This window comes from Panthera onca, chromosome A2 (assembly GCF_046562875.1).
Source record: "Panthera onca isolate mPanOnc1 chromosome A2, mPanOnc1 haplotype 2, whole genome shotgun sequence".
Lineage (NCBI taxonomy): Eukaryota > Metazoa > Chordata > Mammalia > Carnivora > Felidae > Panthera > Panthera onca.
The window spans coordinates 137018271-137090359 of record NC_138340.1 but is presented as its reverse complement, the minus strand read 5'-3'; the positions used below and the strand labels follow the sequence as shown (position 1 = coordinate 137090359).

The window sequence follows — 72089 nt, the reverse complement described above, 5'->3', positions numbered from 1 at the left end:
TTTACTAGTTTATGAATTACTTGTCCCTCTAATTATTTTGAGCATTTCTGTTTAACTGCCTTTTTTGTCTTTATCCTTAATCCATGAAAAGTATCACAATGTAAATGGTTTCATGTTGGTATTAATTATATTATTATATCTTTTTGTGGCTAAGTTGTAAAGATCTATATTATAGACATAAGTCACTAATGGCAAGTCTCAAGTGACCAGACAGGCTGATCTCTAATTTAAACGGCAATTCAAAATGTCTTCACTTGACTGACACTAGAAATATGATTGGTGTAATTTGATTTTTCATGGCTGGAAATAAGGCATAAGCACTTAAAACTGGCATATAGTAAGAATCAGAGTTAGTTATTTCATTACCAATACCAAGATATTGTTTATTGAATGCACATATTAACACTAGTAGAAATCAACCTGTAAAGACAGTATTATATATTAGAAATATCTCTTAGAGAATATATTTCTGTCAATAAAATATAGTAGAGACATGAATCCTCCATATAGCAGAGAAATGATTCTAGATTTAGAACACCATTTTCACTTTTCATGTTCTTTCTGCCTGGCAAAAGCAAATTCTCTGATTATCCAGATGGTTCTCCACATTTCACATGAGATGAATATTAAATGAAAAGGCAAAAATCATGTCTGTCAGACTGTAGTCCTGGATATTTAGACTCATGAGATTATTCTGAAGCATCCCAACGGAGTAAGCAAAAATTAAACAGTGTTTGGATTGCTAGAGTGAGGTTTATCATTATACTTATGCTTTACCCTCCATGTCAATACTGTGCTTTTCATATGATAACAGATTTTCATAACTGACATTATTATAATGTCAGATGGTTACAGGAGACAAGTGGGAGAAGAAAAGACAAACACAACAGTTACACTGAAACTACCCAGGGCTATAGAAAACTATGTTGCTCGAAGGTGATTATCTGTTATAACTGTGACAACTTTCAGAGATTAAAACACAATGATGAAAAACAATGGGCAAACTTTATTCAACATTATCAGGCAGGAAAAATTTCATATTCTAAATAAAGCTGTTATAATAAAAAATAGCATAATGCTTCTCAATTCTTAATTTAAATATTACCTAATTATATTAAAATAAAATTCTCTTTCGTGGAAAAATAAATGTTAATTTGTATTTACTCAGTGGAATTTCTATTAAGTTTCATTTTCCAAGCTAATATGAAATGTTGCAGTTATCCCTGAAACTTAAGCCCAGCTAAGACTGAGTAGAAATGATAGCTTGCTGTGTTCATTAGAGTACTTAATGCTCTTGTTGTATTTCCTGAGGCACATACTTGCATGCATATGTATAGGAACAGCATGTGGGGAGAGATATTGACAGTATGGTTAGTTTAAGGTTAGGATTTCTCATCATGCTTTCCGTGTTTCTGCATGCAGTGGAGTTTGGAAATGATTTATGAGTCATGTGCATGATCGCTTAGTGTTGAAATTACCACTGCAAGAATTCACAGTCTGGCTTGTTTGCTGTTACTGACAGGATATGTGGGTTCAGGTCTGTCATACAAAGCAAATTAAATACCAGTCACTTATGTTTCTGTGAGATGCTTTCAGTATTTAAAAAGGATCTTATCATTGTTGTTTAATTTTATCGTCAGAGTTCTCTGTAGGTAGTAAAAACATCCTAAAGCAATCTGTGGTACTTGGAGGTTGTTGATTTTTCTGAACATCATTTTTACTAGGAAATAATTTTGAGGTTTCAGGTTAACTGAGGAATCATAGGAAGAGACCCAATATTTCTGGAAGAAGAAATAGTTCCTGACTTTCTATCCGCATAAGAAAGATATCTTCCATTCACTTCCAATGATTTTCTCAATGACTTCATTTTGCTATATGTTACTTAACTACATGAATGCTATAACTTTTATACTGTATTAAAATAATACTTTACTAATGACTATGCAAGAAGTAAGCTAACAAATAAACATAAAATACTGGTTCTTGTATTTGCAATTCATCTCAAGAGAAGTCATGTTCTTCAGACCAGAAAGGTATCTGGGTGAGAAGGTCTAGATGTGATGCTCAGAGAAAATCATTCTCCTTTCTTCTTGACTGAAAATGTCAAAGCAGTGTAGAAGGTATGTAATACAGTCTAGATGCTAGAATGGTAATTTACATTAGAAGAAAAGCCAAGAGGGGCACCTGGGTGCCTCACTCCATTAAGCATCCAACTATGGCTCAGTTCATGATCTCACTGCTCATGAGTTCGAGCCCTCTGTCAGTCTCTGTTGACAGCTCAGAGCCTAGAGCCTGCTCCAGATTCTGTCTCCCTCTCTCTCTGCCCCTCCCAGCTCATGCTCACTCTCTTTCTCTCTCTCTCAAATATAAATAAAGATTTAAAAAAAGAAGAAAAGCCAAGCTATAGGGAAAATATGCATATGAAATGTATTTGCATGGTTGTGCTAACATGCTGAAAAACTGGCTGAAGATATCTTGGGCAACACATGGGAGAGACAGACATTACAAACCCAGGAAACAATTAGATGTGATATAATATCTGCATTTTTAACATTCTTTATATTAGAGTTCTATTTTCTTCTGCATTTAGTGATTCAATTATGAAGCAAATATTCAGTTCTCTTATATGCAAGATTCTATTGTAGAAAATGTAAATGCATCAATAAACAAAATAGACATAATTCTTTGCTTTAGTGGATTGTTTCCAACTATGACTATATTCTAAATTTTTCTAAACTCTTCTAATTGGGCTAGTTGGACTAAAAGGGTAGGTTTGTTGTTGTTGTTGTTGTATTTAACTTATTTATTTATTGTTCTCTCCACATTTGGAAGGGAGAGTACAGTGATAATCATTGAAATAGACAAAGTAAGAGAATGGATATATGGGAGCAATTTTTCAGCTACCATTTTCTTTTAAATAGCGGATATTTTCCCTGGATAAAAAACCTTAGAAATTCTGAATATTGCTTAATAATGCAGATTTCTTTCGTTCCCCTGGAAATGGTGTTTGGTTTCTAATTATGTATCATCCCTTTAGAGATCATCTGAATTTCCTCCAAGCATTAGCTAACTATGGCCTTTATACATATCAACATACAAAAAAAATGTGTAAATAAAATATCTATTGTTTCTCATATATATACACACATACACACACACACACACACACACACAAATATATATATATATATATATATATATATATATATATATATATATATATATTTAACCTTTATTTATTTTTGAGACAGAGAGAGACAGAGCATGAATGGGGGAGGGGCAGAGAGAGAGGGAGACACAGAATCGGAAGCAGGCTCCAGGCTCTGAGCCATCAGCCCAGAGCCCGACGCGGGGCTCGAACCCCCGGACCGCGAGATCGTGACCCGAGCCGAAGTCGGACGCCCAACCGACTGAGCCACCCAGGCACCCCTATATTTATATCTATCTATATCTATATAGTTTGAATATTTAATTTGGCATGACTTCATGATAATAGTTTTTTGTGAAAATTATATCACTTGTTGGCTAACACAAGTGTTATATAGCACAGGGTCCATAACATAGCTCCAGGTATAGAGTCCTCCCCAAATATTTATATGGTTTTATTATTCATATACACTTTCAAAGATTATTCTAGATAATATGAATAGTCTATGTCTGTATTTGATTTCTGCTGTGTAACAAATTGCCACAAAATTAACTGTTTAAACAGCTTACATATATTAGAGTTCACAGTTGTGTAAGTCAAAACAAGTCTGGGCACAATATCACTAGATTCTCTCTTTTCAGGGTCTCAAAAAGCTAACATCAAGGCATCAACCAGGCTACACACTCAATAAGAGTTCAAGGTCTTCCACGTTTATTGATTTGGGCCAAATTCATTTTCTTATGGTTATTAGACTAAGGTCCCCATTTTCTTGTTGGCAGTAGGGAGGGGATCCTCTTAACTCTGAAAGGCCACCCACATTCCTTGCCACAAGACTTTCATTTTTAAAGACAACAATGGAAAATCTTTATGCTGAATTCCTCTTGTAACTTAGAATATCTTTCATTGTGAATATCTTCACCATTTTTAAGGATTAACCTGGTCAGATAAGATCCACAAAGGGTAATCTGTTTTTTAAAAGTCAACTGTGCCATATAATGTAATATAGTTACTGAGTGACTAGGCTATCACAATTATCAAGGATTATACAGGGTGTATATATATGGGAGCAGGAATCTTGGGTTTAGCTTAGAATTCTTCCCACTCTCACTATCTTTAATTATGTTATAAAGTAGCAGCATTATCAACAAAACCAAATTATGGAAAGAGACCAAATGTCCATTGACTGGTGAATGGACTAAGAAGATGTGGTATATATATAAAATGGAATATTACTCAGCCATCAAAAAGAATAAAAACTTTCCATTGGCAATGACATGAATGGAGCTAGAGTGTATTAGGCTAAGTAGAATAAGTCAATCATAGAAAGAAAATTACCATATGATTTCACTCGTATGTGTAATTTAAGAAACAAAACAGATGAACATAAGGGAAGGCAGAAAAAAAAAGAGAAGGAAGCAAACCATTAAGATACTATTAACTGTAGAAAACAAACTGAGGGTTGCTGGAGGGGAGGTGGGCAGGAGGATGGGATAAATGGCTGATGGGCATTAAGGAGGGCACTTGTGATGAGCACTGGGTGTTATATATAAGTGATGAATCACTGAATTCTACTCCTGAAACCAATATTACACTACATGTTAACTATAACTTAAATTTAAAAAATTGAAACAAACAAAAACAGAAAAACAACAACAGAAAAGTAGTGTATCACAAATATTGTATGGGGAATTTTCATAATAAAAAAAAGTTTTATTTATCTTAAATTCAAAAAAAATAAAGTGAAACTCATCTGTGCTACCACAGTGTGGTTATGGATCAAGATAGTAATGAATTTGTTTCTTGTGTTTTATTCATAATTTTTATTATTACCTAATATATAGAAAGGGATGCATTCTTGCTTTTGAAAAGCTATCATTTTTATGTAATTTTATTTCATCAGGTGTAATTTGGAATTCAAAGTCCAAGTTATAATCAAGTATCATTATGTGTATCTTTTACATTAAAGTTACAAAGAAATACTTAACAATCGGAAATGAAGAGTTGTTAAAAAAATAAACTTACTCGATGCCACTAATTAGATTAGTGGACACAGAAATAGTTGAATCTAAGAATCATAAATCAGTTTCATGTTTTATTTAACTCTAAATGTTAAGTAAAAGGTCTAAATTACCTTCTCTTGTTATAAATAATGTAAAGCTTAAAATACCATAACTAGAATGCTTGACATTAGTGCTAAACTTACTCAAAATCAATATAATAATGTTCATATTATTATGAACAAGTTAAAAAATACAAGTAAGTTCATAAATATAATTGAGAGTTTCATGCTTGCTAATATTTGGATATCATCTTTTTTTAAATTTATTTTTAGTAGAGAGAGAGAGAGGGAGAGAGAGAGAGAGAGAGAACGAGAGAGCATGAGTGGGGGAGGGGCAGACAGAGAGGGAGACACAGAATCTGAAACAGGCTCCAGGCTCTGAGCTGTCAGCACAGAGCCCGACGTAGAGCTCGAACTCACAGACCACGAGATCATGACCTGAGCCAAAGTCAGAAGCTCAACTGACTGAGCCACCCAGGCGCCCCAAATATTTGGATATCATCTTGAAAGTTATTTAGTAGTACACACTGAGATACTTTGATCAATAATTGATCAATAATTAAAATACTTGATCAATAAAAGGAGTTGTATATAAAATAAAGCATAAATCTTGCATACATATGTTTGAATTATAACCCATGTTTTTGAGGTTTATATTCAATTTGGGGCTTTGGACTTAATCTAGAATCCTAAATAAATTCATTCATTTTTTTTCATTAAATGTATTTTTAGAGCTTGGTACCTGCCTAATGTACTAGGTTATGTGGAGGAGAATGGGAAGAGGAGAAGAGAAGAAGAAGAAGAAAGGATAGGGTACTGGTTAGGTGAAGAGAAGAAGAGATTACGGGGGATAGAGAGAAAAGGTCATATAGGAAATAATTAATAGAGGAATTAAGATGACCAATGAAAACAGAATGAATGAAGAAATGGGAAGAGAAAGAGAAAAATGGATTGGCTGAAAAACCTGTAGATTTAAATAACTAAACATCTAGTTTTTGACTCCACGCATCCTTTGGCTTGAGCATATTGTCTTGAGATGACAAGATATCTGGGCCTTCAACACCACATCTGTATACCAGACTGATGAAAGAAGACCAATAAAGCATATGAGTAGATACTGACATTTGAATAACCATAAAATAAGTCACTCTTACATCCATTTGGAAAAAATCTTGACACATTATCACTCCTGACTGTAAGGTACACTGACAACTGTTAGCTGGAACACTGTTATATCTTCCTCCACATCTTCTTTTTTTTTTAATTTTTTAAAATGTTTTTATTTATTTTTGAAGGAGAGAGACAGAGCATGAATGAGGGAGTGGCAGAGAGAAAGGGAGACACAGAATCGGAAGCAGGCGCCAGGCTCTGAGCCATCAGCCCAGAGCCCGACGCGGGGCTCGAACTGATGGACCAGGAGATCGTGACCTGAGCTGAAGTCGGATGCTTAACCGACTGAGCCACCCAGGTGCCCCTTCCTCCACATCTTCTAAATCAAGGATCTATCAGTAAAGCATACATAGTAGGAAAAAAAGATAGTAAGTAATAACACACTTGATCTCTGCCCAGAAAGGTATAGATGCAGGTATTTTGAAAGTGCTAGTGTAAAGAAGGAAATTTCCTATGTGAAGGCCTCCATTTTAAAACAAGATCCAATGCTAAGCCTCAAAGGAGCACTGGTAAAGTAGAAGTTGAAGACACTGGAAAAAAGTTGTAAATGAGGACAGTGAAGAAGACTTGCTTAATAGTCACAAGAAAAAGCTAGGTATGTATGGAGATCATGAATCTTTAGTGACACTAATAAAAATTGTTAAGTGTTTTTCTAATGCTTAGCAACCTGGGTATTAACAAAGTAAGGAAGACATTTGGATTAACCTAGGGTTGAGATTAGGGAGTTAAAGTTTTTGAGGAAATAATGGTTTAAATGATGTATCACGTAAAGTAAGCAGAGTAGTAGAAAGAAGAAGCACCCAATGGGACTACCAAAGTTGTGTTAAGGTTTATATTGTGAATAAGTGAGTTGTAAGAACTCTAAAAAATAGGTATGGTTATATTTTGAAATAAATTTATAATTTCAGTGGAGTAATAATTTCAGTGTTAATATGAATTAGACATAATAGCAATAAACAACTCAATATCTGAGGTCTTGGACACCAAAGAGGTCAACAATCTAAGAGCCTGGGTTACTGGATAAGTCACAGGTACGGACTCCGAATGTATGTAGGATAATTAAATTAAAATATTTGAATGAAAAGAGGAAGACTATAAGCCAGTGCCCAAACCATCAATAAATGAAAGAGAAGAGATAGAAGTGGCCCAAATACTAAAAGCTATTATCGTAACAGACTGGGACATTGATATCAATGAAAAATGCAATAATTACAAACTTCCATTTGAGATAGAAAGCAAGATTCTAGGCAAGACCAACCTGGTGAAAAGATTGGGAAATGTAAAAATGTCTGTTTACCTCAGAAAGTCTTATAAAGAAGACACAAAAATAATGGAAAAGGAGTGGAATAATATGCTAAAAAATGCAGATAGCAATGAAACAATAGTCCTAGTAAGAAGCAGAGGTACCAGGATTGCAAGATCTTGACATCGGTACAGGCTGGAAGAACATTTCTGACATAATTTTCTGCATGCAAAAGAATCTGGACAAAGATACTAGAAATACAAATGCAGAATCAAGTGTACACTTGTTAGTATGGAAGTGACCAAATCGGTTGATAACTTCCAAAGCTGAGCTATGGATACATGGTTCATTACACTCTTCTGCTAACTATCATCAAGGAGAGAATAAGGCTTGTATAGAACATTGTAATCCAGGTTCTTTCCATGTCTACATGAAGTCTACATATCCAATGTTTGTTATAAAAATTTGAAAATAATACATATCAAAATGTTATAGAATCTGGCTGCCAGTAATAATGAAGTCACTTGCTTGCACTAGCCTACTCACATAAAACCAGTACATAATATGAAAAATATTAAATTTTAATCATTCAAAGGCATTAGAGAGTAACTAAAAGCAGATAGAAAGGAGAGGGGAATCTACTCTTAAAGTACAAGTGTAACACTTTATGTCTTTGGCACCTCTCAATTTGCATAAGACTCTGACAGTAAAAAGCCTCAGCCTTCCAAAAGGAAATCCAAAATTAATCAGAGGCATAAAAGTAAATCTAAAATTATAAATTTTAAAAAAATGTTAAAGAATATCATCATGACCAAGAGATAAGTGAGGATTTATTTAGTAGAATGCATTAAAAAATTCACAAAAGAGGGGTGCCTAGGTGGCTCAGTCTGTTAAGCGTCTGTTTCTTGGTTTTGGCTCAGGTCATGATTTCTTGGTTTGTTGAGTTCAAACCCCATGTCAGGCTCTATGCTGGCAGCCTGGAGCCTGTTTGAAATACTCTCCCTCCCTCTCTCTCTGCCCCTCCCCTGCTCATGCTCTCTCTCTCTCTCTTTCTCACAATAAATAAATTTAAAACATATTCACAAAAGAAAAAAAAAGGGAAATTAGATTTCATTAAAATTTGAAAGCTCTGTCCATCAAAAGACACCTTTAACAAAGTTAATAGGATAGTCACACACTGGGAGAAAGTACGCTCCAAACAATATCTTTAAAGAGCGAATTATATGGTATAAAACTCAATAATATAAAGATGCAAACTAATTAAAAATGGGAGAAATCACTTGAAAATATACATTAGAAGGGAAGATATGCCAATGGTCAATACACTCATAAACAGTGCTACAAATCATTAGTCATCAGGGAGTATAAAGTATATTGACAATGAGATACCATTACATAACCTCTGGAATGGCTAAAATAAAAATGTAAAAATGCTAACAACAACACTGTAAAGATGTGGAATAAATACAACTTTCATGTAATCCTGATTCAGTCTTTTTGATAAAAAATACATGTCAGTTTCTTACACAGTTAAGCAGGGAACTACTCTTTGATCCAGTGATTTCCTTATTTATTCTTTATCCAAGAAAAAGTTTTTTGAAAGTATGTTCAAAAGAGGAGGTCTGTAAGAATTTTCATGGAAGCTTTATTCAGGATATCCCCAAACAGACAAAAAATCGATTGTCTACTATCAGGATAATAGATACATAAGTTGTGATATATTCATATAATAGAATATGATGGCAATGAAATAGAAAAAGCCACTGATACACACAACATGGATAAATCTCACGGACATTTTGTTGAAAAAAAAGCACAATAGAATACATATATTTGATTCAATTTGTATTCAATTTATGGAATAGCAACAGCAATGTAACATTAAAAAGAAAACCAGAATAGTGGATTTGAAGGACATGTTGGGTTGAATAAGAAGTGACAAATGAGAAACTTTGGAGAGATGTAAATATTCTAGGTCATGATAGGGGTAGTTTTCTAGAATCGTACATTTGTCAAATATATATACAATTCATGTATTTCAGGTATGTAGATTAATAATTATATTAATAATAATAAGAGTGGAGGTGTGAAGGTACAGGTTGTAAATAATGAAAGAATGTTGATAAATGCTGAAACTGTAATAATAGATATAGAGAAGATTATTATACTACCTTCGTAACTGTGAATTTAAATTTTTCATAAAAAAGTAAAACAATATCTATTGATATAGTTAGCAGATTTGTACTACATTTCATATTCTTAGAAGAGGAGAGCAAAGGGGCACCTGGGTCGCTCAGTGGGTTGAGCATCCAACTTCAGCTCAGGTAGTGATCTCACAGTTCCTGAGTTCAAGCCCCACATCAGGCTCTCTGCTGTCAGTGCAAAGCTCATTTCAGATCCTCTGTCCACCTCTCTCTCTGCCCCTCCCCCACCCATTCTCCTCTCTCTCTCTCTCTTTCTCTCTATTAAAAATAAATAAACATAAAAAAAAGGAGAGCAAAAACGTAGAACTATTAACTGAAATTAACTGCATTAAAGAGTTTGAAATATTATGTATCATTTGGTGTGAATCCTTATTCTAATTTTGGGTATGGAAGGATCAAGTATAAATATCCAGGAATTCATTTTAGGTGAAGACCCGGATTTGAGAAAATTAGTGTCACAGGTTTGAAAATGTCTTCATAAAAGTGCATACTAGCAATAAGAATTGCAGAGATAAGACAACACAAAAATAAGGATTGATTGCATAGGAATAGAAGGCTAGAGAACTGCCCACACACTGTTGAAGAAGGTTTGTATTCTGAGATCTGCAATAACTGGAACCAGAGAAAATTCACATATAAAGAAATAAGAAAGAAGAGCATGGTAACCAAAATTAAGGGAGAACAAGTCTTTAAAAGACAGAGAAACAACAGGCTAAAAACAGGTACAAAGATTAAACACTCATGAGAAAACCAGAATTTCCTACTGTTAGATGATAAGCATTTTAAATCCAAGTTCAGTAAAATGTAGGTGGCAAAAGCCAGATTCCAAATGTTTTAAGCAAGGAGATCTAGCCCTGTAAGAGTGTTGGTGGCAACAGAAAGGAGTAAAAGATAATTATGTTATATGATATATAATAGATTGTGAAATTTGTTATGTGAAAATGAGTAGTAATAAGTAAAATGTTTACTGATTTTGTTTTCATTCTTGACAAAAACAGTGAAAAATTACTAATATGTTTTTAATACTTATATGATCAACTGACTTTTGACAGAAGCTGTGCTTAAAGTACGGGGTATATTATGGAAACAAAATGAACCCCAATGCTTTCCTCACCATCACATTTTACATAAAACTGATTTGAAGTATATCATAGACTTAAGTGTAAAACATAACACTGTCATAATTCTAGAATAAAATATAGGAGAGAATTGTATCAACTGGGAATAGGCAAGATTTTCTTAAGCTAAAAAATAATAAAAACAAACAAAAAAGTTTAATAATATGGACTACATAAAATTAGAACTTTCAGTAAAAGACACTGTTCAGAAAATGAACACATAAGCCATATGCTTGGAGACATTATTCACAGCACACATATCTGCAAAGAAAGTGCATACAGATTATGTAAAAACACAACTGAAAATGAGAAAGATAAAAACTACTAGAATATGCAAAATACTTGCACACTGACAAAAGTAAACATATGAATGTTCAATAAGTCCATGCAAGTGTGTTCAGTAAGGAGTTCCAGATTCAGCTTTGAAATATAAAGAATTGGAGACTGTCACTTTCATGATTACAACAAATTTGGAAAGACAGATGAGTACAGAAAGAAAGTCCCACCTAAGATCTTACCTGGAGCCAACCACTAGAGCCATACAGTAAATGGTAACTTTGATGAATTACTGGAGGCAGTGTTGACTGTTGAAGACTGAGAAACTCTTAGGGTCCTATTCTTAGGAAAGCACAACTTCAAGAACAACACCAGGTTCTCCTGTTAAAAAGCAAAGGGAAAAACTCTTATTTCTGTCAGAGGGAGAGGGAAATTAACCATTTTTAAATATGCCTAGGGTGCACTTTATAGTGATTGCTTCCTTAGGGGTGGAAAAGACAGGCTTAGGCAGAGTCTCATCCAACCTCATAGAATGAAAATCACTAAACTCTACCACCTCTAGTCTTCCTGCCTCATCTAAAGGGGTGAGGAGGAAGCTGAGAAACACTTATTAAATGTCATAGATCAGGGACACAGTTCATTAAAAGATTTGAGACTTAATCAGAGGATCATGGAACATTGTGCCTCCACCTACACATTACCACCACATTAACAGAGCTCCAGAATACGAGCAGTGGCTCACTGTGGAAAGATATCCAAAGCCCAAATTATATATAAGGAGGATTTTTCCTAGCCAGGTTAACAAAAAGCTTCATATTAAAATACCTTATTTACTTTGATAAGCTCCCATTTCTTCATACATCATATCTGACTTTCAAAAAAGAATTGTGCCATGCTAAAAGACAATACTAAACACAATTTAAAGATGGGACAGAGAAAGATATATCACGCTAAGACTATGGAAAGAAAGCTGGAGTAGGTATAGTAATTTCAGACAAAGCAGCCTTTAGAACAAGGAAGACTATCAGTGTTAAAGAGTGATATATATATCAATAAAGGGGTCATTTCTCAAATACGTGAAGATCCATAAAGTGTTTCCACTCAATGACAATACATCAAAATGTGAGGCAAAACTTACAGACTTGCAAAGAGACATAATTAAATCCATTATTATAGTCCATCAGCGGATGAATGAGTAAAGAAAATATGGTATATGCAAACAAGGAGATATTCAGCTGGAAAAAAGAAGGAAATCCTGCCACCTGCAATAACATGGATGAACATGGAGGACATTATGCTAAATGAAATAAGTCAGTTCTAGAAAGACAAATACTGCATGATTCCATTTACATAGGTATCTAAAGTAAACCAGCTCATTGAAGCACAGAATAGAATGGTGGTTGTCAGGCACTATGGGGAGAGGAGGAGAAGAAAAAGAAGGAGAAAGGGAAGGAGCAGAAGGAGGAGAGGAGGAAGAATAGGAAGGGGGAAGGGAAAGAAGAGAAACAACAACAACAAAGCTGGAGGAACAGATTTTACCCTACTGTAAGACTTACTACGAAAATGTAAACTATCAAGACAGAATAGTATTGGCAAAAATAGAGACATGTAGCTTAATTTGCTCAAAAGAATACTAAGGCCAGAAATAGACCCACACAACTAATCTTTGGAAAAGGAGCAAGAACCATTTAATGAACAAAGGATATATTTTTTTAAATATGCAGAAGTAGAATAATTAGTTATCTAAATGCAAATATATATATATATATATATATATTTCATAAAAAGTAGCTCAAAGGAATCATTAAATATAAATTTAGTGTATAAAATGTCCAGTGAAAAAAAGGAAGGGGAATCTATGTAAATTTGGGTTAAGTGATAAGTGTTTGGATAAAATAACAAAAATACGATCCATGAAAGAAATAACTGATAAATAAGACTTCAGTAAAAGTTTAATAATCTACCTAATGTATGAAAGACACATTTAACAGAATGAAAACCAAGGCACAGAGTGGGAGAAAATATATGTAAAACACTCATCTGACAATGGAAGCATATCCAAACTATCAAGAGAATTCTTAAAACTCAATAATAGCCCAATTAAAAAATGGGGAAAATATGTGAACAAACAACTCATGAAGGAAGATATAAAGATAGCAAATAACCACATGAAATGATGACCAACATCATGTCATCAGGTAACTGGAAATCAAAATAATGAGATAATACTACATTCCTATTAGCATGGCTAAAATTAAAAAAAAAAATGAAAACCCGGAAAATTCAAAATACTGGCAAAAAGGCTGAGTACCAGGACTCTCATTCACTGCTGATGAAAATGCAAATATACACAGCAGCCATATTAGAACCTAATTTGGCAGCTTCTTATGAAGCCACAGTTTTAGCATACAATCCAAACAATTACACTTCTAGGTATATTCCAATTTACTTGAAAATTTGTGTTTATGCAAAATACCTGAACATGAATATTTATAAAAGATTTATTTACAATTGCCAAAACTGAAAATAACAAATATGTTTTTCCAATAGGTGAATTAAAAAACTGTGTTCTACCTATACAAAGGAATATTACTCAATGATAAAAAGATATGAGCTATCAAGCCATATTCTTTTTATTTTTAATTACAAAAGGAAATTTATTTCAAAAGCATAAGGGAACATTTACATTTGAACAAGGTGAAAACAGGTGTCTTGCAAAAGAAAAAAATCATGATATGAGGTTTTTCATTCAAATATTTGAAGCAAAAATAACAAGTTGTGCACTGTGGCTTTAGGAAAGGTAAGGGGAATGATGAGGAGGTAAAGGCAAAACGGGCAAAGGGGAGTGGGAGACACAGGCTTCCAGTTATGGAATGAATCAGTCATGGAAATAAAAGGTGTTGCATTGTATACAATACAAAGGTGTGTTTGTATACCTGAAAATAATGTAACATTACGTGTCAACTATACTAAAAAAAAACAAATCCATCAAAGATACCGTAAGTACATAAGAGCCAAATGAAAGAACTCCCAGTAGCCAAAGCTGAAATAATTAGGGCAAAAAAAAAATTAGTATAAGATTGTAACCTAAAGTCTAAAATAAATGTCCATGAGTTTATACTGACATGAATAATTAACTGAATAAATTAATAAATGGGATGAAAATGCAAATCTCCCAGGCTGAGATTTTAAATAATTTAGGCACACATTACCTCCTGAAGGACTGACAGCTTAACTCCCCATTCCTTCTGGGTTGGCTGAATTTATCAATTTGTATCCAAAGAGGAGAGCAAAGGAGAGGGAGAGGGAAGAATATCTTTACAGTGGAGAAATCTGAGAAGTACTATCTAAACCAGGTGCTCGACGTCAAAATCCAAGTCATAAATTATGTTGATAGATCTTGCCTTTCATATGATGTAATGAAAATGGCACTGCCTCTGTGATCTTTATTCCAATAACTCATATTCCCAGTCTCACTATAATATCAGATAAATTCCAGTAATGGGCATCCTACAGCATGCCAGACCACTGCTCCTCAAAATGGATAAGGTCATCGAAAACAAAGTAAGTCTGAGAAACTGTCACAGTCAAGAGGAGTCTAATGAGACATGACAACTAAATAAAATGTGATATCCTAATAGGGATCCTGGAAAAGAAAAAGGATGTTAGGAAAAAACTAAGAAGATATGAATGACGTACGGACTTTAGTGATGTGTCAATATCCATTTGTGTACTATACCAACTATCACATTAATGCTGGATAATGGGAGAAACAGTGTGCAGTATATGAGACAACCCTACGTGAATCTTCACAATTTTTTTATAAATGTAAAACTGTTCTAAAATTGTTTACTAAAAAATGTATTCAACATCATTAGAATACTAAGAAATGAAAATTAAAGCCTTTAGAATTGCTAAAATTTAAGAGCCTCACAATACCAAGTGCTAGGCGAGTATATGGAACACATTGTTGGTCAAACTTGGAAGCCAAGTTTGGCCATCTTATAAAACTAAAAATTCATCTACATGATTTATTCCTAAGTGTTTATCGAAGAGAGAAAGTACTATCATAAAAATCCTTGCAAATTGTTTTGGGCTTCTTTAAAGTTCATAATGGCCCTAACTTGGGAATGATGGGCATTTCTATGAATAAGAGGAATAAACAAATCTAATTGTATTATATTCATTAAAAAAAACACTACTGAAAAATAAAAAGAAACAAACTACTGATACAGGTCATAGCACAAATGAATGCTACAACCTTTTGCAGAGAGAAATAACAAAATGGTCCCAGAATGATATATTCTGTATGCTTCTATTTATTTGAAATTCTAGAAATGGCAGAAGTCTTTTACAATGATAAAAATAAGTTTATCTGTTGCCTGGGGTGTTGGTTGTGGGTAGGTAAAGGCTATTGACTTAATAGGGCCCCAAGGGGACTAAGGAACTAAAAATATCCTTAATATTGATGGGGTGACAGTTATATGGGTGTGTACATTCATCAAAGTCATTGACTTATTCACTCAAAATTTGTGAATTTTAAGAAAATCATTTCACAATCAAGTTCAGTTTAAAAAATGGAAGGCGTGGTGTAAAAACAATACAATTTCCTGACTCTCTTACATTTTGGGATCTTTTAGGATTACTTTCATTCTACAATTTTTATAGAATATTTGTTTCTTTCGATTACAAAGATATGTTGATATTCCTTCAAATTTATTCAAGTGACCATTTGTTTCTTTTGCATACCAAATTTTCATAGCAGATCTATCTACCTACACCTAAAACATCATGTAGAAGAATAAAAACATACTAACACCTCTGTTTGATGTATTATGAACATGGCAGTACACAGGATGAGAGACTGTATAAATGATCATTAAATGACATAGTTTTCAGTCAAAACAATGTATTATATTTCATTTTACGAACAGCCACAAAATGGATTAAAATTAAATTTCCTTCTAATCTTCCCTTTGTAATCCTGACTTGAGTTCATGTTTGTCATGTCTGGCCATTGTAGGGAATGTACTTGGAGACTTAGGTAATTTCTATCCCTTAATCAAATAAATGTATACCTATTGAAAATCTCTAATTGATCACCTAAGTCTGTTTCTCCTTATACCCTGAGAGTTTCTTTCTTTTAATTGTTTTAACTGTTTATTTGTTTTTGAGAGAGAGACAGAGCACACCGTAGGACGGACAGAGAGAGAGGGAGACACAGAATCTGAAGCAGGCTCCAGGCTCTGAGCTGTCAGCACAAAGCCCGACTCAGGGTTCTAACTCACAGACAGTGAGATCATGACCTGAGCCCAAGTCAGACACAACCGATTGAGCCACCCAGGCTCCCCTGTAAGGGTTTTCTGAGCCTAGAAATTTGGTCTTCTGAGGTTAAATCAATAAGCATCAATTTCCAGGATTATTTGTTGTTATCGTTGCTGTTGTTGCTGTTGTTTTTAGTAGGCAATTTAAAATTGCACAATATTGGTGTACCTGGGTGGCTCAGTCAGTTAAGCACCCGACTTTAGCTCATGTCATGATCTCACAGTTCATGGGTTTGAGCCCCACATCAGGCTCTGTGCTGACAGCTCTGAGCTTGGAGCCTGCTTCAGATTCTGTGTCTCCCTCTCTCTCTGCCCCTTCCCTGCTAGTACTCTGTCTCTCTCTGTCTCTCAAAAATGAATAAAAATGTTAGAGAAACTTTTTTTAATTGTACAATATTGACATTTTAATACCACATCTCCTTATATCTCATAGTATGTATTATATAACACAAATATGTGCAACAAAAATGTAAGAGAAGGAAGAATTAAAGATGACATCTAAGGTTTTGATTTTGTATTTTTCTTAAATACCTGGGAAATGATACAATTCAGTAAGATAGGTTTTAAAGATGCAGGGAAGGTTGAGGAAGAAGGCTAAAGATCTTCCCCTGTCACAAATTGCTCTCCTTATTGCACAGTTGTGGGAATTGTGGTCCTGTGTGATTGGGAATATTCCTGTGGTCACATAATTATTCACTGTGAATTTTGAGATTTTTAAATCATTCATCTGTTACTCTTTCTGCTCTATTCTCAATGGCTGCATGCAATATCACTACTGTATCAAATCCCCAAAGAGTCTAAGTCAGTACTTTCGGGATCAAATTCAAATATGTGCTTTTCATACAGAATAGAAAAAAAATTTGGCAATTTTGGCATGCTCACCAGGTTTAGAATGGCTGCACTGTACTATTTAAAATTATCTAACATGTGTGTCTCTAAGTAGCTCTTAAAATAAATGCATTTAATATTCAATCTTATTTTTATTCTGTATGAAAACTTGGATCTTTCACCATATTTGCCTCTTTTTTTCCCATTTAAATAACATCTTCACGTGATTTAAAGGTTACTATAAAATCAGAAACAGTATTCTGCTATGTTATCAGACCATATCCAATTTTTTCAATCCCACCATTTTCATTTACAAATAGAAAAATATTCCTGTCTTAAAGGAGAATGATATACAAGACCTGGTCTCTAATATCCCCTCTATATTGTCCTGAAAATGAAGAGTAAAGAATATTAGCAAAAATCTTGCAGAAATAATGGAAAAATTGGAAATACAACATTTGACTTTAAAAATGAAAAATTCTGGTGATAAAAATAAATCCATTTGATTTTTTTTAAGTGAGAGATCTTTTGGTTGCAAGAAAAGAACTTCAACTAAATTGACATATAAAAAGAGGAAGATGAAGTAAAATAGGTCTCAACAATAAAACAAATTAAATGTCAATAAATGAATGTGGCCAAGTCCTATGTTGTGCAAAGTGGAGTAGGAATTGATATGTTACACTTCCTTTCTCACTGAGGCTATGTAATCAACGAATCTCTCACTCCTGTTTCTTGCCACATAAGCCAGCTGTCCACTTCTCTCTTGCCTATCTATACCAGTTTCCTCACTTCCCTCCTCTTGTCAATGGTTCACTGGAAACTTCCAGTGCCTATTCAGCATTACAAATGTTCATTGCCACTGGTGCACTGCCACCTGTAGGTCTGAGTCTTAATGGAAATTTTTGAGCAAAACAGTGAAAGGAGGCTGAGTTTGTGTGTGAGAGACAGAATGAAATGGAAAAGATGGAGTTATTTGAAAGAAATATGGTGATATCAATCTTGTGTTTTCATTTTTTCAATGATCTATCTTCTAGTCTCTAGTATGGCCTATCGGAACACGCAGGATGTGGCACCTGCCTCTTCAACTCGCTTCATTTCATGCTGCTCTACCCTTTCTTCTCTGTGTGCCTTCCCCCCCTCCTCCTCTCTCACCCTTCTTTTTTTCCATTTCTCAACAATATCATACTCCTTTTTCAGCTCAAGGTCTTTAAACACGTAGTTTTTTTCTTCCTGGAATGCTTTTTATACCTCTCTTACTTAGTTGCTAGTTAATTCCTACTTATTCAGATAGACTGGATAATGAGAAAAAATTGTTAATGGTTGTTTCCATTTTTAAGACAAAAATCACCTTCTTCAATAGTCAACTGAAAGTAGTATGTTTTCTCCTGTAGTATAAAATGAAGAGAAAAGGGGTCACATCTTTCTTCTTCACTTAAGTATTTCTAAAATAAAAGTGCTCATTAAGTATCTACTGAGTTGATGGAGTAGGGCACAAAGGAACAGATAAATGGATGAATGAGCACATTTTCAGAGCCACGTGCCAAGAATGTGATTCTCTGTTCTATTCAGTCTTTTGCTCTATCTTCTAACAGAGGTATTCATATAGTATACCTATGAAGTCCAACTCTGAACCAATTAATGTATAACAATTAATATATAACATAAATTGGCACAACATCTCTTTCATTCTAGTTGTATGTGCAGTTCTGGGAAAATAATAAAAGAATAACGATATTTTATTGAATGCCACTGTGCCAAATTCTAAGTGCTTTATATTGTTCAAGAAAAATCTCACCATACTTCCAGATACACATGTCCTTAAGAGTTGGGATTATTCACAATTTCTGAAGGGAAAATCACCATTATTCTCTTTAGATGTTTTCTTTTTTTTGGGGGGGGGGGGGAGTTCTAGGTGAAGGTTACAGTCTCTGTGCAGGTGTATCTTTCCCATTCCTAGGTCAATTCTTCCTGTCAGACACAGGGTCATGCAATCACTATGCCAGCTCAGTCTTGAAGACTGCAAAATATCATGTGGGGTTACCTGAAGGGAAAACAGAAATTGTTTTCTTTAAAAATGAGTACAGGGGCACCTGGGTGGCTCAGTCGGTTGAGCGGCCGACTTCGGCTCAGGTCACGATCTCGCACTCTGTGAGTTCGAGCCCCGCGTCGGGCTCTATGCTGACAGCTCAGAGCCTGGAGCCTGTTTCAGATTCTGTGTCTCCCTCTCTCTCTGACCCTCCCCCGTTCATGCTCTGTCTCTCCCTGTCTCAAAAATAAATAAACGTTAAAAAAAAAAATTAAAAAAAATAAAAAATAAAAAAAATAAAATAAAAATGAGTACAACCTAGCTGGCTTTTGTCAACCCAGAACTTTACAAGTCATACTGATTGCCACAATAGTGGCATAAACTTTAAGATGTGGGGAATGAGACATTGTCATGTGGGGTCTGAAACAGCGCTTAGAGATACTGTGCCAGTAGGAATTAAGTTGGCTGAAATCAGGCACATGAAATAAGAAAATTCAGATCTGAGAATGCAGGTTGAATATTGCATTAAAGCCAAGCAGTGAGTAGAAGTAAAGCCAAAAAATAGAGTGAAATGTAAATTAGATAACCAGCAACAAAATCTGATGAGTTTAGTTGTAAGTGGAAACTAATTCTGACACTGCAGCCTATCCATCTTCTCTGCCATCACTCTTCAGTATTGATCACTATCAGTCAAAGAGCAAGGGAGAAACATCCATTAGGGGCCAACATGTCTATAAATGACACAAAATGCATCTCCCAATTGAGAGAAATCAAGAATTTGTTTCCAGGTTTATCACTGAACTGGAAATAGTTTCTACATTTTTTGAATTATTTGGAATTTTTTATTTTTATTTTTAAGTTCATTTATTTTTGAGAGAGAGAGAGAGAATGAGCAAGGGAGGATCAGAGAGAGAGGGAGACCAGGATCTAAGCAGGATCTACATTCAGAGTGCAGAGCCTGATGTGAGGCTCGAACTCACAAACCGTGAGATCATGACCTGAGCCGAGGTCAGATGCTTAACTGACTGATGCACCCAGAAGCCTGAAACACTTTGAATTTTTTAAAATCACTTAAATTTTTATTATTAAAAAGTAATGATGATTTTATTATATATTATGTATCTCAGGTATTTCTTAGAGATTGCACCATAGCAGCTCAAGAGAACTCTAATTAGACAAAAATCTCAATATGAAGGAAAACTAAATTGGGGTTAGAAATTATATGCAAGTACACGGCAGTGATTTATACCAGAATCAAACAGCACTGATAATTAATCATCTTAGCAGATTACTTTGGATAAATAGAACTGGTCGGATTAGTAATGATGAAGTGGTTGTACATACACACCATCTCCAGTTCCTCTCTAGACATTTTGTTCTTTCCTCTTGTTCACATTTATAGCTAACTGAAATAAGTTGGTCATCTGCTCTTGCATGTAGCAGTGTTACTTAAGAGTGAAGTAGAATTGGGGCCCCTGGGTGGCTCAGTCGGTTGAGCGTTCGGCTCAGGCCACGATCTCATGGTCCGTGAGTTCGAGCCCCGCGTCAGGCTCTGTGCCTGGAGCCTGCTTTGGATTCTGTGTTTCCCTCTCTCTCTCTGCTCCTCCCCTGTTCATGCTCTGTCTCTCTCTCTCAAAAGTAAATAAACATTCAAAAAAAAAAAAAAAGAGTGAAGTAGAATTAAATCAAATAATTTAAATAATTCAAGATTCAAAAAGAGTCAAAATGGAAGATTATGATTACCTGACTTCTGATTTTTTTCTTATTTAAATATTAAGACAATAGAAAACAAGCATCTCCAAGGAAAATATTCATTTGCATTTATCTTTAATGAGAGTGTTTGTTAGTGTCTTTCAAACTTGATGAAATAGAAATGTGGTTCTTTCAAAAAATACTACATACCCCCTACCTTGAGAAGGATATTTTCCTGTAAAATATGTAACAATTCTCAATTTCTATGACCCACGTGTCACTATGCATGTGTACCTCTAGAACATAGTATTTGCCTCACATTTACAACTTGGCAGTTACTCTTCTATAGATTATTTCTTTCTGATATTCCCTAGTATGGCTAACTTTATGTGTTAACTTGACTGAGCCATGAGATGCCCAAACATTTGGTCAAACATTATTCTGGATATATCTGTAAGGACGTTTTTGGATGAGATTAACATTTAAATCAGAAGACTGAATACAGCCCATTACTCTTCCTAATGCGGATGGGCCTGATTCAATCAATGGAAGGCCTAAGTAGAAAAAAAGGCTGACTTTCCCATGAGTAGTAGGCAACTCCTACCTGACTTTCTAGAGCTAGGATATCAGTTTTTTCTTGTCTTCTGACTTGAACAGAAATACCTCCTCTTCCTGGGTCTCAAGCCTGCCAGCCTCCACACTGGAACTACACCATTAGTTCTCCTGAAGCTACAGTTTGTATAAGGATCTATGAATTGGTCAGCCTCCATAATCATTTCAGCCAATTCCTTATAATAAAATTCTCTCTTTTTCTCTTTATATACCTATAGATAAATATAGATGCATGTCTTATTCTGCTTTTCTGAAGAACTCTGATGAACACACTCTTACTTTTCTCAATTTTTTCTCATCACAGCTACAAACTTTCTTCCCTTGATAGGATGCGATTTACATGACAAGAACACTGTCAGTGAAAATAAAATGGTACAGGACATACTTCTTTTATGATTCCTTTGTTTACAACATTGCCATTCTGTGTTTGAAAGGTAATATTACACTCTTAATAAAGGAATAGGAGTTACCAAAAGAAATTCTTTTTTTTTTCTCTTTTAGAGAAGGAAGAACAGTTGAAAACTACTTTATTTTTGAGGGTCCTTTTAATCCAATGTAAAAATAACAAGAGATGTTAAGCTTTCAACAGAGGCAAATCTCAAAGAAATAAAGTACCTGCTCTTACTTGTATCTGCTCAGGACCATTTGCCAAAGAGAAGTAGTTTCTTGCTTTAAAACCACAAAGTGCAAATCTCTTTAGCTCTTTAAGGAAACTATTTCCCTCCCCCTGGATTTGGTCTTAACCTTCGGTTCATCTCTCAGCCTAACAAATGATCCATATGATGCATTACTCCTTAGAGTCTTGAGTCATTAAGCTGAGACTGACACAATAGGAAAACTTAACTGAAAAAACAATGATAGTCCCTTCTGAAATCTCCCCACTAGTGTGAGAATCAGAATGAAGCGTTCCTCTGGTAACCCAGTACATAAATACTAAATGAGATCACTTCCCTAAGAGGAGAGGGTATTCATTTTGAGAGAAAATTGAACCTAGATAGTTTAGTGTTGAATATAGAAAAATAACCCTTGAAATGAACAGAACTGGATAGCCTGCTGTCTAGGACAGATCTAGGTTTACAATATTATGTTGAGCAGGGTCAATTCAAAATATGCTTCCCGCCCACACTGCATACAGCTTTAACTGCACCAGTGGTTCTTGATATTGCCTGCTCATTAGAATGAACAAAATGCAAAACTGGAAAAAGGATTGAGAATAGAGAGACTCCCCACGACATATGGGGTAGGCTTACTACATGAAAAGAATATCTGAGGGGCGACCTGAGCATCAGAAATCTCTTTCAGCTCCCCATGTACATTCTCGTGTATCAACAGGATTGAGAACTACTGGTCTAAATTTAGCTTCCAGAAACTTACAGAAAAAAGTTTTAAATAAAAAATACACAAAACCAATGAGGAACATTTATGTAACATTGGAAAACATCATAAGTACAATTGATTAATATGCCAGAGGGAGAAGAAAGAGAGAGAACATTTTTATATACCAAATGCTACCCTTCCTATTATTTCAATAAATGAGCATATGCTCCAGAGTGAGTGTGAGATGGAAGAAATGAATGTACTGTTCCTTCAGCAGGTTTCAGTTCCCACAACCTTCTCCTAAGTGGGGGCTTGTCAGAACATGGAGAGCAAATATTTAGATTAATATTTAAATAAGTTGTTCTTAGGACATGGGTTCTAAAATGAAGCCAACTGCCTTTCTGGTACTCAGCCACAGAGTAACAATCTGTCCCAATAATGAAGAAAAAAATGTGATATTCGATGTATTGAAAGACATTATGTTCTTCAACAGTATAACTTTCTGAAGGACACAGACTGCCTGCAGTTGGATGTTTTTAGTACCTAAATTAGCCCAATGCGTGCATATATTTTTCTCTAGGTTAGGCCAGGTCATATTCCCAGGCAGGGTTTTTTTTGTTTTGTTTTTTGTTTGTTTGTTTGTTTTTTAATATCTTCTCACTTAGGCAGAAGAGAGGCAACATATCCTCAATACACTGTATATGCAAAACTCACAGGGTAAGTGAGGTTACACTCATAATTCATTACCCATAATATAACTTCTCATTTAATTTATAAGACAGATACCAGCTGATTTAAAGTAAAAAAAAAAATTAAGAGTTATTACTGTATTTGTCAGTAAGGTGTTACAATGTTTTAGCATAAACTCAAATCTTTGGGAAAGATTTTAAGTCATGTTACAAAACATAAATAGGTTTGATCACACTAATAATCTCCGGTGGGTGAAGTTTACAATTGTTTCCTGAGGGATGATTGTCTTTTGTATTGACCTTGAAATTTTTCCTTATTTCTAACATTATGCAAGGGTAATATTCCTAAATTGACCAAAGAAACTTTTTTTTTTAATGTCCCACCACAACTGAACTTAAATGTTAAGAAGAAAAGTTCTCTCAGACTTATTGCAAATAAAATACCAATCTGTCATGTTTTAGTATTGCCATTGATTGTTTTGACCAAGTGCCATCTACTGTACTTGATGTCAGTGTTAATCATAGGCTTTAAGTGATACTTGTACAAGTATAGCCTGGGTCACTGCAGTAGCAATTTTATTTCTAATATACAAAGTAAGATATGTAGGGTATTCAAAATCAAGTTTTCTTAATTTGTACCTTCACAATCACTAGTATGACATGGGGAAGACAACTAAGATGCAGAAACTCTCAAAGATTTCTGGTTACTCCACCACCTAAGCAACTTGTAACAGCTGAAATAGAGGTAAACGTGAGAAAGATCTGAAATAACTAATGGAGGAGGAGGAGTCAAATATCAGATATGGATTTAATGTCATCTGTAATAGCTACAAGTAGGATTCTACTGAACACTTTGTTTTATATCTTTGCAGAGTGTATGGATGGTCATGACTTTGCTTGGGAGTTTATAATGTACTGGACTTAATGGAAGCTGCATGGAAAGTGTAAAGTGTGTAATCCCCTTGTGTAATTTCTTTCTCAGTCTCAGCACTATTCTTTGCTAGATAATTCTTTGCTGTGAAGACCTGTCCTGTATGTTGTAGATTTAGCAGCAGTCCTGGACTCTACTCACTAGATACCCGTATCTCTCTTCCAGCTGTGACACACCCATTCCAACCCCCCAACACACACACACATACAAACAGTCAATGATATTTATGTCTCCAAATTTTGCCTTGCCTTAAACCAGTCCCTTCCCAGTATTTCCAGTTTTGTTAGCCAATTAGTCTCTATTTTGGCTCATCTACTTTGATTTGTGTTTTTGTCACTTGACATGAAAGAGTCCTACTTTTTTTTTTTCATTTTTTAAAATTTATGTCTGAGAGACAGAGAGAGAGCACGAGTGGGGAAGGAGCAGGGAGAAAGGGAGACACAGAATCTGAAAGCAAGTTCCAGGCTCTGAGCTGTCTGTACAGAGCTGATGCAGAGTTCAAAGCCATGAACCGTGGGATAATGACCTGAGCCGAAGTCAGACACTTAACCGACTGAGCCACTGAGGCGCCCCATAGTCCTACTTTCACAGTGATTGTACATATGATATCAGAATTTTACAAGCTAAGAGTGGTATTGAGGAGAAGACTTCCAGAAATAAATTCTATGAAGAACACAGAAATAAAGTACTGTATACAACAGGGCAAATCTAAATATCAAGGGGAAAAATCTGAACTATAGGGGGAAGAGCTCCAGGTTGTCAGGTCAAAGAACCAGTAAGATGAGATGAATAAAGATAATGGTCACTATTTTATAAAGAGTGACAGAGTAAGGAAGTGGATCTTTTTCCAGGTGAGCCTCAGTTAAGACCACAACCATACTCACATCTTGCTTATAGCCTTGCCAAAGACCAAGCTCCTGACCTGCAAAAATTATAAGATAACAAATATGTGTTGTTTTGATCTACTAAAATCGTGGTAATGTTATTATACAGCAATAGATAACTTCTATGTTTATAATAGCATATATGTAGTATTTTAAGGCTTAGGGAAACTGAAATATTAGAAAGAAATTATCCTGTAAGACTTGCTCACCTACCAGACAGGTGCCAGAGGACACACCTTTCATCACAGCTGTGATGGGAGCCCCAGGACTCTTGAAGGACTATATTGTACTTCTTCAATTTAGGTCAGAAATTATAGAGGGAAATACTACTAGTGAACTGGAGTGGCTCAGTTGGTTAAGCATCCAACTTTGGCACAGGTCATGATCCCATGGTTCATGGGTTTGAGCGCTGCATAGGGCTCTCTGCTGTCAGTGCAGAACCCACTTTGGATCCTCTGTCCCCTCTCTCTCTGCCCCTCTCTGGTTGCGCTCTCTCTCTCTCTCTCTCTCTCTCTCTCTCTCTCAAAAATAAATAAAGAAACATTAAAAAAATTAAAGAAACAAACATAAGGGGGGTTATGGGACCAGGGAGTGGCAGGAACTAAGTAAAGGAACATAAGTCACCAAAGCAAAACAAGTTTACTACAAGAGCCAGAATATTCTGACGTATGGTACTGGGTGTTTGGTCATAGTGTTCCTAGCTATAAAGTAGATAAGCAGATTACTAACTTCTTATTGTATCTGCACAAATAGAAAAGCTCTAGGTCCAGTGAACAAAAGTCTGACTTGAGCCCCTACAACGGGAAGTCCTAGTCCCTCAACCAATTTCCAGGCTTGAGTCAGTTTACATATCTAGATCCCACTGAATAAAATGTAAGCTCGGTCCCCTTGAGTAAGGTCTCTGCTGTAATATCAAAAATTATAGTTTCAATCTTTCTCATAACCTTCTGGAGAAAATTTACCAGGATCACTGTGCATTAGGTTTTACTATATTACTAAACTCCCAATTGACACAAATTTTTGGACAACCAAAATGCCACTTTGGTGCAACATTCAGAGCAAAAAGGTCAGGAAATCAAGTCCATTTTTAGTTCAAGTCTACTTCATAGAGGGCTCAGCTAGTCCCCAAACATACCTTGTACTTACTTTTCCCATTCTAGAATACACAATTAGAGTAGACATACTTAGTATCTAGCAGAATCAGCAAATATCTACATTAGTTATGCATTGCTGTGTAGCAGTATTACCATAAATTTAGTGGCTTAAAACCATTTCATAGCTTCTAACTCATAGCTCCTTAGAATCTGGAGTCTATGCATGGCTTAACTGCATTATCTAAACTACTGTGATCAAGGTGTCATCCAGAACTGGGTTTTTCTCAGTTCTACTGGACAAAGATCCCAGGCTCACACCATTGCTAACAACATTCAGTTCCAGCAGGTGTTCAGACTGAAGGTCACAGTTTCTTGCTGGAAATCAACTGTAGGTTGCCCTCAGTTCCTTAATATGTGACCCTCCCTATATACCAGCACACAACATGGTGACTTGCTTCTACAAAGGCAACAAGAGATTAGGAGGTGAGAAGAATAAAATATTAAGAGTTTAAGTCCTGGCATCAAGACCTTGAATCTTTTCATGCTGATTCTCAAAAGGGTTACGAATCTTTTCTATTAACTCCAAAGATGATCCTGACATATTGATGAATGACTGATAGGATTCACATTGAAGAAGAGAAAGAGAACATTCTAAGCAGCCTGGAGTGGGTGGCTGTTTGGAAAAATGTAAAGAGTATGAGAATTAATATTACTGGCTTTTTCAGGAACAAATCATTGTGGGACACAGGCCTCTTATACTAACTATACAAAGACAAAATTGGTTATACATGCTTGACTCTGGAAAGCAAAAGATGCCTGTATACACAGGGTATGGATTTTATCCCACAGTTATTGTGGAGTCAGTGCCTTTGATCAGAGAAAAATATGAAATAATTAAACAATATGACTATTATAAATATTCAATAAATCATAGGTAGATACAGTAATAGTCACTATTATCATATATATGCTCAAATTTCTTCCTGAACAATTCTGAATAAGCTATTGGCTCAAATCACTATGGTAAATTGTTTTTCACTGTTTTCAATATACTAATACATCCCCCAAAGTGCAACTTCAATGCAAATACAAGTGTACAGGGCTCTATTGTGACTAGGTTTGTAATTCCTCCTTTTAATGGACATTTTATATTGTTGAAATTGAGATAATTGATTCCTTTAACCTCAATATCTATCAGGATGCAATGTAATGGAAAATAGCTCTTACCAATTCATTGTGCAAAGCATACTGAGAAGATGTTCAACAGTCACCAATTAAAGAGAATGAGAGTACATTTTTAGGGATGACTTCAAACAATTATACCTGACATGTCTGTCAACTAATGTCAATATGGTTGCATTAAAAATTAAGAATAGATTTCTGTGCATGAAACATATTATTTTAGATACTTAGCATATAAAGAAAATAAACTAAGCATCCTTCTTCAATGTTGAACACTTGTCAGCGTGGGGATGCCTTGAAGTTTGGTCACATTCACCTATATTTAAGATTTATCACTGATGCAATCTTCTTATATTTCAGTATGAAAGCATCTAGTAAGGGAAACATTATTTGTCAGCACTGAGGTACCAATGTGGAAACATTAACTAAGAGATAACATATGGATCTTATCATGACTAACATAAGCAAGAAAGCTGAACCAATCTTTGGAAATACTTCTATGATGCTGAAAGTGATTATGGCACATGATGTCTTCCTCGGGATGACAGTTTTTCCTGTGGGGAAAAAAAACTATTTCTCAGTTAATAATAATAGAAGACAAAATTTAACCAATTAACCCAAATAATGAAAATCGGGAAAATTAAAATAGACAAATTACTTTATTTTGAAGGTGATCCTTCCCCAGTCTACCAATTTGAATGATAATCTCTCTTAGAAACACCTTCCTAGACACACCTAGAAATAATATTTTACCAGTTATTTGGGCATCCCTTAGCCCAGTCAAGTTGGCACATAAAGTAGCCATCATGGATATTGTGATTTTTTAGGCTTTGACATTCAAGTGGCAGTCATTTGTTCCAAATAAGTTAATTTTCCTATTTCCATTAGATCCAGGCATTATGCTGCTGTGGCACTTAACTCTGGTTCCCTACATTGTAGCCCCAGAAAATGTAATCATTATTATCTTCACATTCAGTACAGCATCACTAACATTTATTGATCTTGTATAATGTGCAACAGAGTAGTTGTCTTCCCTACTTTGTTTTTAAGTCATATGCTCTAGCTGCCAGTTCAGAGCTGGAGGTATGTGTTTCTCATCTTTGCATCACCAGTGTAATTATATAACTCAATAATTGTTTGCTAAATATCTACAGAATTTGAATAAATTGTCATAAAAATTATTTTCAGGGTTCTCCATCATAAAATTGGGATACTAAATGCCACCCCCTACTACCTCATAAAGAGAATAAAAAAAGGAAGAGGTTTCATTTTACAAAGTATAATAGGCTTCTACTATAATATTATATAAACATGTCACTTAGTTTTTTAAAATGACAGCATTTTATCAAACATTCAGCTTTATAGTTGAATAGTGTGTGTGTGTGTGTGTGTGTGTGTGTGTGTGTGTGTGTGTATGTGTGTGTGTATGTGTGTGTTGGCAAATGAGAAGAAAGATGGATGTTTGAAGTTAAGATTGACAAGTAGCCAGGTAGTTCTTGATCAGCAGGCAATTGCTAGATCTGCTCCCTCTCCACACTGATAGATTTGGCCAGGTAACAGTAAACCCAAACGAAAACAGACAGATTAGTATACATGTAGCAGCAGGATGCATGACCTTCAGTTTTGCAACAGCTCCTCCTTGCCCTCACGGCCCATGAAGGTAATGCAGAATGAGCCCATGTGAATGCTGTGCACAATGAAGTCTATGCCACACCTAAGGAAACCTGAGCTTAAGAAACCCCCAACTGTATAAGGATAGTAGCAAATCTACCCAAACTTTATCTCAGAAGGATCCATTACTGTGATGATACTACTCAGGAAACAAATGATCCCTCTCAAGGGATATGCCTCAAGACAAGAGAAAATATGTCTCAACTTGAAAAGACAGTCTGAGATAAAATTTATCATAAGTCATGTAGAAACACTAGGAGAAGTGTCTCACAACAATGGTAAGTATAGGCTCAAAGTAGCAGGCCTAATACTCTCTAGTTATCAGTTATTAATGAGTATATTTTATCTAATCTAAGAGAATATAAAACTGGATATGACTGCAATTGTCGGTTACATCCAACATGTTTGTACAAAATCTGAACATTCTCTTTTAATCTGACCCTATTAAAAGAAGAACCACTGACCAAGAACTAGCGCTATGCTCTAGCATGGATTATATATATTTTTTATTTAATAAACTTCATATTAAAGAAATTTTAGGTTCACAGCAAAATTAAGCAGAATGTATAAAGCTGCCATATACTGCCTGCATCCCCACATGCACAATCTCCCCCACTATCAATGTCCCTCACCATCGCAATATATTTGTTACAATCAGTGAAACTACATTGACACATCATTATCACCTAAAGTCCATAGGTTTACATTAAGGTTCACTCTTGGTGTTGTACATTCTGTGGGTTTTGACAAATGTATAAAACTATGGATCTGCCATGTAGTGTGATACAGAGTAGTTACACTATCCTAAAAATCCACTGTTTCTCTTTCTCTTCCCTCCTACCTGTGGCAACCGCTGATCTCTTTCCTGTCTCCATAGTTGTGACTTTTCCAGAATGTCATATAGTTGGAACCAAACATATGCAGCTTTTTCAGATTGGCTTTTTTCACTTAGCAATATGGATGTAAGTGTCTTCCATGTCTTCTCATGGCTTAATAGCTCATTTCTTCTTATATCTGATTAATACTCATTCTCAAGATTTATCACAGTTTGTCCATTCACCTACTGAAGAGCATTTTGATTGTTTCCAAATTGGTAAATTATGAATAAAGCTGCTATAAACATCTATGTGCAGGGTGTGTGTGTGTGTGTGTGTGTGTGTGTGTGTGTATTAAGTTTTTAATTTGGGTGAATATCAAGGAGGGGAATTGCTGGATCATTTGGTAAGAGTCTGTGTGATTTCAGGAGAAACTATGAAACTATTTTCTAAAGTGGGTGGACCATTTTGCATTCCTGCCAGCAATGAAGAAGAGTACCTGTTGCTGTACATTCTCTTTGCCAGTATTTGGTGCTGCCAGTATTTTGGAATATTGCACTCCAGTCGGAAGCTATGTCTGGAAAGTAGTATGCAAATGGAAAAAGAGGGGAGGGGAGTAGGGAGAGAGAGAGAGAAAGAGTGTGTGTGTTCCTGCTAACAGTTAAGCATTGCTTTAAAAACCCTTTTATGTTTGAATAAATTTTACAATTCATTTACAAATATCTTTCTAGTTATAAGAACTAGGAATACTAATGTTCACTTAACAACAAATGGCTGTTTCATTGAAGCTTGTCTGGTTGTATGTTTACTGTCCACTTCCTGTCATAGGAGAAGGCTAAACTGCAGAAAATGTTTGTGCTGCTTGTACTATAGAATCTCATTCATTCTCTCTCTCTCTCTGTCTCTCTCTCTTTCTTTTATTTCTGCTGCAAACCAAAACAAATGCCAAAAAGAATAAGTTCCTGTAATGGACACTTCTGTATCCTGTATCTTTGTTTCATGGAACACCGTGTGCTGTAGGAGACCTCTGTCTGCCATGGGGAGCACAAAACTGATGGAACTTTGAATTCATACTCACGATTCAAGCAGAAAATTCTCATGCTCTATGTAAAACTTTCAAATAAGGTTTTGTTTGAATAATAAGATTTAGCTGATAAAAACAAATTCCTTAAAAAATTCTATAGTGAATAGGGGCAATGAATGTGTTTGTTACTAAAACTGAATCTTGGTGGGAAAAACAAAAATTCTATGCCTTAAATTTATAAAGGATACTAGTGTTTTTTTCTTTATGTTAAGGTGAGCAAAACTCATTTTTCTAGAATTTAAAAAAAAATCAAGAAAGAGATTCCAATTTGAAATGACCTGAATTTGCATGACTCTTACGCAATAAACGAACAACAGCAAAAGTAAAAACACGAAAGGAAAAGAAAGAAGGAAAAATGTTAAATGTAGTCTGCAGTGACTCTGCTGCTTAGCAACAGTGAACCAAATCCTTGATATTGTTTACTATTGCAGTGTATTTTTCTGATAAAGTCCTTCGGAAGGACCTTCACCATTTTATCTATCACACTTTCACCAGCTTAATGTGACAAAGCGAGAAAATACAATTGTGGGATATACACATGATTACCAAACCTAAAGGTATTCCCTCTTCTCAAGGTGAAGAGTACAAAAAGCAGAAAAAAAACACATTTCTAGCGTAATCACTGATATATCATTTACTTTTAGTACAGGGACTAATATTATTTCTAGGTTTATTTTTATCAACACAAATAGTAATTATTTTTTGCCTATATGCAGAGAAACAGCCCAAACTCTGAGATATACTAGAAATGAAGCCACAGAGAAAAAAGGGACAGGGAAAACTTACTGGACAGGAAAACAAGGTAGAAGATTCTGCCTGGAGTAAAAATGATTCACTTCTGTTGTAAAATAATGGATCAGAAATTTCAATGGATAGCAAAGGTTAATGTAGTAATTTATGAGACAAGTAAATGCTAAAAACCGAATAAATAAAACCACATACTATTGTATCAAAAAGTGAAATTTCTAGAAGGAGAAATGTGAACAAGTCAGTAGCTAGGGAAAGGTTATCTTCATTTCCTATCAGAGTTAACAAATGAAATGGAGGTCAGAAGACACACAACAAACTTACTCTCCAGGTATATACTGAATGGCAAGTGAGGAGGTTCATTCCCAAAGGAAATTAGTGGGCAAAATGTATTTGAAAAAGTAATTATCTAAAGTAGGGAAACCTTTGAAGCTCTTTGAACTCTGAAATGGGCAGTTCCTCTGATAAAGATCTGATAAAGCAAGGAAAAATGAAGTATTCTGCATCTGTCCTTTTAAAGGAAAAAGTAGTAACTTCCATCAAACTAAGCCTGAAATATTTTTTTTTTAATTTTTTAAATGTTTATTTATTTTTGAGAGACAGAGAGAGATAGCATGAGGAGGAGAGGGCAGAGAGAGAGAGGGAGACCCAGAATATGAAGCAGGCTCCAGGCTCTGAGCTGTCAGCACAGAGCCCTGGAGCTCAAACTTATGAGCCATGAGATCATGACCTGAGCCGAAGTCAGATGCTCAACGCTCAACGGACTGAGCTGCCCAGGCGCCCCTAAACCTGAAATAAGTTAATTGTCCTTGCCAGCACAGTCTTAACTGAAACCCAGAAAACAGGACAGTATCTGATTCACAACATAAAAAGCCCTATACCTCTAAACAAAGTTTCTTTCCTTTTTATGGCAAAATTCAAAATAGCAAACAAATTTAATGACAATTGAAGCTATAGATCTCTAAATGACTGATTTCAAAAAGCCCCAATGTAACCTAGGAAAAGGAATGGAAAAGAATGCTATTATTACTCATCTAGAATTCAACATTTATTTTTAGTTCTTAAAAGCAAAACAAAATTAAAAGCAAACAAATATACTATCAAATAAAATGTGCAGATCTTGGGCAAGTTGGAGATTGTAGGGTAATGGCAAGATTTATTTTTCATGTTTTTTTCTATAGATTCTATGGATTTATTTCCTATGCTGAATTTAGTGTAACTTTGATGATACTGCTGTAAGCAATGTCAGACTGAAATTTTTAATTAATTATTGCTTTTTAAATGAATTTTATTAAACCTAATGCTTAGCTGATGCATTAACTCTGACCCAGATAAACAAAATTGACTAATATATTTGCTCAATAAAATATTTAAAATGGGTATTCTTCTAATCTGTGCTATATTTTTGAGTATTTGCATATTATTTTCATAATGAAATAATTAATTTATATCCTTTAAATTCATACCTATTACATCATTTTGGATATAAGTTGAAAATCTTAATGTTGTGTGTTATTGTTCAAACCCCACCCACTAACTGTCCCTCTTGCCAGAAGTGTGGGAAGAGGTGGCAAGGAGTGCTATCTCCAAAATCAGCTTTGTCTTTTTTGTGGCTCCAGTTAACATCCCCTTCTTACCTGGCCATTACCTTTTCTTTTTTTTTTAATTTTTAAAAAAATCTTTATTTATTTTTGAGAGAGAGACAGAGTGCAAGTTGGGAAGGGGCAGAGAGAGAGGGAGACACAGAATGTGAAGCAGGGTCCAGGCTCCAAGCTGTCAGCATAGATATGCCCGATGTGAGGCTCAAACTCAGGAACCATGAGATTATGACCTGAGCTGAAGTCGGCCACTTAACCAACTGAGCCACCCAGGTGCCCCATGGCCACCACCTTTTCTATAAACCCTCTAGTCCAAGGGAGAGAATGGCATTTCACAGTAGCTAATCTGTGGGTTGCCTCGTATTTCTTACTTTTTCCTATCTCTTTCAAAAATTAGCCCCCAGATTTAAATTCTTTACACTTTACAATATAACAGAGGCATTGTTTCCCAGACTATAACCCACAGTCTTATTTCCTGAGGACCATATACTGCAGAGCACATTAACTCATGTTTATAACAGTGACTCTCTTTGAGAAGGTACATTAATAAGGTGGTGTTTTTGTATTAACATTATAGTAAAGCTACTAGTTTAACCTCAGATATGAGTAATAAAAAATGTTCTACCTCAATGATTCTCTAACCCGTCTTTTGAGTCGGTAGTGTTGCAGGCATCTCTCTGCCCTTGAACCTTCGTCTTTAATAAATGATCTCTAAGTATCTGTCCCTAGATATCTAATTTCCTAGGTTTTATTTCCTTATAAGAATGTTGTCATAATTCTAGATGTTGATAACAGGTCTGTGGCTTGCTATTTAAATTCTGAAGACTCACAAGTTTCCTTCCCATCAAGTTTGATAAATTGTATATTATCATACACTTCTACTTTATTGTAATTGCATTTTAGTTATCATTTCTTTCTGATTTAAACCCTAGAAATTATGTGTCTGCATTTTCCTCTTCCTAGGTCACTGTTGCCCTGGTTGTACATCACTGCTTCTCCACTTTCTGTAGCCAAATCTGCACCCAAACCCACACACCTGCCTAGCTGCCTACTCCTGGCCTCAATTCAGGATTTGTGGCTGCATCCCAGTTTTCGTTACGGCAAAAAGTTGTGATTGTTTTATATTTTTATGCAAATATGCAAAAGAAATTCAACACAAAAAAATAATTTTGCTAGGAACAGTATATTAATTTTGCTGATAGAAAAATAACTCAGATTCTGCCTGAAGGGTTTTTCCAAGCTATCTTCAGAAAGTCCTAGGAGTTAAGGACCTACTGAAGTGAGTTTAACATTTATGAAAAATTTATTTTAATATTATTTCTTTCATTCAGGATAAGTGATAAAAAGCATTTTGACATTCTAAACACTAAATACTTTGAGGTGGCGTTGAGAATTTGTTCTTAATTTTAGTTTTCTTATATGACTCAAAATTTGTATTAGATTATTTATACATTGCAGAATGGCATATTAGTTTATTAATTAAACATACAGTAAGTATTTACAGATACTACTCTGACTGAATATAACAAGATAGTTATTTTCATTTTATATACAACAAATGACATAAGAAAATGTGACTAGAGAGTGTTATAGGAAAATTGTCTCTTTCTCGGGTAACTGTAGCTTATCTCCTGCACTGCTCCTTGTGGCACACAATAGCTTTAATCTCTTTTATCTGGTATTAAGGCAACCACCATTTAATATTCTCATATCACTTCCTATATTTCATTCATACCTTTGTAATCAACAAATTCATTTTCCTCTATTCTCTGAAATATGGTTTAATATTTACTATTTTTTAGATTATATTCCTTTCTGTTGAAAAATATTCACTTTCTATTCAAATTCTATATACCATGTGAGGTCTAACCTCTACTTGTGCTCCATAAAAATTTACCACATTACTCTTGCCTGTGAATGAACTCAGAGTATTTAATCTTTCTCTCATTTCCCCCCTTATTTGTATTCCCATAACACTTTCTCTATCCCTCTATTATAATATATATATAATATCATGCTATAATTTTCTGTAGTAAAACCTGAGCCTCTTATGTACAGCTTCTGTAATAACCTATAAACTACAATAACCGTGAGGTTCTCCAGGACAAGACATATGTTAAGGCATATTATAGTTCTTAGCACATGACAGAAAATAAGTGTATGTTTTGTTTAATAGAATTGCATTGCTCACCAGATACCATGTTGTATTGTAAATCCCTTCACATTCGTGTCTTACCCCTTCCATTTCAAGCAGAATATAAACTCAAGGAAGAAGGAATTACATCAAATGGAGGCTTATTTAAACTAAGCAGTTTTCAATAGTGCACAGAAGTAACTGTCTATACAGGAGAGATTTCTTTTTCTTTTTTTTTTTTAAATTTAATTTTTTTTTTATTTTTTAATATATGAAATTTACTGTCAAATTGGTTTCCATACAACACCCAGTGCTCATCCCAAAAGGTGCCCTCCTCAATACCCATCACCCACCCTGCCCTCCCTCCCACCCCCCATCAACCCTCAGTTTGTTCTCAGTTTTTAACAGTCTCTTATGCTTTGGCTCTCTCCCACTCTAACCTCTTTTTTTTTTTTTTTTTTCCTTCCCCTCCCCCATGGGTTTCTGTTACGTTTCTCAGGATCCACATAAGAGTGAAACCATATGGTATCTGTCTTTCTCTGTATGGCTTATTTCACTTAGCATCACACTCTCCAGTTCCATCCACGTTGCTACAAAAGGCCATATTTCATTTTTTCTCATTGCCACGTAGTATTCCATTGCGTATATAAACCACAATTTCTTTATCCATTCATCAGTTGATGGACATTTAGGCTCTTTCCATAATTTGGTTATTGTTGAGAGTGCTGCTATAAACATTGGGGTACAAGTGCCCCTATGCATCAGTACTCCTGTATCCCTTGGGGAAATTCCTAGCAGTGCTATTGCTGGGTCATAGGGTAGGTCTATTTTTAATTTTCTGAGGAACCTCCACACTGCTTTCCAGAGCGGCTGCACCAATTTGCATTCCCACCAACAGTGCAAGAGGGTTCCCGTTTCTCCACATCCTCTCCAGCATCTATAGTCTACAGGAGAGATTTCTTAAAGATTGTTGTTATGATTTGTTCAATACAAGTTTGGGGAAAGGGTTGTTATGGATCATGAGAATATTATAAGTATTTACGTATGGCATATGTAATTTTGAACCAAATAAATATACTTTGAAATAGTTAAGGATCAATTTCTTCATTCTGGAATTACTAAGATTACACTTCATTAAGAAAAAATCCATTCATCAAACATTAATGAGTATCTATTATGCGTCAGACACAGATATTAATGAAATTATCACCAAAAAAGGTGAGCACCAAAAAAACTAGAGTTATTTAATGTAGGGAACACCACTGTGTGAGAGACCATAATACAGAGTTGAAGAGGAGTGGGTCATAGATTGATTCCTTTGAGCTAGAGACACTGAGATACATTGTAGGGTAGTGACTGCCCATGAAAATGGGAGTTGAGCACAAGAATAGACAGATGAATTACCATCTATGTGACTATGTAAGGTATCTAGACTCTGAAGCCTGAGATAGACCTTGCAAATTATGGCACTTATGGAATATGGAACAATAAAATATTTTTATGTTGTTATAAAGAATAAATATATATTTAAAGAAAATGTGATCAAGCAAAGAGAAAACAGTAGTATTATGTTAAGACTGAATAGCAGAATAAAGAGTTTAATAGGGAATTCCCGGGGTTGGTACCCATTCCTTGACACTTTGTGAACCACAGAGATCATGGAATGGGAACATGAAATGATTCTGGTCTTATTTATTACAGGCGGAGTTAAAATAGAGGCTAATGAAGAAACCAAGATCACATATGTGGAACAAAAATTTCAGGAAGTTTTTAATTTTAATTGATTTTATTAATTTTTTTAAGTTTATTTATTTATTTTGAGAGAGACACAGACAGAGCACATGATCCTGGGAGGGGCAGAGAGAGAGAGAGAGAGAGAATCCTAAGCAGGCTCTGCATTGTCAGCGTGGAGCCAGATGTGGAGCTCACACTCACTGACTGTGAGATCACGACCTGAGTCAAAACCAAGAGTCAGATGGTTAACCAAATGACCCATCCAGGTGTCCCTTTTTTATTTTTTTATTTCATTTTTACACACACTGAAAAGGGCTGTCAGTGTACATCCTCACCCCTACTTAAGACAGCTTCAGTTTGACTCTTCCTTAGACAACGTTTTCCAACTGGTTCATTCAGCTCCTTGTTTTCCACCCTATATTGCTACTGTAGTTTCAAAGGCCAATATCAAAAGAGCCATGATCTGAGGAGACATACTGCTTTATCTGTTATTTACCATGTAAGCAACGTGATTCTATAAACAAGATCAGAGCTGGAAGGTTGGCTAGGCATAAAGGTAAGGGGATGTGTGTGGTAGGGTGTGTGGGTGTGTGGGTGTATGGGTGTGGATGTGGGGTAAATGTCATTTAAGACACTAATTTACATAAGATAGACTAGAATAAACCATTCTTTCTGCATTCCCCCACAACCTTGGATAACCAGGACCCAAATGGAATAGTGCCAAAAAACATAAGTTAAATGAACAATCCTTCATAGTAGTTCCATGTTACTTATCCATCAATATGTGCATGTTGATTGAAAGCACAAACAATGTCGTGTTTCTGGATGTTTTATATATATATATATATATATATATATATATATATATATATATATATATATATGGCACACGAACATATAGAAACAGAACAAAAGTACCTAATTTTTAACTTGTACCCGCTTTCTTAGCTTTGCAATGTTTGATAATTTTGTCTACCCTTTAAGCATATTTTTATGTATAAAATAAGGATACCAATTTCACCTCCTCAGATTTTCTAAGTATTGAATAAAATATTTCTGTGAGACATCACCTGCCAGAGTGTGTGATATATGACATCCGTTCAATAAATGCTAAAATGTTCTATTGTCAAATCAGTGCACATCTGGAGGGGGTGTTCCTGCCTCTGAGTGGAGAACCTATTCCAAGTGTCTTCTTTAGTCCAGTATTTCCAAATCTTCACACATAATATGAATGATGTTCATGTGTATGCATATGACCTATAAGGATACTCTATCACTAAAGATATTATATTGGAATATAACTGACGTTGTTACAGACATAATACTGAAACTCATACAAGTTTTTAAGTGATTCATTCTTATATTTATGGCACCACATAGTACAATTAACATATATCTGCAATACACTTATAATTAACTTTTAAAGACATGTTTTCCTGTAGACCACCTCAAAGATAGCAGGTAGGTTTCATCCCAAAAGACAGTTTCAACTGGTAGGACTGTAATGATTTCAGTATACATGAGGAATGAGAGCTGGCACATCAGTTCATTCGGGGAGTACGCTAATTGATTAACAATATTCACTACCAGGGCAAGAAGGAGAAGTAGTGACTCACATGACAGATTATTTGCCATCCGTAGATTATTTTGTTTAACTTTGTAACATCTTACTGTAGTAAGACAATATCATATTGATAGGCATTTAGAAACTATGCAAATACTATGTGGTTGGAGTAGAAAGCCAGATATAACAAAATATAATTCCGAAATGCAATAACCTTTGTAAGAAATTTTATTTTGTTTAAACCAAGTAGTCTAAAACTTACTCCACTAAACCATATTTAAAGCAAAAGGAACCTACAACAGAGAAGGAAGGAGGCAAAACGTTAAGAGACTTATACGGAGAACAGAGGGTTGATGGGGAGTGGGGAAGAGGGAAAAATGGGCGATGGGCATTAAAGAAGGAAACTTCTTGGGATGAGCAATGGGTGTTGTATGTAAGCGATGAAACACGGGAATCTACCCCCAAAATCAAGAGCACAGTGTACACACTGTATGTTGGCCAATTTGACAGTAAATTATTTAAAAAAAAGAATAGAAAAGGAAAGAAAAATAAAATAAAATAAAATAAAATAAAATAAAATAAAAGGAACCTAAGCAGTAAGCAGGCTTTTCATTCAAAGGTGCATTAGCAAAACTTTACCTTGATAAGAAATACATCAGACTTATTACTTTGCAGTGCCCTGTAGCACATAAAGATTTTGATTAATGCATTTGCAAATGACAGTGAAAGAATTTATATTTATATATGTACATGAATAAAATGATTTTAATTTGAAAAACACAATATTTATGATTGAGGCTATTTATCTTCTTAAGGGACAGAATCAAGAAATTAATTATGTTCTCACAGTGATTACAAATAGAATTTCACCTAAACGACCTCCCTTGTTTACCTTTCAGAGAAGGATGAGTCTATATTTGAATACTTTAAGGCATCCACTCTTTAATAGCTTGGACACAGTGAATTCTATTATTTTCTAACAAACATATAAGATGTGAAGAACAACCTATAAATATCTTTGCTGTTCAATGAAGCATGAAAAGAAAATTAATTCTTCACAGTTATTTAAAACATTAAAGGAAACATTATATTAGAGCATTAATATAAATTAAAAATAATTCTTTTCTTTTTTAAAAAAATTTTTTTAACGTTTACTTATTTTTGAGATAGAGAGCGACAGACCATGAGCGGGGGAGGGTCAGAGAGAGAGGGAGACACAGAATCTGAAACAGGCTCCCAGCTCTGAGCTGTCAGCACAGAGCCCGACGCGGGGCTCGAACTTACGGACCACGAGATCATGACCCGAGCCGAAGTCAGACGCCTAACCAACTGAGCCACCCAGGCGCCCCTAAAAATAATTCTTAAAATAATTGGCAATAAGAAATGCTACTAGTGAGTATTAAACAGTAACTTTGCAAAAGTATTTTATTGATAAGAAGGCTTTTTTTTTAAATGGCCAAGACCAGATTAAATCATAATTCAAAAATCCCAATATAGTTTCTTTTCTTTCTTCACAACGATTAAGATATGAATGGTCCTGCATGGTTTCAAACTTTGCCACATGTTTCTCTTTGCTGCCCACAAAGTTTAATGCAATCTGAATCATTACTTTCAGTATTCTTTCACATGTAAATATCCAATTTTCCCAGCACCACTTCTCAAGACTACCTTTTCTTCATTGAGTATTCTTGGCTCCCTTATCAAATAGTAGTTGACTGTATATACATGAGTTTATTTCTGGGCTCTCAACCCTGTTTCTTTGTTTTATGCTCCTATTTTTATGCCAAAACCATACTGCTTGATAACTACAGCTTGTAGTATGGTTTCAGATTAGGAAATGTGATTCCTCTGGTTTTGTCCTTTTTCAGAGTTGCTTTGACTACTATTCAGCATTTTTTGTGTTTTCATACAAATTTTTTATTTTTTATTTCTTTGAAAAAATGCCATTGCAATTTTGATAGTGATTGAATTGAATATGTAAATGGATTTGGATAGTATGGGAATCCATGCTAACAATATTAATTCTTCCAACCTGTGAATGTAGGTGTCCTTTCACTTGCATCTTCTTCAATTTCTTTTATAAAAACCTTGTACCTTTCATTGTACAGATCTTTCACTTCCTTGGATAAATGTATTGATATTTGTGTTTTGATGCTATTGTGAAATTAGATAGTTTTATTTCTTTTTCAGATGATTTATTTTTAGGATGTAGAAATACAATTGATTTCTGTATGTTGATTTTCTATCCCACAACTTTACTTAATCTCTTCACTAGTTCCAATAATTTTTTTGGTTTAGTCTTTAGTATTCTCTGTACATAAGATCATATCACCTGCAAAAAATGACAATTTTACTCCTTCCTTTCTGATTTAGATTCCTTCTATTTCATCATCTTGTTTGGCTGCTTTAGCTAAGATTTACAGTACTATTTTTTTTCTTTTTAAAGTTTATTTATTTATTTTGAGAGATAGTGGGGGAGGGGCAGAGAGAGAGGGAGAGAGAATACCAAGCAGGCCCCCACTGTCAGTGCAGAGCCCCATGTGGGGCTCGAACCCATGAACCGTGGGATCATGACTTGAGCTGAAACTAACAGTTGGATGCTTAACCAATTGAGCCACCCAGGCATCCCATCCAGTACCTTTTGAATAAGTGTGGTCAGTGGGTACACTGCCTCATTCCAGATCCTAGAAAAAAAGCTTTCAACCTTTTACCAATGAGTATGATGTTAGCTGTGGTTGTGTTATTATAGTATAGCTTTTATTATGTTATTATAAGTTCCTTCCATACCCAATATATTGAGGAGTTTTTAATCATGAAAGTCCGTTATATCTTGTCAAATGATTTTTCTGTACCTATTAAAATTATCATATGATTTTTACCTTTCATTCTACTAATGTGGTATTATCACATTTATTGATTTGCATATGTTGAATCATCCTTGCTTCCCAGCAATAAAAATAGTAATATTTAAACTGAAAAAAAGGAGAGAAGCAAGATTCCATGATGGGTTATTATGAGATTTACTTAGAAGATCAAAATAATTAAGCAGCATACAGAGAAATCAAGAAATCGATCCCATTTACAATTGCACCAAAAACCATGAGATACCTAGGAATAAACACAACTAAAGAGGTAATAGATCTGTGCGCTGAAAACTATAGAAAGCTTATGAAAGCAATTGAAAAAGACATGAAGAAATGGAAAAACATTCCATGCACATGGACTGGAAGAACAAATACTGCTAAAATGTCTATACTACCCAAAGCAATCTACGCATTCAATGCAATCCCTATCAAAATAACACCAGCAAATTCACCGAGCTAGAACAGACAATCCTAAAATCTGTATGGAATGAGAAAAGACCCCAAACAGCCAAGTAATTCTGAAAAAGAAAACCAAAACTGCAGGCATCACAATTCCTGACTTTAAGCTGTATTAAAAAGCTATAATCATCAAGACAGTGTGGTACTGTCACAAAAACAGACACATACAGCAATGGAACAGAATAGAAACCCACAAATGGACACATAAATGTATGGGTAACTCATCTTCAACAAAGCAGGAAAGAGTATCCAATGGAAAAAATACAGTCTCTTCAGCAAATGGTGCTGGGAGAACTGGAAAACAACATACAGAAGAATGAAACTGGACTGCCTTTCTTATACCATACACAAAAATAAATTCAAATGGATGAAAGATCTAAATGTGACAGGAAACCATCAAAATCCTAGAGAAGGTGACAGCAGCAACCTCTTTTACCTCGGCCACAGCAACTTTATACTAGGCATGTCTCAGGAGGCAAGAGAAACAAAATCAAAATTGAACTCTTGGGACCTCATCAAGATAAAAATCTTTTGCAGAGCAAAAGAAACAATCAACAAAACTAAAAGGCAACCCATGGAATGGAAGAAGATATTGTCAAATGACATATTTAATAAATGGTTAGTATCCAAAATCTATAACGAACTTATCAAACTCAACACCCAGAAAAGAAATAATCCAGTGAAGAAATGGGCAGAAGACATGAGTAGACATTTTTCCAAACAAGACACCCAGATGGGCCAACAGACATGTGAAAAAATGCTCAATATCAATCCTCATCAGGGAAATATAAATCAAAACCACAGTGAGATTACTACCTCACGTGCGTCAGAATGGCTAAAATTAACAACTCAGGAAACAACAGATGTTGGCAAGGTTGAGGAGAAAGGGAAACTTTTGCTCTGTTGGTGGGAATGCAAACTAGTGCAGCCACTCTGGAAAACAGTATGGAGGTTCCTCAAAAATTAAAAATAGAACTACTCTACGATCCAGCAATTGCACTACTAGCAATTTTTCCAAAGGATACAAAAATGCTGATTTGAAGGAGTACATGTTTATAGAACCGCTATCAACAATAGCCAAAAATAGAAAGACCCCAAATGTCCATCGATTGACAAATGGATAAAAACGATGTGGTGTGTGTATGTATATGTGTGTGTGTGTGTGTGTGCATGTGTGTGTGTGTATATATATATATGTACATGTATATATATGTATATGTGTGTATGTGCATGGGTGTGTGTGTGTGTGTGTGTGTGTGCACACACATCCACAATGGAATACTACTTGGGGATCAAAAAGAATGAAATCTAGCCATTTGCAATAATGTGGATAGAACTAGAGTGTATTGTGCTAAGTGAAATAAGTCAGGAAGAAAAAGACAAGTATCATATGATTTCACTCATGTGGAATTTAAGAAACACAACAGATGGAAATAGGGGAAGAGAAGCAAAAATAAGATAAAATAAGAAAAATAAGATAAAAATACAGGGAGCAAAACATGAGACTATTAAATATAGAGAACAAATTGAAGGCTGCCGGAGGGAAGGTGGGTGAAGGGATGGGCTAAATGGGTGATGGACATCAAGGAGGGCACTTGTTGGGATGAACACTGGGTGTTATATGTAAGTGATGAATTACTGGGTTCTACTCCTGAAACCAATACTACACTGTATGTTAACTAACTTTAATTTAAATAAATAAATTTTAAAAATAATAATACTAACACCTAAAAAAAGATCAACATAATTCACTTTTGAAGTCCTTTAAGACTCTCAAGAGCCAGTGCATATGTCTCTTCTCATGTCCTTGTTCAAGGATATCATTTTGTAGTCTGAAATTGAAAATGGCAGGGATATTTATTTACACTACAGAAATTCTCAAACATTACAAATCAGTGTCTCTCTCTCCACCCACCAAAATTAAGAACTAGTTTTCCTGCATACTACTGAGACAGCTTGGTGCAAATTCCATCTTCTTCCTAACAACAGTGTGATCTTTCATGTTTCTTAGCCTCCGTAACTATGATTTTTGTCTTCTATAAAATGGGCATAATAGTACAGAGACAATTATCTTTTAATTTTTCATGAGTATTTTATCAGATAATCAACCTCAAGCATTTAGAACAATGCCTGTTACCTAGGGCATACTTGATAAATGTGTGCTAAAATAATATTTATTATTATTTTCTTTAAAGATTTTCAGAAGCTGCCATCCTATAGTGGGCAATAAGGCAGTTGGAGAGCAACATGCTTTAGGAAGGTTAACTTGGCACAGGTGTGGAAAGTTCATTCGAGTTTGCAGAGATCCAGGGTCATAAAGTTCAGGATTCTGTGCACAGCATAGCCAACAACCTTTCTTACGGTTATTCTGAGCAGTATGTAAAGGCAGTCATGTGTTACACAAATTCCATCATTCATACCCAAAAAGACAAATGGTTGACTTTGATGGATGTGTATTTAATGGCACATAGATTTAGTCATGGTCACAAAGGTAAAGACCCAAGAGTAAAACCTGTTTCCTGGAATGTTGGGTAGCTCCGACTAGTCTGTCAATTCCGCTATAAGCTGAGTTTCTTCTGAAACAGAACTTGAGTAGAAAAATGATATTTCCAAGCATCATTAAAAATTGGGTTATAAATATATTCAGGTATTAGTCAAAGATTTAGGTGACTTAAAGATGCATATAACACAGTCTCTAATCTGAATGGTCATTGTATTTATACGATGTGCATACACACACATAAATTTTAAATTAAAAATGTCTCTTTAAGCCACAACAAAAAATCCTGAAGATTCAAAATCAGAAATTCAACTTGAGTAGTTAAGAGGTCTTCTAAAAATAGATAAAATTTAAGAAAAAAAATTGGCAGGTAGAGAAGAAAAACAAAGAGATAATGCACTGTGTCTTATCTCTAAATCATGAAAAGCCTGAGGTTTAATGGGGAAAAGGTTATCAAAATATAGAAGAAAAATAAGAATGGAAGGCTATGTAAGCAGGGCTCAAAATATTAGGAATTCATATTCAACTTTATAGATTACCTTTCCACATGATTAAGTAAAATTTTATAAGGAAAATTGTTACTTAAAAAGATTTCTTATAAATATTTTCTGCTCAGCAACGTGGGAACATGTAAGTTTTGTTATTACCGTCATCATTATTACCAAATTAATTACATACCAAGGGAAAAATACAGCTTTTAGGTAAATATAACAGTTATGTGAGTTATAATATGACCTTTTGGTTTTCCCGCCTCTGAGTAAATCTCAGAGTCAAAAGCAGATTTTATCTGTATGTTGTCCTTATGAGAAGTTGACATTTTATAGAGCTTGTTGTTTTATATCTAATAGTCTATCTTGTGAGTTTATTATGAATTTTTTTCCTTGAGCAGATTCTTTTCAAAGAATATGGAGTCTTCAAAGGTCAACAGATGTAAGTCTTGAAGAGAGAAACAAATGCTAAAACAGATTGTCTCACAATCTACAGCAAAGCTAATAAGGGAATCTGGTAAAACTGGAAAAGCGGAATTATCTTTATAAGAAAAAAAAATGAAAGTAGCAGGTTCATTACCCTTGCTCCTTTTGATTTAAACTACAAAATTAAATAAATTACAATGCATAATCCATTATATAAGCTCCATTTAGTTCAGTAAAATTTGGTACAGCTGGGTAAAAGAGCAGATGGTGACATTGTGATTGTGGACAGCACTCTCCAAAATCTAATTGAGAATGCTTGAGGGGGGACAAAAAAGACTGGTGTAATATATAGATACCCATAGTTACATTTCACCCTAGATAACCATCATGCACATCTGTTCTTGGATATCAAGAAAAACATGATTCCTTTAGTTTTTTTATCCAGTAGGCTCATCAAATGCTTTATAGATTGAGGTGGGATATTCTGAGAAACATGTGTTTGAGTTTGCTGGTTTCTTAATTTACAGTTATTTCAACCAAAAAGAAATGGCTAACAGAACTAGAATTGAATCATTTCAGATGGAGTCTCCATCAGAGATTTGGGGAACTATAAGAGCATAATATATTGGATTCTGAGGAATGAAGAGGTAAAATCTGTAATTTGCATCATGAATTGTTTAAGTGGTTCACAAAAATCCTCTACTATGCATACTGATTTTTATCAACAAAATTTGATCATTGTGTCTACAGAACACATTACATGATCTTGTGTTGGAATGGTCAAACCAAATAATTTTACAGTTGAGTAAACCAGGCCTCAAATAGAAATCATTATTTTCATAAGGTCATGCAGCTTTTTAGAGAAAATCTAATATTTAAATTTAGTCTCAGTATCAGAAAGATTTTATACGTAATTATCATAATTTCTGACACTATACAGTTTAAACAGTAGATTAAGGTATTATCCCACATAACAAAATCATCAGAAAAGGGGGCAGATAATCCGGCGTTGGTTACTTAAGCAGTTCAACGTTGTCATCAACAATTGACGTACCTTCCCTATTTTCACTGGGCCACCTTATGACAGATATGACATATTTGATCCCAAGGCTGGTTCCTCCTTGGTCACAAGATATCTGAGCTGGAGGTAGCCTCTGCAGAAAGCTGATTCCTTCTTTCATTTAGTGTAACATAGAGAATCTTTTAATCCAATCTGGCCAACTTAAGATATTCTACGCATTTTTTGATAAGTAAGAGTCAACAAAATGCCAAGTGGGATGATGATGATGATGATGATGATGATGATAGTAATAATACTAAAACTAGCAATGAATATATATTATGGGACAAGTTCAGATGCATTATATATTCATGTGAAATGGAAACTGTTAGGCAACAAATAACACTAACAACAAATCGTTCTCTTAACCCTAGTATTCTACATCATCTCATGTGTATAAGGAAAACCCTTAATAGAAAAAAGTCTGGGTAATTAGTTATTTTGTTATTGTGTTTTAATGTAAATTAATAAAATAGAGAAAATTATGTCTGGTGGAGATCTTAAAGTTTTTAGTCAAAACACCTACCTTATTCTTTCATTAAAAATTGACTCCACTTTTGAAAACCTGGTGTGACAAAAACATACTATCTGGTAAGCCAGTCTGCAATTTCAAAAAAGGCCTATAGAGAAGACATTGCTGCAGTTTATATGACCACCAGCAGTGGTAGATTTCCTTCTATTCTTTGGTAATAAAATATTTAAGTGTCCCTGTATTACTGTTACAATTTCCAAAAGATGAAAATGTGAAGTTGCATCCAATTCTTTGTCTTTATAAATCATTTACACAATTTTTGCTTTAGGTTTGAGACTGCTTCCTACAAGCATTTTTTTTTTCAAACTCTTAACTGAAATATAATCGTGAATTTTCACAAATATAGCACAATTACATACCAGCATCCAGATCAGGAAACAAGACATTAATATCATCCCAACTACCAGTAATTAAGTTGGTTTTATTTATTATGTCTCAATCCTTTTAAATCTCATTGTTGGCTATTATTTCTCTCACCCTTCATCTCTCCCTCTCCCAATACAGAATTGAAGCAACATTACCCACAGTGTCAGTACAAGAATTCAACCTCCATATATATATATATATATATATATATATATATATATATATATATATATATGTGTGTGTGTGTGTATGTGTGTGTATTCAACCTCCATATATACATATATATGAATACATATATATTAAATATATATATATATATATATATATACACACATATATATATTTTAGGTTAAAATTCAACAAGAAACTTTACACAAGCCATGACGTTGAAGTCCAGAAACAACTGCATCATGCAGATGACGAACATTTACTTTTGCAAATACTCTATTCTTTATTTGACAACTTTAGTTGACATGTCTCCAGAATTTTAGGACAATGATGAATAATATATCGCAAATTCTCTCAATTCAAAATATCTACTCTTTACTTATGTCAAATCATTTAATATGCAGAGGTTAGATTTACACTCTCATATCACACTAGCAAGTATAGTAGCAAGACCCCTATAAAGCTGGTACTGTAAAACATTAGTGTTTTCCTGAGGCCTTTTCAAAAACTAGTATGTCATTAATTCATTTGCCAGTGGATAGTTAATGGTTAGTTAATATTTATTCTGAGTATTAAATAGTTTGTTATGCTTTGTTTCACAACTAGTGTTATTCGAAATTGGAAGAATGAAGTAAAAAGCATTTATTAATTTTCAAAATATGTATTCAGAAGTTACATCTCAATAACTTTGGTGCTATTTGTGTTTTTTTTTTTTTTCAGTTTATGTGCCAGACTCCCCACAGAATAGACAAGAAGTTACATTTTGTTTCCCAACAATAGAAATTCAAAAGGTTCTAATAATCAGCTAACTCACTTAGCAAAATAAAACAAAAATTTTACTGAATTTTTCTATTCTAAATTAACCAATAATCCAGTTAAAAATTCATTTGTACATACATTGTCTTCATACTGACATTGTATTTATATATCCATAAAGTACGGATTTTCTAATCAAACTTGTTATTCTTTAGTTCTGTGAAAATGACTTTGAGGTAATCCTCATTGGTAATCTTTGGTTGGTGTAAACATATTGATTTAAAATCATCAGAATATTCAGGAATCTCTAAGAATCATTAATAATTGTTACTGAACTAAACTAGAATGCTCAATGTCCTAGCTTCTAGATGAAAAGTTAAAAGAGTGAAAATACTGGGTGGCTCAGTCAGTTAAGCCTGGGTGGCTCAGTCAGTTAAGTGACCATCTCTTGATTTGGACTCAGGTCATGATCTCACAGTTCGTGGGATCAAGCCCCTGTTGGGCTCTGTGCTGAACGTGCCAAGCCGGCTCAGGGTTTTCCCTCTCCCTCTCTCTCTGCCCCTGCCCTGCTCTCTCTCTCTCTCTCTCTCTCTCTCTCTCTCTCAACTTAAAAAAAAAATGTAAAACTCCTTTTTTTTTTTTTAAATTGGCTTTCCAAGTATGTTTACTTAAAATTTCTTACCTATGAACTACTATGTGATGTAATGTCTAAGTGTTAATATAAATGTTGTAATGATATTCTATACATATTAATCATGCATTTTCTATATTCAGGCTTTGTTTTAAGACTTTGAATGTTTCATCTCTTTTCACCCATAAAAAGATAGAGTTACTGCTGCCCTGGGAATAAAAAGTGTGTGTGTGTGTGTGTGTGTGTGTGTGTGTGTGTGTGTGTGTGTATTATATGAATATACAAAGCCATAGCTATATTTACACATTTATATAATTATGTGTACACACACACACACACACACACACACATATGTTTCAAAAATAATTGGGCTATACTTGTTCTATGTGGTTGGTACACTTTAGGAAAAATACATTTGCTTAGAATATATTCTATTCTATGCAACTAAAATCTTATTGTACAATAGGTACTACAAATACAAGTGAAGTCTTAGTAGTTAACATTTAGATAGAGGTAAGTTTAAGTCAGATATCCGAGACATGAGAGGGTGAGAAGGAAGATAAAATTATAATGTACATTAGTGTTAGAGGTGACTTCTGAAAGTATATATCCAAATAACATATTTAACCTGAAGAATTTTACCAAAATAAATCTGCAATCTCTTTCAATGAAGCTTACATATTCAGATTTTTAAAAATGGAGAAAACAATGACTTCATTTAATTAAATTGTGTCTTATATTTTCCCCTAATCAATGGACTTGGGTCAAGGTGAGTGGGGAATTCTATAACCTAAGATCCTCAGTAAGAAACCAATCATCTCCAGTTCTCTTTGGATAGTATCTGATAATTGTTGTCAAGAGTACTCCAAATATTATTTTTATTATTTGAATAACAACACTTAATATGGTATCTATCCTCTTAGCAAATTTCTAAGTGTATAATACAGTGTTAACCATAGGCACAAAGTTGTATAGACCTCTGTGTCATTACAGAGCCTAAGATATTAGACAATTTAAAATTGAAGGATCAGGTCAATTAGAATAAATTCTACCATTTAAATTATACTCGCAAGCGCACGCGCACACACACACACACACACACACACACACACCCCAAGACTTAAAAGAAAATCTGTATAAATTTCCATTTTAGATTTACTTTTCAGGTTTGACAATAACAAGAGTGTGTATAACCACTTCTCCAAACATTCAGGTTTATAGAGCAGTTAACATTTGTACTTAATTTGTATTTTCTAGTCCTCAGTAATTCAGGCACCTGCTTTCAAACTGATAAGCAATTTATCTCAACGTTTCAACAACTTCAGATTTTATGGAATGTTTTGAAGATTTAAAGAAGCTTTTAAAACTGATTAAAATGTTTTAGACTAAAAAGTAATCTTCACTGTAATGTTAAAATTTGACAATATTCTCTTAGAGAACCCCTTCAAAATAGTTCTTTTTGAACTTTCTCAAACAGGCCCATTAAGTTGTAGAATCTAAAGTCATCATTAAATTAATAAAATCCTTTGTCATCAAGATGGACATAAATTTGATCATGTGAGTATAAAATGAACATTACATAATTTTCATATCAATTACGCTCAGATATGAAATCTGTTTTATATCACAGCTGTATTTATGCATTCAAAATTACATTGAAAATTGAAGTCATGATCTTAATAGTTGTGTAATTTTGGTCTTATCTATATTGCAATAAAATATTGGAATTTGACTAAAATTATTCAGAATATTTAGACAAATTCTCACTGAATTATGCCTATTAATGTACACTGAAATACATGCATGAGAAATACTTGCTTATAATTGTTTATTTAACATGTATTTTATTATTAAGGTCAGAGAAGACATAGTTTTGGTGCAAAAATCAAGATACAAGTTATGAGTGTTGTGGTGGTGTTTCTTTCTGCTCAATGAATGTCTCAGAACCTAAACATTTTCTTCATCTAGATACTACTTTGGTTGTTGGAAGGAAAAAGAAAACAGAGAAAGGTAAGTGAAAGGAGGAGTTAAAATCCAAAATATGTTCAGAGATTAATGCACTCACTGAGAACTGGGGATAAAATCTACAACTGACATAGATGTATAAAATATTAATTTAGGGGCGCCTGGGTGGCTCAGTCAGTTAAGTGTCTGACTTCAGCTCAGGTCATGATCTCACAGTTTGTGGGTTTGAGCCCCACATCGGGCTCTGTGCTGACAGCTCAGAGCCTGGAAACTGCATCGAATTCTGTGTCTCCCTCTCTCTCTGCCCCTCCCTTGCTTGCACCGTGTCTCTCTGTCTTTCAAAAATGAATAAACGTCAAAAAAAATTTTAGTATTAATTTATTTCTCCTTTTTTTACTAAAGAACTGGTTCAATTAGAAATCAATATTAAAGAGTGGGGTAGGAGCATTCCACATGTATCAATTCTTCAAGGATTAAGATTAAAGTTGTATACAACATTCTCTTGATAATATTTCTTTTTTGTTTCCTCATCATCTTCCTGACTTACAAATGCATCTTCTTCTCAGGATATTTTCCTATAAATTTTCTTCTTCTTCATTACCCTCTAGATAAAATGTCGTTTTTATGCTGGTGCCTCTCAATGTGTCTTTTTTTATCTTTACTACTCTCAGAACTCCATTGCTAGCTAACTCTGTAATGGCCACCTACTCCTGAATCTCTTCTTCTAAATGTATTATTTCATTCTAACCAATAAGAATAAATGGAAATCCATTCTTCTTATTGGAATAGACACCTTAGAAAATTATTGGCTTCTCTGAACGTCTCATCCAAATCCGTCTGAAAATCTTTATGAATCAAATTTCAATGTCTGCCTAGAATTTGGTTATTTTCTAATGCGAACACCATTCTTGTTCAACTCTTATCATTTCTCCCTTTTATTACTACAATAACTCATTACATATCTCTACCCTCCCAGAATTGTGATTCTTCAGTTTGCTCTCCAGAAAGAAGCCAAAGTGATGCTGCTAAAACATAATCCAACCATGTAACTCTTCAGCTTACCTCAGTATCCCTGTTCTTTGTCTACTTGAAATCTGACTAAAAGACATTATAAGATTTTACTATATTGTCTATCATCTGAAAAGAAAACAATACAGTGATCAAGATTAATTAAACACATTTTCATGAAACTATGTTTAAGCCTCCTGAATTAATTGCCTGTAATGGAATCACTTTCAAAGTTCATAAATATCTAATGGGAAAAAGTCTTTGTTATTTACAGATTTTTGTTAGTCCTATGTGTTGCTTTTATGACACTGAGCAAAAATAGGTTTTAATATTCTAGTTTTTGTTAGTTTATTTTCTAACTATAGAAAACAGATAGATGGTTACCAGAGGAAGGTAGGTGGAGAGATGGGAGAAATACATGAAGGGGATTAAGAGCATATTTGGAATTTAATTTTTAGGAAAATAAAATTATGTTTTCAATGTCAGAATATTGGAGTACTATTATTGTTTAATGTATCTTTATTTCTTTTTTTAAAGTTTATATTAATTTTCTAATATTAAGTTTTTAATTAATGGCTGGGTATGCATGGTTAAAGCAGAATGATAGGAAGATCATTCCATGGTCATCGAATAAACTAAGAAAAGTTAGCAAAAAACAAAAAAAATGATCTAATTGTGGATGATATTCCACTGCCCACCAGCATTAGTGATCCTTCTTTGTGCATGAGAAGAATTACAATTTTCTGCTTCTCAAAATTAGTTATTTTCATGAGACTCACATGATAGGTGAGCATAAATGATGTCTTTTTATTTAGATACTGAAGCAAGACACTAAAAATAAACTAATCAAAAGATTAACCATGAGAAAAATTCATAAAAATAATTAGAAGGACTCACATGAAATAATTTAAAGTGGTTATATCTAGAGTGTTGTCATGGGCTGAGGTAAAGGTGGAAATATCCATTTTATGTTTAAAAGGAGATCCTTGGGGTAGGGAGAGTCAGAGAAAAACTATGAAGGAAGAATTTGACAAGTTGCTTAGGCATTGGTGCAGTTAATCACTGTAACTGCTATTTGGAGCTTATTGAACTTTAGTCTTGCTTACTTTCACCTAGATAATGTTGATAGAGTCAAATTTCTCAGACATTTTTCTCCACATATCATTCCAAATCTATTTTAATTTTTTAAATGTTTATTTCTGAGAGAGAGAAAGAGAGAGAGAATATGAGAGCGAGCAGGGGAGGGGCAGAGAGAGACACAAATACAAAATCTGCAGTAGGCTCCAGGCTCTGAGCTGTCAACACAGAGCCCAAGGTGGGGCTCGAACTCATGACCTGTGAGATCATGACCTGAGCCAAAGTCAGACACTCAACCGACTGAGCCACCCAGGAGCCCCTTCCTTCTTTTTTTAATGTTTATTTATTTGAGAGAGAGAGAGAAAAAGAGAGAGAGAGAGAGAGAGAGAGAGAGAGAGCAAGAAGAAGAGGGGCAGAAAGAGGGAGAGCAAGAATCCCAAGCAACCTCCACCCTGTCAGCACAGAGACGAATAGGAGAAACCAAGAGTCAGAAGCTTAACCGACTGAGTCATCCAAGCACCCACATCTTCCTTCTTTTTCTAAATATTTATTTATTTTGAGAGAGAGAGAGATCACGCAAAAGCTTGCACAAGGGAGGGGCAGAGAGAGAGAGGGAGACAGAATCCCAAGCAGGCTCCATACTGTCAGAGCAGAGCCCAACACGGGGCTCAATCTCACAAACTGTGAGATCACGAGCTGAGCCAATATCAAGAGTCAGATGCTCAACCAACTAGGCCACCCAGGGGCCCCCCAGCTTCCTTCTTTAATACTTTTCTTCAGGGTGGTCATCAAACAGAGCTTTGTGACTACAGCGGAACAAAATTTTTTGTCTCTTTCTCTGGTTCTATTTTCTTATATTGATCATATGAATTTACTCTTCCTTCTTTTGTTCTTTCTGACAAAATTTTGGAAAATATAGCTAGAGTTTGGTAAATAACTAGTTGCATAGATGTTGGCATTATACACACACATATACATACACCACATGTTTATTATAGATAATATATATGTTTATTATGTTTTTATTATAAATATAAAAATATATTAAATATATATGTGTGTATACACTCACAAATTCCTTTTAGTTTCAATTTACTAGGTATTAGGGTTCTGTTAAGAGTGTATAATATAGGGGCTCCTGGGTGGCTCAGTCGGTTAAGTGTCCGACTCTTGATTTTGGCCTAGCTCAGGTCATCATCTCATGGTTCATGAGTTTGAGTCCCATGTTGGGCTCTGTGCTGAGAGTGCAGAGCCTGCTTGAGATTCTCCCTCTCCTTCTCTCTCTGTCCTTTCCCTGCTTGCACTCTGTCTCAAAGAAATAAACTTCAAAAAAAAGTGTACAGTATAGCTGAAGTCTGTCATTTTTAATCACTGCAGAATGATCCAGGTTGGAGGTGCAGGAATGTGTTCTAGACAGAAGACAATGTAAAGGTTGTATCCTATTCGCAGTAATGCAAGTGGCTCTATTTGTCTGATGCCGACAGAGCAAGTAGAGGAAGAGATGTGCTAAGAAACTGAGATGTTGATGGAGATGTCAGGTCTCAAAGCGTCTTCTAAACCACACTACTTGAGAATCATGAGGCATTGCTAAAGGGATCTGAGCAAGATGCAGAAATGGTGAGACATGTTTCTTAGCAGCTATGGCTCCAAGGGGTTTCCTATGGGAATTTAAAACCCTTCTACCCATTTCAAATAGTCTCCTCCATTCTTTGATGGAATATTTAATATTTTTGAAATTTTATTACAAACATAATACAAATGCAGTTTCACATACAACTCCTCTTGTTATCAAACATTTTGAAATATAAACCAGTCTCATATTGGTATTCTTTTAGAACAACCACAGATCCTGTTCCTTAGAATAATTTACTGTTGTTGTGGAAATGAAATAGACACTAACAAAATTGAAGTCTAAGAGCTCAACTAACAAGTTTTCATAACAGTTAGGGGGATCTGGCCCCAGGTGGTAGCAGTGGGGAAGGAGAGAAGAGCCTGCTTTAGAAAAATAATCAGGAAATATAAGACAGGGGTTTTAGCCAATTTGAAATGAGATCTGAGAAAGAAGAAGGTATCAAGAATAGGAACCATATTTTTGGTTTTGGCATCAACGTTGCAAATGGACAGGTATATATTAGAAATAATAGATTTTTGGGGGGAGCTGTCATAAACTAAGCTTTAAGCATGCTGAGATGAGTGATATATGGGACATCTGGATGCAAGCATTTGGCAAGTTCATGCTTTATTGTTGTTGCTACTGTCTAGTTTTCATGTCTAGTTAGTATGTCCTTATCCAGAGACTATCTAATGTAATTTTTGTGCATGTCCTACAATGAATCCAGAGTACCGTGATGATAGAACTCAAAACTGAAAACATACACCTGTCTTTGATATCTTACTACAATAAGCTCATGTGTCCTAAAAACACTTCAATTACTATATAAAATTAATTAATCACATGTATCTCTATACACTGTGCAAAGTAAAACATTGAATGACTCAACAAATGCCATTCTCTTCAACATGTTAATGATACGGTTGTAGAAATGTTTGTTAAACAGTCCAGATATCATACAAATCTAGTTTTAGACACTATTTTTGTATGATATTAATTTACATATAAAATTTAAAACTTACAGTTTTTCCTAAATATTTGGTCTAATTTTTTTTTCATATAAGTCAAGAACAGGGAAACAAAATTAACCCTGCACAAATATAATCCTATCCTACACAAATAAGATAATGAGAGGATTATAGATTAAGATTTATTTTCAGAATATGGATGTGAGAGGAAATTCAAAATGTAAGCTTTTATATTACAAAATAATTAATGAACAGTCCCCAAAATTAGTTATTTTGGCTTTTTACCAAGTTATATGAAAATGAAACAAAGAAGAAAGCACATTGGATTTAAAGACAATAAGGAAGGGGGGAAAAAAAGACAGTGAAGATAGTTTCCAAAACTCCAAAAGAACAAAGCTTTGCATAACAAAACTTGCAGAAGAATCTACCTCAGCAGATCTCACCATGATATTATCTGAATTATTGAAGAAGGTAATTCAGGTGAAGCATTATCTACAGAGATTTTTAACATTGATGAATTTGCTTTGTTTTGAAGCACATTCCTCTCAGAGCTAAAAGTAGTGGTGTGTGTGTGTGTGTGTGTGTGTGTGTGTGCACGTGTGTATGTTTCTGAGCATAGCATGCACGGCATGACATGACAGATTTTCAGACTTCTTTTCCCTTTCCCCACTCTTACCTTCAACCCTTGCTCTCTGACAAGCAAAAAGATGAAGAACAGATTCTCATTTATTTCAAGTTTGAGGATGCTGCATGGAGACACAGGTTGTGTGAAACTGTGTGTGTTTGTGCAGGCATTGTAACAGAGGGTGGTTATCCCAGATATCTAGATTTCACTTGAAAATGGTGAAAGAGAAGGATTTAAGATCAGGGGTGCCAAATTCCACCACTAAAAGAAATACTTCATCTGGTGTAAAAGTGATTAGTCAGTCAGAGAAAGACAAATATATGATTTCACTCATATGAGGGCTTTAAGACACAAAATAGATGAACGGATGGGAAGGGAAGCAAAAGTAATAAAAAACAGGGAGGGGGACAAAACATAAGAGACTCTTAAATATAGAGAACTGAGAGTTACTGGAGGGGTTGTGGGAGGGGGGATGGGCTAAATGGGTGAGAGGCATTAAGGAATCTACTCCTGAAATCATTGCTGCACTATATGTTAACTAATTTGGATGTGAATTTTTAAAAATTAGATTAAAAAAAGTGAGAACTTTTCCAAGAGTTCCAAGTGCTTACGAATAGAAAATACAAATGCTAAGTAAAAATAAATCAGTCAGAGAAATACAAATACCCTATGATTTCACTCTTGTGTGGAACTTAAGAAACAAACCAACAGGGAAAAAAATAAGAGAGAGAGGCAAATCAAAAAAGAGACTTTTTAAAAAAGTTTATTTCTTTGAGAGAGAGAGAGAGAGAGAGAGAGAGAATCTCAAGTAAGCTCTGCACTATCAGTGCAGAGTCCGATGCAGAGTTTGATGAAGGGGGAGGGGCTTGATGGTGGGAGCTGGATCTCATGAACTATGAGCCCATATCAAAAGTCGGAAGCTTAACCAACTGAGTCACCCAGATGTCCACCCAAAAAGGACTCTTAACTATAGATAACTAATTGTTACCAGAAGGGAGGTGGGTGGGGGAATGCATGAAATAGGTGATGGGGATTAAGGAGTACAGTTGTGATGAACAGTAGGTGATGCATGGAATTCAACCACTATATTGAATACCCGAAACTAATATAACACTGTATGTTAACTAACTCACTGGAATTAAAAATTTTTTAAAAGAATAGGAAACACAAAAAAGTTTTAAAACAGGATTTCCACTTTCAAATTTTGTTCTCCCACACTGAAAAAAAAAAAAAAAAACACAAAAAGCAAAATTCTTATTTGTTCACTAACACTATAAAAACTACCTGATACTGGTCTAGAATGTAGGAGATTCTGATTTCATAAATGGTATCTCTTTTCTTTTTTCCCATTCTAGTGCTTCCATTGTTTTGATTACAACAGAGTAATCAACTTTCCTTTCTTTAAGGAACTTCAAGAGATCTTTGTAGAGAAAGTCTGTGGTATTTGAACCTCACCATTGGATTTGTTATTATAAAACAAACATAGCCCTAGGCTCTGCCTCCTAATAATAGAACTTTGGGTAACTGACTTTATTTTTTTGATATCCCTTTTTTCATCTGTAAATAAGAGATTAGAGTGCTTGGTTTATAGGATTATAGTTAGACCAAATAAAATGATAAGTATATTGATAGACAAAAGTATTTAGTATGTTATTGTTATAATCAATTTATTTCATAACCACTGCTTTTTATTTAATATTATTGGTTTTTTTCATTTTGTATTTTAAAAATCCACTAAGAATGCTAGGAATTAATTATTTTTTAATTTTAATTTTAAAATTGAGTATTTTGCATTAAAAAAATAAATCTAAAACAAAAATTTATCTTCAGGAATTTAAGTTCCATTAGTAAAAAAAAAATAAATTATGCCTAATTACTCTTTCTCCAAATAACAGTAATAAGCTATGTAAACTATGAATATACATTATACATTATATATGTTATGACATATATGTAATACAGATTGTATACAATATGCTACATTTTATATAGAGTGTAATAGAATACAATATAATAGTTTGAACACACTGATGAGAAAACAAAAGGAAGCAGAAAGCCAGAGTGAAACAAAGCCTAAGAGAAAAAAAAAAAAAAAAAAAAAAAAATATATATATATATATATATATATATATATATACATACATATTATCAAGTAACATAACAGAGAAAACTTTCCAATTCATACAGAAATTTTACTGGATTGCAGAATCAGATTTTGAAGTTGGGTTTGCCAGAGTGGCTGCACACTGAAGCAGGAGAACCTTAGCAAAAAGAAACAGGAGGATGAACCATCAAATATACAAATTCATCTCAAAAGTATGGCTGACTCTCTGTGAAAAGGAGGCTGAGAAGGCACCCTGCAGGAACACAGCAGGAAACCACATTAAGAATGCTAAAATTGCTAAAAAGGGATGAAAGCAGCTACCCAGAGCTGTATAGACAGGATTAGGAGTACAAAACCTGCTGAGTTAAAGGATCTTGGCAAAAACCTCTTAGTGTCAGCGAAAATCCAGAAATCATGCCTTAAGGATAAGGGTTGCATAATAGGATTAAGGAGTAGTTTAAGATGAAAGACAGAAGTGAAATAAACTCACCAAAATAAAACCTAAAACCAACCCTACCTCTAGATCAAGACAATTCACCTGTAATTGTCTGCCTACTAGTACCACACACATATCCCCATAGGCAAATCACACTGAAACCGCTAAAAATCAAAACTAAGATGCCATAATGAAAGCAGGTAGAGAAAGTGGACTCTTAAAATAAATGCAAGATATGAATGATGGCTGGTTTCTCATTAATAACAATAAAAGATAAAATAAACTTTAAGTTGTTTAAAAATATGTAATATGTTAATTAGAATTCTATATCTAACAAAACCATTTTAAGATAAAATAGAACTTCACAGTACTAGAAATAGCAAGAAAAATTCTTCAAGATGAAACAAATTTGTATAGGATGGAAATGAACTTCTCTAGGAATGAAAGAACAATGAATCGCATCACAACTGTATCTGATCAAAATCAATTAGCAAAATGTGGATTTAAACACAATTGTATAAATAATGATACTAAGTGTAAAATAACCCAGCACTGATAATGAAAGCAAAAGTTCTCAGAATGGATTAAAATCAAGAAACAGATAACATCAACTTACCATAAAGATACGTCAAATCAAAATACATTGGTAAAGGAGGTATCATGTGAATACTAAATTTAATAGCATGGCTATATTAATATTAAACAAAATAGACTCCAAGGTAAGGAATATTATCAGAGATGAAGAGGATTTCATAATGATGAATGTGTAAATTCATCCAGACATAATAGTTCTAAAAGTGTATGTATTTAATAAAGTAACTAAAAAACACATGAGGCAAAAATAACAAGCCTAAAGACAGAAGTAAAACAGTGCTCCTTTGACTTTGAAGAATTTAAAATGCTGACCTCAGTAATGAAAAAAAAGGAACAAATTATTTAAATCGAGAAAATTCAAATAGCACTATCACCAAATTAATCTAACTGACACATACAGAACACTGCAACAAAAAACTGCAGAATATCCATATTTTGTGTGTATGGAATGCTCATGTTTCTGGACCATGCAACAAAACTCAATTAATACCAAAGAGAAGAAAAGATACAGGTATGTCCATTTCTAATAGAAATGGAATAAAATCATAAATAAAAGAGAATAAGACCTCTAAAGAATCTCCAAGCAGGTTTTTTTTTTTTAATTTTTTAACTTTAATTTATTTTTGAGAGACAGAGAGAGACAGAGTGCAAGCAGGGGAGGGGCAGAGAGAGGGAGACACAGAATCTGAAGGGGGCTCCAGGCTCCCAGATATAAGAAGAGAGCCCGATGCAGGATTCGAACCCACGGACCGTGAAATCATGACGTGAGCCAACATCAGATGCTCAACTGACTGAGCCACCCAGGTTCCCCAAGAATCTCCAAGAGTTTTAAAATTAGGCAACTCACTACATAAGTCAAGAACCCATCAATCACAAATAACATTAGGAAATACTTTGAATGAAAGGATAATAAAGCACAACATACTCAGTATGTGGAATAAACCTAGAGCAGTAAATAAGAAACGTATAGCTTTCAATGATTAAACAAGAAAGATTTACAGTAAGTTATCTATTTTCTATCACAAGCTTGACAAAAAAGGATAAGCTAAATATAAAATAAATAAAGACAAAAGAAACTCTCTGAAAGAGAATTACACATGAATAGAGAAAAGCTTTAGAACCAAAAAATGATTCTATGAAAAATTTAGTAAAACCAATAAACCCTTAGTAAATGTCCCTAAGAAAGAGAGAATACATAAATTTCCAATGCCAGGAATAAAAGAGGGGAAATTCCATATATCCTGCAGACATTAACACTGTGAGAGAATATTATAAACAACTCTGAGTATAATCAACAAAATGCACAGTATCTTTGACCACACAATGTATCAAAACTCAGAAAAATAAATAGAAAATACGAAAGCCTATTATATGTTAAAACAATTGTATTTGTCCTTTAAAACTTGCTCCAAAAGAAACAGCCATACCCAGATTATTTCACATAGGATTTCAGTAAAATATTTAAGAATTTATAATATTTGTACACATTTTTTTTTTCAAAAAGTGGAGGTGGTGGAAACACTATTCAACACATTTCCTGAGGTCAACATAACCCAGTTATCAACCCTTGATAAGAATGTTACAAGAAAGTATAATTATAAACAAATATCCCTCTTAAATATACAAAAATATTCAAAACTAACTGGAAAATCAAATCTATTAATATAAAAATGAAAATGCAGGATAGCCAATGCTATTTTAAATATTCAAAAAGTAATCAAAATGTTCAAAATTAGGTATGCAAAAATAACCACATTAAGAAACTCAAGGAGAAAAAATGCACAATCATCTTTATGGACTAAAAATAGAATTTGACAAAAAAAAAGAAACAGATTTTGACAAAATTTGATAGTCTCTAAAAGCAAGAATTCTTTACAAACTAGGAGTCAAATTCACAATTCAAAGGGAATGTACTAAAGCCCAGAGCCAATGTCATGCTGAATGGTAAATTTTTGAGTACTCTCACATTAAGTCTAGAAAAGAAGTGAAAGTTTGTCTTCACTACTTCTATTCAACACTGAAACAAAGGTACTAAACAGGAATAAAAATTGATAATATATACATATATATTTCCTTATTCGCATATACCATTGTTCTAAATAGACAAACTCTAAGGAATTTAGAAAAGAAAGAAAGAAAGAAAGAAAGAAAGAAAGAAAGAAAGAAAGAAAGAGGAAGGAAGAATATTAATTCTTTTTAAGTTAAGACTATTACTATGCCACTTTGGGCTCTCCATGATTGAATTAATAGGCATAGAATAGGTACTGGTTGGAGTGACTGATGATCATTTCTAAGGAGAAATTGTGCCACTACTGTACAAAAGAAGTCAAGAAAACTATGTCTGGGATACAGAAATTTCCTTGGGATGGCTCTTGGTATACCATACCATGGTTGAAGTCAATGGAAAACTACAACAAACTAATTCAGGCAGGGCTGCTAAAGGCCCAGACCCTTCAGGAATGAATGATTGGGTTACCTGACCAGGTAAAGAACCATGACCAGCTAAGGTGTTTGTTAAAGGCAAAGGTAATATGGGATGGGAAGTAAATGTCACCTCAATTAAAAGTTGAATTTTATGGGGCGCCTGGGTGGCTTGGTCAGTTAAGCGTCCGACTTCGGCTCAGGTCATGATCTCACGGTCCGTGAGTTCAAGCCCCACGTCGGGCTCTGTGCTGACAGCTGAGAGCCTGGAGCCTGTTTCAGATTCTGTGTCTCCCTCTCTCTCTGCCCCTCCCCTGTTCATGCTCTGTCTCTCTCTGTCTTAAAAATAAATAAACGTTAAAAAAAGTTAAAAAAAAAGTTGAATTTCAACTTCTATGAATCAGGGACAATCAGATTTATGATTTTTTTCAAGGCATTTTAAGCCAACATCGTATTTATGTATATATCAATGGATTTTAGACCAATATCCTACATAAAGCTAAAATTTAATATTTAGTATAACACCCATCCCTGACTTAAACTCTCTGACTCTCCTAGCACTCCCTAACTATCGATCCATTCCACTCCTAGAACGTGCTATTGCTGGAACATGTCAGTACACTCTACTTTAGTGCCATTAATCCTAAAAAGGAAAGCTGGAAAGCTCTAAATTAAATCTCTTAGCTTTAGTAAGTATTTTTTGCCAATCTCAGTTAACCATCAAATTTCACAGTGCAATTGGCCCTCAACCTCATGTTCCAGCTGATTCCCATTATCTGGGTTTACATTTTCTTTCTTTCATAGCTCTAAAGAGTCTCCAACATTAAATTATGTGTCTATTTATCATATTTTTCCTTATCCTCATCAGTATTTAAAAAGTTCCAAAGAAGGTATCTTTGCCTTATTAATAGATATATTCTAAGTACTGGTGTCTCACATATATTAGGTGTTCAATAAATAACAACAAAATAAACACATTAATCCCCAGTACAATCTTTCTGAATAAACTGTTTCACATCACCAATTTTTTGAGTATTGAATTTTATATTATTTACACTTGGAAAATAAAATCTTTTTTTATTTATTTCTTATTATTTAAAAAATTTTAATGTTTACTTATTTTTGAGAGAGAGACAGAGACAGAGACAGAGAGAGAGAGAGAGAGAGAGAGAGAGAGAAAGTACAAGCAGGGGAAGTGCAGAGAGAGGGAGACATAGAATCCAAAGCAGGCTTCAGGCTCTGAGCTGTCAGCACAGAGCTGATGCAGGGCTCAAACTCTCAGACTGTGAGATTATGACCTGAGCCGAAGTGGGACGCTTAACCGACTGAGCCACCCAGGCACCCCAAGCATTTTCTTAATCTACTTAAAGTATAATGATATTTGTGATAAGCTCACATGTACAACATGGTATTTGTATTCAAACTTATACTAAATATAAAATGAGAAGGAAACAAATACGTCATGTATTTAGTATAACGCTGCTATAGTAGCATATTTAGTCACTGCATTCTGGTATGTAAAGGAAATAAAGGAAACAACAGATTTCACTAATTACATTATTAGGTAAAAATATTTCATTTGTTGAAAGAAATAAAAACATTTTACTTTTCATGAAAAAAAATCTGAATCAATCAAATTGGTTGTTGGGAATTTCCCATATAATATTTTGTTTTATACATTGGTACTAAGTATTAAATATTAAATATTAAAATACCAAATTAAATATATTTCAGTGAAAAGACTTCTGTGAAACTATAAAGACTTTTAACTTTAGGTTTTTTTGTTTTTGTTTTTTTTTGTTGTTGTTGTTGTTTTATTTTGTTTTTTGAGAAAGAGGGCAGAGAGGAGCAGAAGGAGAGAGAGAATCTTAAGTAGGCTCCACGAATGTGGGGCTCAACTCACACACTTGAGATCATGACCTGAGCTGAAATTAAGAGTCAGATGCTTAACTGACAGAGACACCCAGGCACCCCTCAGCTTTAGCTTTTATCTTTAACTTTAATATAATGGTATTTGTTTTCCCTAAAATATCTTTTTATCGCATTCTTTGAAGTGTAACTTATAAACAATAAAATTAATTCATTTTAAGGGTTTGGTTCAATGAGTTGTGACTAATGTAAATCTTTGACTTCTTTCACTCAGCATAATGCTTTGAGATTAATTCAAGTTGTTCTGGTTATCTTTCTTTTTTTCATTTCTGTGTGGTTTTCTAATGTATATATATCACAAGTCATCTATAAATATATATCTATATTATTTCCAGTATTGAGTATTATTAAGTTCACTAGTAATATTTGTGAAAAATATTTTGGTAGGCATATATTTAATTACTCAAACATAAATACCTAGGACAACTGTTGGGTCTTACGGCAGGTGTATGTTTGGCCATATAAAAATGTGTGTTGTATGATCTTTGTCTCATGTAGCATTACTACCAGCAAGGTAATAATTTAATTTCTGTGTATATTATGACATGATAATTGAGGCCTATTTTTTCCTATGGCTATCCAGTTGTTCTAGCATAGTGTATTGAATTTTCAATATTTTCCTCTGTGGCACAGCTTTAAAAATAAAACGGCCGTATAGGTGTGGGTCTATTTCTTTTTTGTTTTTTCAGCTTTATTGTGGTATAATGATGAATAATGGGTCTATTTCTTGATTACCTATTCTATATCATTGATATATACATTTATCAATATATCAGTATCACACCATCTTGATTATAGTAGTTTTGTAGCTGGTCTTAAAATGAAATAGAGATATTTTCCAACATTTTCTTTTGGCTTTTTCTAGATCCTTAAATTACACACATGTATCTAATGTATGTATTATATGTATAGAATATATATATTATATATATATAATATATATATATATATATTTATAAATATATACATATATATTTATCTCTACCTTTATTTCTAGCTCCAGCTCTTCCTTCAATTTTCAACAAAAAGTACTAGTGAATGGGGATTTTTTTCAAGCGTGTGTTCAACCTATAGAGTCATTTGGGCACAGTTAACTAATCACTAGTAAATATTCCAATCCATGAACATAGTATATTTTTTATACTATTTTTAATTTTATTTATTTATTTTGAGAGAGCAAGTGTGCATGAGTGGGGAAGGGCAGAGGGAGAGGGAGAGAGAACCCCAAGCAGGCTGCCCACTGTCAGTGCAGAGCCTAACATGGGGCTTGATCTCATGAACCATAAGATCATGACCTGAACCAAAATTAAGAGTCAGACACTTAAGCCACCAAGCCACCCAGGCATCTGTGTTTTTATACTTTTTAGGTGTTCCTAATATTTTTAGCAAGATTTTATAGTTTTTTATTGTTCCAGTATTGTACATATTTTTATTCTATTATAAATGTTTTTAAATATCATTTTTCAATTTTACTGCTAGTATATATAAATATAAATTTTTGCATTAATTTTTTAATGTTTATTTGTTTTTGAGAGAGAGACAGTGCAAGCAGGGGAGAGAGACAGAGAGAGAGGGACAGAGGATCCGAAGCGGGCTCTGTGCTGATAGCAGAAAGCCCAATGTGGGGCTCAAACTCACGAGCTGCGAGATTGTGACCTGAGCCAGTCAGGCGCTCCACTAACTGAGCCACCCAGGTGCTCCTATATTAATCTTTTATCCTGCAACCTTCTTGAATCCACTTATCCTAGATGTGATAGGATCTTATAGTGTCCTTAAGTGATGGACACTTAAGGACTTATCATTTGCCTGGACTCGTAGAGAGTTTTACTCTTTCCATGTGAGGCTTATTATTCACCCACAGAATCACGAGAATCCTTATGTACACTTCTGTGCTTCTTACCCTCCTCTCCAGTTCTTTGTTCCTCAGATTCCAGACACCTTAATTTCTTCTATCCTGATTACTATCTCTACAACTGAGTTCTCCTAAGGATAACATTCCTTAAACTTCTGTCCATAATACTTCCAGGCAGAAATCCAGTGTGATAAGGGAGTATATATCATTTACTTCCCTTCTTATATGAATAACAATCCAGTAATGCCATTAATTCAATATCTATAAACAGTTGTATTATATATGCTTTTATTGTTTTAGTTGTGTACAATGAAAAAAATAATACAGTACAAATTAGTTCCTCATGGTCACAGAATATAATTTAATATTCTATTGCTCTTAAAAATAAATAAATATTATCTCCTCTAAACTGCTGGTTTCAACTTCTTTGCATGTCTCATAATCTATTGTTGAGACCTAAAAATTTTAAGTAATATAATGCAGCAATTCTGGGAAAAAAATCTCAATCCTCTCCAGGGCATATTGTTATTCTTTGCTTGTTTAACATCTTTCCAGAGTTAATTCTGTAAAGTGTAAATTCTGTAAAGGTAGTCTTTCCACGTTTAGCCACGTGAGTCTCTGCTCAGCTAGCATAGTGGTCAGTAATGATTGCACAGAGATTTCCTTAACTGCCTGAAATGTGTAGGTTTTATAATCTCTTATGAAAGGTGCTGTGTGTGGGTGTGTGTGTGGGTGTGTGTGTTGGGGCACACCTTCAACACTAAGCCAGTCAGGTAACAATTGTGCCTTTGTCTTTATTTCTTGCTTGAGCAAAACTTCAATGTCAAGCCAAGAAGAGAATTTAAGGCTGTCTCAAGCCTTTCCTGGGAAAAAGCACAGGCCTATCCACGTGTTTGTCCTTGTAGCTTCCCACAAATATGCTAGAGCTTTTCAAAGACTCTACATACATCTTATTTTTCAACATTTCCTTTTAAAATTTTTGGTGTGCCTATCATTTGCACCAACTTTAATTTTTCAATTCAGGGACCAAAGCTAATCAGTACCCTGTAACTATTTTTGACAATCATCCCTGGAGAAGTTATTCCTCCATAGGAACTCCAAGTCAGGTAAAATACAGACAGTCTTAGAAGTGGTATCTTAACAGAGAACTACCAGAATGGTCAAAAAAATAACAGTTCTTTAGGAATGAGGCTTTGAAAGGACTCTAATCCCAATTGGTCTCCTCTGGTGGCTACCCAGCTATTGGCTTCACCATGATTGTGGCCATTGGTTGTTAAGTCTACTGTAGGGCTGCCTATTCCTATATAGGAATAAGTATATTAAGACATCACAAAGCTCTCTGTTGTTATGAAAACTAAGCCTCCCACCACTCCTTATTTGAATAAATGCTCCCTTAACTGCTGTAAACCTCTGGCTAATTTCCAGAGTTCCGAATAAGTTGGTTTTGACATTTTATTTTGTCGGTTTTATCATTGCTTTTATGAAGGAGAGAACTTGTAGGGGTCCTCACTTCACCACTTATACTAATGTTTCATGGGGATTATATTTTAAATTGCTTCATTTTATCTCTTTTACTTACGTGATAAACATTTCCATCATCTTTTTTTAATGGAAAGAATAAAGTATTTTATTGTTTTCCTAGTGGAAAGGCTGCTCAAGACTGACAAATAACTTCAGCCAATAATGTATTACAAAGGAAGTAAATATAAAGTAGGAACAAGAGAATCACAATGTCACAGCTCTATGATGATCACTTTTACAAGGGGAAAGTGCCCTGGTAGTTGTTTAGGTCTACTTGACGTTTATTCAAAGGCAATGAAAGGATGTGTTACTGTTTTATTTTTATCTATTTCTGTTTAGAGTAAAAGATCAACTTGAATAATTACAAATATAAATATTGTATTAAGCAGGTTTATAACAGGTGTAGGTCAAAAGTGGAAGCAAAGGGAAAAGCAACTTTTAAAAATATGCCATTTTAGTATTTCATGAATAAAAAGTAGATTAGTTTGTCCAGTCTTTAAAAGGGAAAGGGGAATTTTCTGGAAAAATAGCAAAGTGATGAAATTATCAAGGATTTAGTATTCTTTATAATTCCTTAGCTAAAATAGCTTTCCTAAATTCCTAATAAATATCCTCCCCCACACCCCCCCCAAAAAAACTGTAAATTTCAGTTGAATTAAGACTATGGGCGTAGTAAAAATAATAATCATGATAACAACAATAGCAATATTATGTCATATGGCTTATGAGTTGGGTTGAATAAGGTAGTCCTAATTTGCCCATGATGACTTTAATTAGTTGTTAATATCCTCCTTGACATTCAAAACAAAAATATACTTGGGGCGCCTGAGTGGCTCAGTCGGTTAAGGGGCCGACTTCGGCCCAGGTCATGATCTCGCGGCCTGTGAGTTCGAGCCCCACGTCGGGCTCTGTGCTGACAGCTCAGAGCCTGGAGCCTGTTTCAGATTCTGTGTCTCCCTCTCTCTGACCCTCCCCCGTTCATGCTTTGTCTCTCTCTGTCTCAAAAATAAATAAACGCTAAAAAAAAATTTAAAAAAATATACATATATATTTTTTATATAACATATTTTTTCCTGTGTGAGAACAATATTACATAGTTTTGCTACAGTTAGAGAAGACACAGAGTTAGAGAGACAGAGACAGAGAGAGAGGGAGGCAGAGAGAGAGAGAGAGAGATAGAAACAGAGATAGAGATAGGGATGAAACCCCTTGGGTTTGGTGAATGCCCTCTGGCATCAGCTTTTTCCTCTTTCAGACAGACTCTTCCACCTATGTACTGGCCAGTGTTTAGTCGTTTCTCAGATTGTATTGGAAACATTACTTCCTGTGACTGCCCAATTGTCACTGATACTAATTCATTAGGTCCCTTTTAAATGTTCTCATAATTCCTGTACTCCCTTTCTATAATGCATTTTCTTTTTAATCCTTAGTATCAATAAGCGTGGCAATTCTGAATTTTCAACAGTCAAGCCCTTAGTATATTGTATTAACTAGCAGCAATTATTTAAAGGTATCAGTGGTAAAAAATTTTTTTTTTCTCATATGCAGGAAGACAGTAATTTTTCTTCTTCCTCGTTAGTATATAAATGACAACCTTCTTCTACATCTCCATATTTTTCTATCTTAAACTATATCTATACTAAATTGTTTTATCTTTTCCTCTAGCCCAAAGATATTTTTCAGTTTATCTTGTAAACTAATGATTAACAGAATTTCATACATTTTAAATAGAAAATTAATAATGACATTTTAAAATAGGAAGTTTTTTGTTTATTTGCTAAAAAGAAACATTAATATAGATATTATCTGTCAACAAATACCTGCAGACAAAAACTGGAGTTGTGAAACAGTGTAAGAGAAATCAATAATCTTGATAGCATTTAAAATCTCTGTTTAGCAACTGGGCTTGAGGTATAAAATTTTCAGGAAGTACACAGCCATACTTTTTTTCACAAAAGCTGCTGCTCACCTTCTTAATCACCTGTTTTCTATAAACTTAATTCAATTACATTCATGCAATCAAGTAAAACAAGTAATTTAAGTGATGGATCATTCTTAGAACTGTTATAAAAAAAGTGTTACTTTAAATACTATAAAATATATTATAAGGTATATTACAATCTATCAAAATGAATAGAAACATAGCATTCATATTTAAAATTAAATTAGATTCTAATGACATGATCATTTACTTTAATGTAAAGCAGAGGTTTTCATCTTGTAGTATAGGAACCGCAAGAATACTTCAGTCTTTTGAATTTGATTTTCTCATGAGTGAACACTAGAGTTTTCTGCAAGTTGCACGACAATGTGATTAGGTTCCTGGTCTGCCAACTACTGAAATGTATGCATGCATGTTTTTTTTTTTATTTCAAAACTATTTTAATTTCTAACATGGTAAGTATTTGTGTGTGTGTATATGTGCATATATAAAATTCATGAACCAAAGTTCTTTCTGGGTCCAGAATATTTTTTCTAAAAGGTAAACGTATTTGGAAACCATAAAGTTGAGAACCACTGATTTAAGAGAGCACACATTCTTAATTTCACATTTATATTAAGTAAAAGAGATATTTAATGCCCTTTCTTTACTTGAAATTTACTTGATTTTTATGTTACTTCACCTTTTTTTGAGAGTCCATCATTTCAGTTATATTTAATGATGATAAAAGTTATTAAATGGCATTCTTAGTCTTTCTCACAAAAAGAAAAAGTCATTAAAAATTCAGAAGTACAAAAATGTACATTTTAATTTTGAGAAACAAATTTTCTAACTTCAAATAAATAAACTATATATTAAATTAAGAAAACATCTGTTTAGGTATATACTTTTAGACACTGATGAAATTAACCTAATATGAAGAAAAGTAGCATTTATAATAATTTTGATAATTACATGTTAAATGGCTCAAATTTAATCCTGTGCATCATTCATTAAGGCTCCAGTATTTTTGTAAAAGCTATTTTAAATTAAAATGGAATACCCAGTGGATATAATTACAAAACAACTCAAGTTTTATTCTAAACTGTAGTAATTGATCCTACAGTGAGATTTATTCTGTAATCATGGAAGTCAATGACATTTACAACTAGAATAAATTAAGGTAAATGAAGAGGAAAATTGTATTCTGTATAACATTTAGTTCATTATAGGCTTAAACAACTATGTCAATCCATGTTCATCAATAGAAATTATGATGCTTGCAGACATAATTGAATCAAAATATTATCTCCAAGAAACAGCCTATGTTACACAGTGTAAAAATTATTGTTTGGTTTTTTTAAAAACTGATTTGCTTTTTAAGTCCTTAATAAAAGGGATAAAAAATGTGGATAATTTGCAACACTATTGTATATGATCTCTTTTGTATTTTAATATAAAGAGAGTATTTGAAATTGCACCCTGTAGCTCCAGGGGAACTTGTTCCTTTAGGAATCTTTTTAGAAATTTTATTGTGCTTATCTCTACTAGTCATTTTAATTAGAATCCCCATGATTAATTCAAGAGATTGAATATAGATTCTTATAAAAACCATCCCAATGAGATTTATAGATTCTAATTCTGAGTGAAACATTATTACTTACTAAGAGGTGAACATTATGTTTACAGGAAATAATAATAATTATAGTAGTAGCAGTAATAGTAATATTATTCTAAAAGACCTCCCATGAAGGAAATGAGAGAATCTCTTCTTTAAGAAAACTCAGGATGGGGTAATATGTCAGCACCTAACTGGACATTACCCCAGTTTTCAACTATTATATTATATTTAATAAGTATTTAATATTAATATATATTCTCCCTTCGTTAGGTAAACGTAGTAGCATGATTCTAAATGGCAAGGTAGACAGTGCTTTAAAAAATATTGGGTATTTTTTGCCTATCTACCTACATTCCCACTTCATTTTGAGAACATACTTTTATTATTATTATTAATTTCTAGAAATTATATTTGATTATTTATCAAACATATTTGATCATCCTATATAGACTACAATTCCATGTGGAAATAGTTAAGCATGTCTGTTATTACATCATATATTAAGAAGCTCCATTCCTGGAAAAAGGGGCCAGGCTGAATTTAAAAATTGCTAAATATAAGAAACATTTCAGAAAGAGTCTTTTAATTACAACTTTAAGCATGGAAGAGAAGGTCGTTTCTTCTAGGCCCTCTAAACTGACAGAATCTGAATGTATGTATAATAGCCTAGGTATAGAAATACATGTATAAGCATTCCTATAAGTAAACATCTCCATCTATATTAATCTGAACATCAGCCTTCAAAATCTCCAGCCCTAATCCATTACCACAGCTATCACGGTAGCCTTCTTCATTTGCATGTCTGTAACCTCACAATGGAACTGGGAGAAATTTGGCACTCGCCATCTGACATAATTATTTAACTCCCATTGGAAATTACTTTGTCAACTAGAATACAGTGCTAGGTGCAATCATTTTTGCCTTTGGTTTTACAATCTCCACTCATTTCCAAGGTTACTTAGGCCAGTATCTTTTTTTCCCAAATCACTCATGTTTGTAATACATTTAGAGTCTTTTTGCTCATACTGCATTCCACCCTGA

The 72089-nt window shown here is 34.2% G+C and overlaps 1 long non-coding RNA gene across 1 annotated transcript; it reads left to right on the top strand.

Annotated features, from left to right (window-relative positions):
• Window positions 1-37854: 37854 nt before the first annotated feature.
• Window positions 37855-52529, top strand: LOC132674980 (uncharacterized). The gene is made up of 4 exons (XR_009608656.1): window positions 37855-38136; window positions 46461-46528; window positions 51250-51404; window positions 52336-52529. It is a non-coding gene; the product is annotated as an uncharacterized LOC132674980 (long non-coding RNA).
• The last annotated feature ends 19560 nt before the right edge of the window (window positions 52530-72089 follow it).